We start from the raw sequence: 71151 nt of genomic DNA, 5'->3' as shown, positions 1-71151 counted from the left end.
TAGACCTAGTGGCTCCTTCATTAACCTCTGCCTCCTTGCTCAGACCCCTTATAAGCCTGGTCCCCCTCGCACTGTTGTGCCAAATACCCCAAAGACCACCTAGATTGATGCAAAAGCAAAGGTACCATTTATTAGCAAATGTGCACTCGGGCCAACGTGCTCACCGGATGCAGGTGAGAGATGAGGGCCTTGAGAAAGGGGATTGCACACTTTTTATACAGGTGAACAAACAACTTTAGGGGCTTCCCATGTTGGCAGCTATCCTATTGGTCGACCTTCAGCAATGCCTGATATGTTGGTTAGGGGCCATCTGCACGTTTCAAAACAGCAATGATTTATTCTTGGCTAGGTCAGCCTGCCCCCTATCTGTTGTTTGGTCGGCTACTGGATGGGCACATAGTTTTGGTTTCTCCCAGTGACTGCACTCTCAGCTTCTCAGAATCAGTTCTAACTCTAACATGGCTGCCTCTTTTTCAAAATGGAATCACTTTGGTCTTTCAGCACAACCTCCAAACCCAGAAGAAGGTCTGTGCCCCTTGCTGTTCCTGGTCTGTTGGCGATCAAGTCTAGCCTATTCCTTTTCCATTCTCCTCCATTTTCCTAACATGAAGGAAGGACAAGAAAGTGAGCTCTGCCCTCAGCATGGTGAGTACACCAAATACAACCTAATGAACAACGGCAACAGTCAAGGGGGAAAAATCCTACAAGGAAACTACACTTCAGGGCATAAATGCCATTGGCCCAAGCTGCTTTGCCCCATGTGATGACTTAGGCCAGAGCCAATTGAGGGACATTCCAACTGCTATTAACAGACATCCAGCCATAGCTCCAGGACTCAGCCAATCAATACTTTGTCCAGTACGCTCCTGCTTCACACACCATATGCAAAATCTACCCTAGGACATGTGAGAGCAGACCAAAGGATTTTGAAGAATGGAGAGAACTTGAGGTACACCCTTAGAATGGCTAGGGGAGGGGCACATCAAACACAAACAATCTCAGAAAGAGACTTAGAGTGTTGAACATTATAGTTTAATTGTTTTGTTATTGTTTACAGGAGCGCAATTTTATTTTTCTAAGTTTAAATTCTGGAGGGGTACAGCAACACATAGATTCAGTGTCCAATGTCCTTAGCAAGAAGGTTGCTTAGGAATTTGGCATGAACCATGCCACTATTTCCATGAGTTATCTGAGGTGCCAGACTTTGAAGTCAGGCCCCACCACGTGAACCCCATTTTAGAATTGAACCCTGAGCCAATCAGATTTGTACCTGTGTTCTAATCTTGCTTGCACAGCTGATTGTTGTAACCTTGTTCTTTGCCTTTATAAGCCCTGTGTAATCACAGCTCGGGGCTTCCTCCTAACCTCCACTGTGTCTGTGGGTAGGACGAGGCCCGAGTTGGCAGCTCGTTAAATAAAACCTTGCCTTGCTTTTACATTTCGGAGTGTCTGAATCTCGGTGGTCTTCTTGGGGGTGGTCTTGCGACTTGGCACAACATTTGGGGTTTCCTCCGGGATAGCCCCAGAGACCCCGAGATCCCAGACTGCGTAGCTTTTAAAACAGCGCTGTTCATTTGTCTTGTCCTAGCTTTTAAAACAGTGCTGTTCATTTGTCTTGTCCTGTAATGTGCCTGTTTGTTTGTCTTGCTTTTGCTTATTTCTTGAAGGGTTGTCGAAGCAGATGCACTTACTTGACAATCCTGGGGAGACTGGGGGATGTCCCAGACACCTCACCCTTAAAGGGGGATCTCTGGAGCCCCGCTTTCAACTTGAATTCACTCTTTCTGCATCCTTGCAGGGGGATGTGTGGGCCAACTTGGGAAATCTCCAGTTTTTCTTGTTCTTGATCTTGCCTATGTTTTTTTCCTTCTGTATTAATTGTTTTGGTTTCTTTTCTTTTGTAGCCTTTTGGACTAAACATCTGATCAGAGCTATGGGTAACGTTCTATCTTGGGGACCTCCATCTAGCCTCCTAGATTTGACTCTAGCTCACTGGAAGGAGATCAAGGAGATAGCTCAGAACCGAGGTGTGGCCCTTAAGGAGGAAAAGTGGATTACCCTGTGCAAGTCAGAATGGCCCACCCTTGAGAGAGCTAATTGGCCACCTGAGGGAAGCTTTGACATCATTAAGATCAGTACCCTACAAAGCCTAATCGAAGCCCCTCGTTCAGGCTATATAGACCAGATTCCTTATATAGACACCTGGAGAGAACTAGTTGACAGGGACACTCCAGCTTGGGTTCGGCCTTTCTTACCAACTCCCTCCTCCACTCCTTCCCCTACCCCAATATTCACTCAAAAAACACGGGGTGACAAGAGAGAACCTAAGAGGGGAGAGAAGAAATTATATCCACCTGTCCTCCAGGGAGGAAGCACAGAGGAGGAAATGCATCCCCCTCCATACGCCCCACCCCAGTTAACTCTCCAAGAGGAGGACTCTGAGGAAGATGTTTCAGCTGTGCCCTCCGCCCCGGAGGGCCCCGCTCAATCAACTCGCTGGCGCCAAAGAATTACATCTCTTCATAAATCTGCTGCCCTTCCCCTACGCCCTATAAGTCCTGTGGATGCGGACGGTCGACAACAATTCCAATACTGGCCATTTGCTACTAATGATCTTTACAATTGGCGTGCCCAAAATGCCCCCTTTTCTGAGAAACCTCGGGACTTAATTCGCTTGTTTGAAACTATACTTTTCACTCACCAGCCCACTTGGGATGATTGTAGCCAGCTTTTACAGGTACTTTTCACCAATGAGGAGAGAGGTCGTATTCAAGAAGCGGCCCGGAGACTTATCCCTGGCCCCAACGGAGCACCCATCATGGATCCTGCCTTGATTGATACCTATTTTCCCCAGACCCGACCAGCATGGGACTACAATATGGCTGAAGGCAGGGAGCGACTCCTTGTCTATCGCCAGGCTCTGCTGGCAGGTCTCAAGGCGGCGGCTCGCCGACCTACCAATATGGCCAAAGTTTATGATAACAGACAGGGAGAAAGTGAAAGTCCGGCAGCATACCTTGAGCATCTTATGGAAGCCTTTAGTCAATACACCCCATATGATCTTGAGACCCAGGAATCTGCTCAGATGATTATGTTTGCCTACGTAAATCAAGCCGCACCGGACATAAAGTGGAAATTGCAGGCTCTAGACAGGTTTGGGGAAAAATCTATTAGGGATCTAGTAGCAGTGGCGGAAAAGGTTTATAATAAGAGAGAAACAGGAGAACGAAGACAGGAAAGGAGTATGGCTAGGATTTTGGAACAACAACAGAAGGAACTCAGGGAAATCCTGACCTCTATGCAGGCAGGAAACTTTAGACAGTCCTCCTCTCCAAGTAAGGAGCAAAAGCCCAAACCCCAACCAAGGATGGGGAAGAATCAATGTGCTTATTGCAAGAAGGAGGGGCATTGGATCAGAAACTGCCCAGAGCTAGCCCAGAAAAAGGAGGAAAAACATAAAGTAGGATCAAGAGTGTTGTCAACCTTAGAGATGGCTGAGGACAGTGACTGAGGGAGTCAGGGTTCAGATCCCCTCCCTGAGCCCAGGATAACATTAAAAGTGGAGGGGAATCCAGTCATGTTCATGGTAGATACGGGAGCAGAAAATTCAGTATTACTAGCCCCAAGAGGACCGATGTCCACTAAAACAACATGGGTCCAAGGTGCAACGGGCACTAAACCCTATAAATGGACTACTCAAAGAACAGTGGACTTGGGAGCGGGCCAGGTAACCCACTCGTTTTTAGTCATCCCTGACTGCCCCTATCCATTGCTTGGACGTGATCTCTTAACGAAAATGAAAGCTCAGATACAGTTCACAGACAGTGGGATTTCTGTGACGAACTCAAGAGAAAAGCCTGTTAGTATACTAATAACTAGCAAGTTAGAAGAGTATAGGCTATACCAGTATCTCAAGCCCGAGTCCCTGGAAAATGAGTGGCTACGGGCGTTTCCCCAAGCATGGGCAGAAACTGGGGGAATGGGACTGGCAAAACATCATCCTCCAATTTTTGTGGAACTTAAAGCCGGAGCTGACCCAGTAAGAGTTTGCCAGTATCCTATGTCACTAGAAGTAAAGAAGGGGATCACTCCTCACATCAGAAAATTGTTAGATTTAGGAGTTCTGAAGCCCACCCAGTCAGCCTGGAATACTCCATTGTTTCCTATAAAAAAGTCTAATTCCAATGATTATAGACCAGTGCAAGACTTGAGAGAAGTTAACAAGAGAGTAATGGACATTCATCCAACAGTCCCAAACCCATATACCCTGCTGAGCTTCCTGTCACCGAGCCATGTGTGGTATACTGTGTTGGATCTAAAGGATGCTTTCTTTAGCCTGCCCTTAGCCTCACAGAGCCAAAGCTACTTTGCATTTACTTGGCACGATCCTGGAATCGGGGTAAGCGGTCAATTGACCTGGACCAGGCTGCCTCAAGGATTCAAGAATTCGCCTACAATCTTTGATGAGGCGTTACATGAAGACCTGAGTGAGTACCGCTCCCAAAATACTGAAATAAGTCTATTGCAATATGTAGATGATTTGTTAATAGCTGCTCCAGACAAGGATAGTTGTCTAAAGGGAACAGTTAGGCTCTTAAAGACTCTTGGCAATTTGGGCTATAGGGCCTCCATTAAAAAGGCACAAATTTGTAAACCTGAAGTCACCTATTTGGGCTTCATATTAAAAGAGGGCAAGCGTTGGCTGTCAGATGCACGAAAAGAGACTGTGCTAAAAATTCCTGTGCTTAAGTCAGCGACACAAGTCAGAGAGTTCCTGGGAACAGCGGATTTTTGCCGGCTGTGGATACCTGGGTTCGCTGAGATGGCCAAGCCTTTAACAAAAGCTTTACAGATGGGAAAAGGAATGAGACTAAATATCTATACGGACAGCCGGTACGCTTTTGCCACTGTACACATCCATGGAGCCATTTACCAAGAAAGGGGGCTACTGACAGCTGAAGGAAAGGCCATTAGAAACAGACAGGAGATTTTAAGCCTCATCCGGGCCCTATGGGAACCAGCAAAGATTGCCATTATGCATTGCCCGAGTCATCAAAAGGGAGTTGATTCGGTGACTAGAGGGAATAATCTGGCCGACCAGGCAGCTAAGGAAGCAGCCCTCCAGCCCAGAGCAGAAGTATTGACTCTAGTAGACCCAGGGCCACGAGCTTTGCCTCCTGTACCCCAGTATTCCCAAGAAGACTTGGAGTGGATAAAAAAAATTCCCATGACCCACAAAACCCCGGACAGAGAAGGAAACGATGACTGGTGGAAAACTGGTGAAGGGAAACTTATCTTGCCACAAAGGCTGGGTAAGGGGATCCTTAAAAGAATCCACCGAGCTTCTCACATGGGAACCCGAAGAATGCAGGACTTGCTCTGACATTCCAAAGTAAAAATTAGACAAGGAGATCAACTTATTGAAGATATTGTTAAAAATTGCAAGGCCTGTCAGCTTACCAATGCCCCCAATCAACAAGTTACTAAAGGAGCTCGCCTCCGTGGGGATAGGCCAGGCGTGTATTGGGAAGTAGATTTCACAAAAATCAAACCTGGAAAATTTGGATACAAATATTTGCTAGTTTTTGTAGACACCTTTTCAGGATGGGTGGAAGCCTATCCAACAAAGCATGAGACTGTGAATATAGTGGCTAAGAAGATCCTGGAAGAAATCCTACCCAGGTATGGCTTCCCATCCACCATTGGGTCGGACAATGGACCGGCTTTCGTTTCAAAAGTAAGTCAGGGAATAGCCACTGCACTGGGGACGGATTGGAAATTGCATTGTGCTTATAGACCCCAGAGTTCAGGACAGGTAGAGAGAATGAATCAGACTCTAAAAGAGACCTTAACTAAATTGGCCTTAGAGACTGGCGCAGACTGGGTATCACTCCTTCCTTTTGCTCTACTTAGGGTAAGAAATTCTCCCTATCAACTTGGCTTTACTCCTTTTGAAATAATGTACGGGTACCCTCCGCCCATTATCCCTAGCCTTCAGACTGAATTGCTTGCTGATTTGGATGATACTGAATTTTTGTGTAAACTTGATTATTTGCAGCTCGTGCACAAGAAAATGTGGCCCCAACTTAAGGCATTATATGATTCTGCTTCTGTCCCTACCCCCCATTTATTCAGGCCAGGAGATTGGGTGTTCGTCCGGAGGCATAACCCCAAATCCTTAGAACCACGATGGAAGGGACCCTACGTGGTGCTACTGACTACTCACACCACCCTTAAGGTAGATGGCGTCACCACTTGGGTCCATTGCTCCCACGCCAGGCCAGCTGAACCTTTTGCTCTGGACGACGACTACTGTAGTGGATGGGAGGTCTCCAAGCACCCAACTCAGCCGCTTCACCTTTGCCTCAAGAAAAGAAAGTTAGACTGAATATTGTTATAATTTTCTTTTTGCCTTCTTTCCTTACTACCCTGGCTAGTGTTAATGTTATTTTGGCAGCTCACTCCAAAGTGAGGTGAATCCTGCAGTCCCTTGGAAAAGTAGACTAAGGTTATAGGTTCCTGGCTAGGTAAGGTCAACGCCCCTGAGTCAGCCTGAAGAAATTGCAGAAGATAGATGATCTTCACCCATCAGCCCCCTTTAAAACCGAGGGACCAGAGTTATTTTCGGATACTACTTTTGGCCCTACCGGCCCATGCCTTACCTCTATATCATCCCCTAGACATGCAAGCTATTGAAATGGACAGAATGGAGCCATGATTGGCTCCCAAGGTACCAAAAAGAAAAAGGGGGAAATGAGGTGCCAGACTTTGAAGTCAGGCCCCACCACGTGAACCCCATTTTAGAATCGAACCCTGAGCCAATCAGATTTGTACCTGTGTTCTAATCTTGCTTGCACAGCTGATTGTTGTAACCTTGTTCTTTGCCTTTATAAGCCCTGTGTAATCACAGCTCGGGGCTTCCTCCTAACCTCCGCTGTGTCTGTGGGTAGGACGAGGCCCGAGTTGGCAGCTCGTTAAATAAAACCTTGCCTTGCTTTTACATTTCGGAGTGTCTGAATCTCGGTGGTCTTCTTGGGGGTGGTCTTGTGACTTGGCACAACATTATCTTTCCCCAGATTATTATGGTTTTGTTCAGTTTGCCACCAGGAGTCACTGTATTGGTATACATAAGCACATTTCTTGCCCAAGTAGAAACTGGTATCACCTGGGGTATAAACACCTTCCATTTTAAGGAGAGCTGCATGCTCTCATTGGTTCCAGGGACTCCATGTATAGCCTTGTACCGCAGCCTTCCAGAAATTTTGCCTTTTCCAAGTCCTGTTCTTAGCAGGCCTCCACAGGCTCCAAGATAGCAAAGAGGGGAATTATTTTAAGCTGTAGAAGGAAATGTGAAAAAATTTTAACTATGTTTATATCTTGGGGAGTGGAAAATGTTTTCCTTAACAAGACATGAAGCTCCCAAATAAGTAAACAAAGACTTAAACTGGGTGCCCATGTCCCATACCTGTAATCTTAGCTACTCAAGAGGATGAGATCTTAAGATCAAGATTTCTGAGAGACAATTATCAGAAAAAAGCTAGAACTGAAGGTGTGGCTAACGCACCAGCATTGAGTAAAAAAAGCCAAGCTAGAAGCCAGGTGCTTATGACCCACACCTGTAATCCTAGATGCTTAGGAGGCTGAGGTCTGAGGATTGTGGTTCCAAGCCAGCCTGTGCAGGAAAGTCCATGAGATTTATCTCTAATTAGCCACTACAGAGCTGGAAGTGGAGTTGTGGCTCATATGGTAGAGTGCTATCCTTGAGCAAAAGAGGAAGGAAGGAAGGAAGGGAGGAAGGAAGGAAGGAAGGAAGGAAGGAAGGAAGGAAGGAAGGAAGGAAGGAAGGAAGGAAGGAAAGAAGGGAGGAAGGGAGGGAGGGAGGGAAGAAGGGAGGGAGGGGGGAGGAAGGGAGGGAAGAGAGAGAGAAAGGAGGGACAGAGGGAGGAAGGAAGAAAGGAAACTGGTAAAGCCATTTGAGAAGGCATTGTAGTTCTATCTGCCAACATGTCAAATGTCTACAACATTTGAAGTAGCAATTCAGCATCTAGGAACCATTGAGAAAATCATTTGAACATGTTTGTTCACATGTGGACATTGTTATTAAAAAATACCCTCCAAGAAACATTGGAGTCATAACTGAAGACATAAAAACAGTCTCAGCAAGTCAAAACTTAATTTGGTGCACAAGAGTGTGCCATTAGCCAAAATCCTGGCAAGCAAGTACACAGAGCAGGTGGGCTTCTATTTATCTATTTATCCTGTTTATCCCTAACATCCCACTCCTCTGCACACATTGGCTGAGTTCACATTCACAATCTGCTGGAGACTGACTAGTTTTAAAGCGGGTAAACATTTTTCTTTCTCAGAATATGGCTTAATTAGCAGAAGTAGGGTGTAACTAAAACTTAATGGGCTTGTAACAGGATGTCTTGGCAGGAACAGGAAGTAGCTAAAATTTAATGCCCTTATAACAGAATGTCTCACAAAATTGACACAAAGGAAGCCCTTTGACTCACTTTGATAGAAAAGATGGCTTTTTCCCACATTTCTGTTGCAGCCTTCTTAGTAATAGTGAAAAACCCAAACTGTCTCCATGATTATTCATATAAGTTTGATGTTCAGACACAGAACATCCATCTGGAGAGATTTCGCTGTCACCCCTCCTTGTTCCCTTTGCTGGGCCTCAGAAAGGTAGTGAGCTAGGTAGGGCTTGGTCCCGAGCCTCCCTGCTCTGTACCCACACCACTCAATACTGTAATCATGCGGGAGATTGAGTGCTTGAGAAACAGCCAGTTCTAGTTGAGAAATGCTCTAGGTGTGAAATACACACCAGAACTCCAAATCCTAGGCCAGAAGCCTTGCATTGTGTTCCAGATTGTTGAATGAACCCCATGCCGGTACCGGAGGTTGCTCCCACACTCTGGCCTTGGCTCCTTCCACAGGTCTTCCCACTGCATGGGCTGACAAGGGGAAGGGTGGGCATACATCCTGGTCTGAGGATTCGGAGCACACACAGTTCCTGTGGGCCTCTATTCTAGCACTGGTGAGCTCAGCAGGGCCAGGCCCATTATTCTGGTTCAGGTTTCAGGACAGAGAACAGGGAAGGCAGCAAGAAGCTCTGTAGTAGCCCCAGCACACATGTCAGTACTGGTAACCAAGGTGGCTGCTGCTTCTCTGACTCCCAGACACAGAGCGAGGCCTTTGCACCTGGGGAAATCCTGAGACACTGGCCTGGGAACTGAGCAGGTGGCAACCTCTTACTAGGCTGGCGGTCACTGTGGTGACAAGGTGACGAAATGGTCACCAGGGTGATGGGGATGGAGGCCCTTGGCCATCAGTTCCAGTTTTCTGCATGGTAGCTCTAATGACAGGATGGTCACTATGGCAACCACAGGTCCTCTCCAGAGCACAGAGGCCCTGGCAGGAGAGTCCCTGTTCCACACTTGGCCAGAACAGGAAGCATCGACTGTGACTGACCCAGGGAAGCAGGTTGGGGCATGAGGGACACAGTCACTCGTAGCCTCATTACTCAGAAGTCATCCTCAAGTCACTGAAGAGTGAGACCTTTTCTTCTGAGTGTGTCTAGAGGACAACGAGCCCGAACAGCTCAACACAGCTGGAGAGAAAGTCAGCCAGCACTGAGAATGCTATTCTGGGACCATGGCCCTCACTAGAGAACACCCTGTCTGATAAAGCCTAGGTGGGGAAAGGTCTGGAAAAGAACAATGAAAAGGAGGAAACTGTGATTAAATCGCAAACCCCAAGCCAGCTTGAGGTGGACTGCAGTCTCCCAGTGGCCTAGCACTGGCTGTGACCCCTGCCGGGGAGAAGCCTGGAAACCTGGTGGGGAACGCTGAGACCCAGCTCACCGGCTGGCGGCTGTGCAGATGCTGGATGACAGAGCCAGGATGGAGGCCACCAAGAAGGAGAAGGTAGCTCTGCCTCATGAGGCATTCTGCTAACGTCTGTTTGTATGTCCCTAACACTCAGTGGTTTGACATTTACAAGGGCTTGCACCACAGAATCTGATTTTATGCATAGGTGCTTTAAGAACAATGTAGTGGGGCTGGGAATATGGCCTAGTGGCAAGAGTGCTTGCCTCCTATACATGAAGCCCTGGGTTCGATTCCCCAGCACCACATATACAGAAAATGGCCAGAAGTGGCGCTGTGGCTCAAGTGGCAGAGTGCTAGCCTTGAGCAAAAAAGAAGCCAGGGACAGTGCTCAGGCCCTGAGTCCAAGCCCCAGGACTGGCAAAAAAAAAAAAAAAAAAAAAAGAACAAGGTAGCGAGGGTCCCGGCTTCCCACACAGGCTTTATAAGCTGGGTATTAGACTACCATGAGGTCTGGGAAACAACTTCCATGGGAGAGAGGCTCGGGGGGCATTCAGAGCTCCAACTGGGGGTGCTCAGGACCCTGGGATCATAGTAGAAAAAACCCACTGCCTGATTCTGAGGCAGCACTTGACACACTTCACAAAAGGCCAAATGTTTGCAAGCAGGAAGCACTTCCAAGGAAGCATTGGTAAGGGATATAAGACAGTCCATATTCTCAACAGAAAGTTCTAGGCATCCTTCAAGCCAGCCCTAGCAGTGAACAAGGACAGAGATGGGGACTGGAGCATTTGTTGTGAAGCAGTAAGGGAGAACACACACACCTCTCCCATGATGGGAACCAAACAATGGTGGAAAGACTGAGTCAGTGGGCAGGATTTGATCACTTTGGGCATGTTTTCTTCTGGCTTCTCTCTTTCTCTGTGTGAAATTACTAGGTCAGCATAAACATCCCACTGGTGTGCTTCTGGCAGAGCTAATGATGTTAGGAGAAAAACAACCAGCCCATGTCAAAGGCCCACACAGTGTAAGCAGTAATTGTGCCAGAACCCCAACCAAGTCTCACAACTGTCTGCCACACTGGTGCTGTAGTTTGGATAAGCAATCTTACTTACAGGAGATTGTTCAGGCTCCCTGGGGGAAGGGTGATGGTGTCTTGGATTGGCACAAGCAAAGAGGTAGCTAGAGACAATGGGACGTGGGTGTAGAGGCTGGAGATCTGGTGCTTTCCCCCAAGCCAAGAGAGAAACCATGGTGTGCGCATGCCTGTGCACATGTGTATACACTGAATCACTTCAATACAAGCTGCAGTAGAGCTGTCTCTGAGTCCTGCCTTCACAGCCACTTAGGAAGGGAGCCTTCTCCATAGGCTGGATATCTGTTCCTAGAGCTTGGGTCTAACTTGACTCCTCTGATTCTGTTCCCACTGGGAGAGCTTGCTTGTCTTGCCCAGACCCCTAAAGGGTTTGGGTGCAAACCTTAAGACTGACCAAAAATGTCAGTCATCAAGATAACATGACAATAATAAGATGATAATGTCTATAAGAAAACACTATTCTAACATGATATCTTTAAAGTATCAAAATTTATAATGAGCCAATATCAAATGTAAATGAATGCAGAATAAATATCACTTATTCCAGAGCCAGGCCACAGGGTCCAGGGGCAGAGGAAGGTTTGTGGATGTGCAGTGCTCCCCTCCCTAGCCTTATCTTTAAGGAAATTGGCTTGGCTTTGTTTGGGATTGTTCAAAATGCCTGACTTTTCCCCTTAAGCTTCCCAGGCCCACAAGGTCCAGCTTTGTGTGCCCCTGGGAAGTGCCCCTTCTCTACTAAGCCTTCTTCATACTTTCAAACTTGTTCCCGGGGCTGGGAATGTGGCTTAACAGTAGAGTGCTTGCCTAGCATGCATGAAGCCCTGGGTTCCATTCCTCAGCACCACATGTATAGAAAAAAAAAGCCAGAAGTGGTGTTGTGGCTCAAGTGGTAGAGTGCTAGCCTTGAGCAAAAGGAATCCCAAGGACAGTTCTCAGGCCCTGAACTCAAGCCCCAGAACTGGCCAAAAAAAAAGAAAAGAAAAGTTGTTTCCAAGACTTCAGCAATGGCTGTGTCTGTGTGGGCTCACAGGAGGAAGTGTCCTGTTTCTCCCCTCCCCCCTTTTCATTGTGTTGGAGAGTGCTGGTGTTGCTCTTTCTACTTCTTTCACTGTGAGCAGCCATCTTGCTTGGACTGACCTGATCTCATCTAAAGTAATTCCTTTATTATCTGTAGTAGCACATGGCCCCAGCACCATGTCCGGTGGCTTCTCCTTGTAGCCTTCAGCTCCTTGCGGACAGGCCTTGTCCTACTGACATACCTCTGTTCCTCACAACCCCTCCCTACTGGGTATAGCATTGCACTCCACCCCTGACCAGCCACAACTTCTGGGTGGCCTGAACCTGGACTGAAGACAACTAGTGGGTGGGAGATGAGGGGTCTGTATCATCATGCTGGCAATGTGTTAGGTGAGCACTTTTCAGGAAGGAAATTGAGGAGGCAGGCATTCCAGGTGTCTAGCCTCCCCCCCCCCCCCGCCCCCACTCTGTTTCTATTTTTTTCTCTGGTTTCTGGTGCAAGATTACATAAGACCCAAGCCTAGCAAACTTGAAAAAGCATCCCAAATGTGATTAGTTCGTTGGGAACAAGTTGATATTTCTCAGCTGTTTGTAGGCTACCAGCTCCTCCTACACCTGGGCAAGGACTGGGCCTTTCCCACTGGAAGTAAATTTTTTGTTTTAATGTTCATTCTTATGCTTTTCTGTCTTAAACTCTGTGTGTGTGTGTGTGTGTGTGTGTGTGTGTGTGTGTGTGTGTGTGCCAGTAATGGGGTTTAAACTAAGGGCATTGAGTTCTCACATAGCTATTTTGCTCTCACTTAGCTCTTTTGCTCAGGCTGTGTCCTTCCACTTGAGCCACACCTCCATTTCCAGCTTTTGGCTGGTTAACTGGAGGTAAGAGTTTCTTAGATTGGGCTGGGAATATGGCCTGGTGGCAAGAGAGCCTACCTTGTATACATGAAGCCCTGGGTTCAATTCCCCAGTACCACAAATATGGAAAACAGCCAGAAGTGGCACTGTGGCTCAAGTGGCAGAGTGCTAGCCTTGAGTAAAAGGAAGCCAGGGACAGTGCTCAGGCCCTGAGTCCAAGCCCCAGGACTGGCAAAAAAAAGGAAAAAAAAAAAAAGAGTTTCTTAGATTTGTCTGCTCAGGTTGGTTTTGAACCTCGATCTTCAGATCTTCAGATTGCTTTCTGAGTAGTTAGGATTACATTCGTATGCCACCAGTGCCCAGCCTCTGACCTCTGGGTTTTAAAATCTGGTTCCGGGGGGGCTGGAAATATGCAGCTGTAGGTTTGATTCCTCAGTACCACATATATAGAAAAGGCCAGAAGTGGTGCTGTGTCTCAAGTTGGCAGAGTGCTAGCCTTGAGCCAAAAGAAGCCAGGGACAGTGCTCAGGCCCCGAGTTCAAGCCTCAGGACTGGCAAAAAAAAAAAAAAAATCTGGTTCCACAGCTCCCACAGTGCACAGATTCATTGCTGCTGCCTTGCACAATCCTTGCACAGGCCCGTACCAGGTGGCAAATCTGGCAGCTCCAAGGCCCTCATGAGATGCTGGGACCAGGAAGTAAAAGGTCTTCCTAGCCTTGCCCTACCCCACAACACCACAAATTACCTGTTGCATATCTGGGAAGCACAATAATCCAAAACCATGTTTACTGATAAAGCTACTTTTATGTATATGGTAAGTACACAATGAAAACATGTATGTCCATCCCTGTGTATTTGTTATTGCTACAATTACAAATTGTCCCAAATTAAGATGCATAAAACAACACTTTTATTATATTTCAGTTCTAGAGTGTCAAAAAGGCTAGTTCTTCCTAGGGGAAGGTGCGGGGCGGGGGGGGGGGGGGGAGGAGGAGAAGTTCCTTCCCCAATTATAGGCATTTATAACCATGCTTTGATGGTTGTTAATCTCTTCCTATGCCTAATTTATGAATTAAATGTTATAATTGAAATGTATGTAAAGGAAAAACAGTATACATAGGTTCTGGAATGTAGCCCTTAGAATGCGGGGGACCTACTACTGTACATATGGACAAACACATTTTCTATCAAGTTCCTACACTGAAATATTATTATAAACAACCACACAGAATTGTGACCCCTTCTGGGCAGTACAGAAGAGAGTAAGGGAGGAAGCCTGGTTATACTCAGGCCTTCTGTCTGTGTCTGTCATGCTAGACTTGCCAGCACAGCCTAAGGGAGGACAATGAGCCAGGGGCCCAGAAGGAGGCTGGAGATAGGAGGGCTCTGTGGACAGCAGGAGGGGGACAAAGGGTATGGGGAGGAGGGTGGGGGAGGTTCCTGGCTGGGGCGGCCCTTAGAAGGATTGCAGTTATAGTAGAACACAGGCCCTTAGCCTCCCTGTCCAATCTCATTTCTGGGCAGCTTGCCCAGCGAAAGCTCAGCAGGAGGGAGTTTTGCTTAGTGGCCTGTGTGCCCAGTGAGGGCTCTGAGACAGGAGGAGCCTTCAGGAGGCATGGAGTCTCCAAGGCCCTGAGCACAGGAACAAGCCTTGTCACTTAATGGGAGGGACGAAGAACGGCTCTACTGGTTTGTAGTGATACAGGGGCAGCATCCTGTCTCATTCCTGTGTGCACATGGTGATGGCCATACAGTAAGGAGCTGTTGGCACCTTACTGGAAGATGTCAACTTCAGATGGAGATATGCACTCAATAAAATATGAGCCACAACACAATTTTAAGATTTCTATTTGTCATATTACTAAGGCTAAAATAATCAGTGAAATTAGTTTTATGATAACTTTATTTAACTCAATATATCCCAATTATTACTGAGGTATTTGGCATACTTTCATTGATAATTGTCTTCAAAAACAGTTTCTTAGCCTCCTCCAGCTACCATCACAGAAGACTGCAGAGTGAATAACTTAAAAAATAGAAATTTATTTTCTCACAGTTCTAGAGCCTGATTCAAGGTTAAGGTGCTTCTAGAGTGGCAAGGACTCCTTCCTATCCTCCCAAGGCTTTACATTGGTGTGTTGCATGCAGGGAGAGAGAGAGAGAAAGAGACAGAGACAGAGAGACAGAGAGAGACAGAGACAGAGAGAACAAACATATTTATGCTCTTCTAAGAGTGCTAATCTTACAAGACCAGGGCCCATACCTCATTTTACCTAAATTGCCTTTGTAGAGGCCCTGTTTCCACAAACAGGCACACTGGTGCTGAAGACTTCAACATACAAATAGGGGAGGGGCATACTCAGGCCATAACATAACAGCATATCTTTTTAAGATAATTTTATTTATCTTTTGTATTTATATGGTACCAAGGAATCACTACCACTAAGCCACATTCCGAGTCCCTACATAGCATATCTTAACATGAACTTGCTCAAGGGCCATATGTAGCCAGTAGCCACTGTGCTAGACCACTGTGCTCACAACTCTGATGTGGGGGTTAGTCATAATTTTCTGGCCCCAAACAGCACAGACTCAGAGAAACTACTGGATGCACAAGTGATGGACCATCATTTGGTATTCATTGGAGATCAGCCCCAGCATCCTCATACTTCAGAGAACCCAAATCTGAGAACACTCTTGTCCTTCATGTATTCTAACTCATCTCTATGCTTCTTACAATGTCTAATACAATGTACATCTTGGGGCTGGGAATATGGCCTAGTGGTAAAGTGCTCACCTCGTATACATGAAGCCCTAGGTTCGATTCCCCAGCACCACATATATAGAAAAAGCCAGAAGTGGTGCTGTGGCTCAAGTGGTAGAGTGCTAGCCTTGAGCAAAAAGAAGCCAGGGACAGTACTCAGGCCCTGAGTCCAAGCCCCAGGACTGGCAAATAAAATAAAATAAAATAAAACAATGTACATCTTATATAAATAGCTGCTATAACAAGGAAAAAATCTGTACATGTTCCATACAGATGTAATTTTTTCAGACATAATTTTTTTTCTGAAATTTCCATCTGCAGTTGGCTGAATACACAGATGCAGAATCCACAGAGGCCAATGTCTGCCAGGCAACCTAGCTCTTCATAGGTAGGGTCTTGGTGACTGACTGATGTCATATGCTGGAGATTACACCTATTCCTTCCACTACCATTGAGGTCTCTTCATGTTGTCAGTAGGAAAAAGTTTCATCCTCAGACCTGTCTTTGAGGACTACCAACTGGCTTAGTCCTAGAAGACCTTAAGTATCCTGATGTCTGTGGGACAGCCTTTGTATTCCTACATCCATCACACTAGCAGGGGAGGCTCTAGAGATGTTAGATTTAGCAAATAAAAATTTTAAATGAAGCCTGGGACTAGTGACTATAATACTAGCTACTCAGGAGGCTGAGGTCTGAGGATCTTGGCTCAAAACTAGCCCAGGCAGACAAAACCAAGAGACTCTTACCTTCAATCAATCAGCAAAAAGCCCAAAGTGGAGGTGTAGCTCAAGTGGTAGAGTAGCAGCTTTGAGTGGAAAAGCCAAGCAAGAGTGTGAGTACCTGAGTTCAAGCCCCAGCACTGACACACACACACACACACACACACACACACACACACACACACACCACAGAGTCACTTTTGTAACCTAAGAATGAGCATAAAACTCAACAATGAGCTGGGCACCAGTGGCTCAGGTCTATAATCCTAGCTACTGAGGAGGCTGAGATCTGAGGATCTCCAAGCCAGCCTGGGCAGGAAAGTCTGTGAGACTCTTATCTCCAAGTAACCACCAGAAAACCAGAAGTGGCACTGTGGCTCAAGTGATAGAGCACTAGCTTTGAGCTGAAGAGACAGCTGTTCAGGGACAGCGCCCAGGCCCAGAGTTCAAGCCCCATGGCTGACAAAAACAAAACAAAACTCAACAGTGTATTCTCTACTACCCCTTACAACATATTTCTGGTCACTGGTACTATTATTCTTGAGTATTCACTAGGGCAGGCTTCAAAGCTGTACCCAATATATGGAAAGCTATATGTATGTAGATATTTATGTAGATAAAATGTTTGCTCAGCTGTGTAATCATCAGGTGCAGATCTTGATGGCTGGGTGCTCTCCACACCATCATTTAAGAATCCAGGCTTTTTCCATTTCATGACTCATCCCCTAATCAATATCTGCATTTAGCCAAGGGAGGATGAGATCATGAAAGAGCACTTCCTTCTTAAATGTCTGAACCAGACACTGGTGGCTCACATCTGTAATCCTAGCTACTTAGGAAGCTGAGATCTAAGGCTTGTGGTTCAAAGACAGCCTGGGCAAAAAAGTCTCAGAGACTCTTATCTCCAAATAACCAGCAGAAAACAAACAAACAAAAAGCCTGGAATTAGAACTGTGCCTCAAGTGGCAGAGCACCAGCCTTGAGCAGAAAAAGCCAAATAAAAGGGCAAAGCCCTGAGTTCAGACCCCGGTACTGGCATGAATGAAAGAGTAAATGAATAAATTATAAAATGACTCACTGTGGAAATGGTAGGCCTCACTCCTATACAAATTCCATGCAGTGGACTCACTGCAAGGGAGGCTGTCCCACAAGCCACCCAGCATTGTCATCACAGTGGACAAAGAGCTCATGCACTTGTGTCCACAACAAGCAACCTCTTCACAAACTACTATCTAAATAGAACACACATGCTTCTCACACATCATTACATGAAAAATCTGCATCTAAATCCATAAAGTCCTTGCAGCCAAGGCAAAGTCCAGGATCTTGGGATCAGGAGGCAAGACTCCCTATGAGATTCAGATAATTCTGCTTGGGTCCAGGCGCTTATAAACTAAAAATAATTTACTCATCCATCATGGAAGAGGGAAGCATGGACAGGACAATGGTGTTAGCTGTCATTGTTGCAAAAGATAAGGCTAATCAACTTATAAAGAGAAAAGTTTAGATGTAGCTCAGTGGTAGAGTGTTTAGTATGTGCAAAGCCCTGGGTTAGATCCTTAGCACAAGGAAATACACACACACACACACACACACACACGTGCTTACACACCACTTATTTAGGCTCACAGTTTTGGAGGTTTCAATCCATGATTGGTTGGTCCATTGCTTTGGTTGGGCCTACGGTGATACATTTTGATAGAGTATAGTGGAAGAGAACTGATCATCTTGTCACCCAGGAATGAAACACAGAGGAAGAAGGGGCTGATGCCCCTTGAGGGCACAACGCAGTAATCTAAAGACCTCGCTTTAGACCCACAAGCCACTAGCACTATCCCAGTAGCACTATCCTGGGGTTAAAGTCTTTACCATGGACCTTTGAGGGATACGACTCAAATGATAGTAGAATCCTTCATAAACATTCCCGTTTGGAAAGAGAAAGAATAGGAAACAAAGATAGGTTCATAGCAATGACGAAATCTCACTAAGCAGAGTTCTAAAAGACCCTGGGCCCTGGTGGGCATAATCCTTGAGAAGACTGTGGACCTATGTCTGGGGGAAACCCAAATGTCCATCATTCTTTGCAGTCTCAGCCCTACCCTTTGGGTGATCCCTTAGCACTCTGAGGTGGGCACAGCCCTCTTCCTGCAGATAAAGATTGGGGTCCCAAAAATTATTTTTGAATTGAATATTCAAAGTATTTCTCAAGCCCAAAGTTGTGGGCTCTCCCCTTTATGAATTCCATCTCTTTGTTCACAAGAACAAGGTATGCCAGTCACTGTCCCCAAGGTGTTGTCCTACACTAGTGTTTATGTCTTTCTTTTTTTTTTTTTTCCCCCCTGGCTTCTTTTGCTCAAGGCTAGCACTCTGCCATTTGAGCCACAATGCCACTTCTGGCTGTTTTCTGTATACGTGGTGCTGGGGAATTGAACCCAGGACTTCGTGTATAGGAGGCAAGCACTCTTGCCACTAGGCCATATCCTCAGCCCCTATGTCTTTCTTTTTTATTTGTTTCTTTTCTTTCTTTTTTCTTCTATGTCTACTCCTAACTTCTTTTTATAGAAAAACAAGCCTATCTTAAGCCTTTGCCTGATAAATGGTTTATGGTTTTGTTGCTCAGTTGAAAAAAAATTGTATTGGCATAGATCAGTTGTACAGAGGGATTTCATTGTTTTTTCTTTTTCTCTTTCTTTTTTTTTTTGTCCCTGAGCTTATTTTGCTCAAGGCTAGCACTCTACCACTTGAGCCATAGCACCACTTTTGGCTTTTTCTGTGTATGTGGTACTGAGGAATAAAACCCAGGGCTTCATGTATGCTAGGCAAGCACTCTACCACTAAGCCACATTCCCAGCCCTCATTGTATTTTCATACACTCATATAATGTACTTTGGCCATATTTGCCCTCCATTTATTGAATCCTTTCCCCTAGTTGATACCCTCCCCAAAATTCCCCTTTCACACTCATGTCATTTTTTTTAATATCTAAATTCCATACATGGGAGAAACATGTGATACCTGTCTTTCTCAGTCAGGCTTACTTCACTTAACATGGTAATCTCCAGCTGAATCCATTTTCATGCATGCAACATCATTTCATCCTTCTTTATGGCTGAGTAACAGTCCACTTTGTATGTATAACCACATGTCTTTATTTGTTCATTCATTGATGAGCATCTAGGCTAATTCCATAGCTTGGCTATGGTGAACATGCTCTAGTAAACATGGGTGATCAAGTGTCACTCTTGTAGGCTCATTTACATTTCCTTCATGTTTATGCCCAAGAGTAGTATAGCAGGATCTAGTTTTAGGGATTTGGGGTTTTTCTTTTGTTTTGTTTTTTGTATTTTTCAGTCAGGGGGCTTGCACTCAGGGCCTGGGCACTGTCCCTAAGCTTTTTCACTCAAGGCTAGCACTCTACCATTTGAGCCACAGTGCCACTTCTGGTTTCCTGGTGACTAATTGGAGATAAGAATCTCACAGACATTCCTGCCTGGGCTGGCTTCAAAAGACGCTTCTCAGATCTCAGCCTTCTAAGTAGCTAGGATTACAGGCATGAGCCACTGATGCCCAGCTTATTTTTAGTATTTTGAGGGACTTCCATACTAATTTCCATAGTGGCTGAACTAACTTACATATATATAGAGAGGGGTTACTTCTGTCAGTGTACCACATTCTTGGCAGTATTTATTGTTTGTTTTCTTGATTATTGCCATGTTGACTGGGTGACTTTGGGTCTCAGTGTAACACTGATTTGCCTTTCCATTTTGACTAAGGTTGCTGAACATGTTTTCATGTATCTATTTGGCACTAGTATTTACTTAGAAGAATGTTCATTTGTGTACTGATGAATTATGTCATTTACTCTTTTGGTGTTCAAGTTTTCTTTTAGCTCTATATACATTCTAGATATGAATCCTTTGTCTGATGAATAGCTATAAAAGATTATCTCCTTTTCTGTAGGCTTTCCCTTCATTCTGGTAACTTTTCTTTGCTGTGCAGAAGATTCGTAATTCAATGGAATTCTATTTGTGAATCTGTGCTTTTATTTCCTGATTCAGGAAGTTGTTGATTATGTCTATATCTTCAAGTGTTTGTTCCCTATTTCCCCTGTTTTCCTGTAGTAATTTCAGAGTTCGAGGTTTTACATTAAGATCTTACAGGGGAGAGAGATAGGAATATCATTTTCATCTGTTAAATTTTCCCAGCACCATTTGTTGAAGATCTTTGCCACCTTTGTTGAAGATCAGCTGGCTGTAGTTGTATAGGTTTGTTTCTGGGTTCTATTCCACTGAGTTCTATTCCGCTGGTCTATGTTTCTGTTTTTGTGTCATTAGCATAAAAAATTTCGTTACTATGGCTTTGTAGTATAATTTGAAGTCAGACATTGTTATTGCTCTTTTATTCAGGATTGCTTTAGCCATTCAGGTCTTTTATATTTATTCCACTTGGGTTTGGGTATTGATACTTGTATTTATGTGAAGAATGACGTAATTTTCATTGGGATTGTATTATACCTGTAGTATAGCCACTTTTACAATATGATCCATGAACAAGGGAAGCCTTTCCACTTTATAATCTCTTCAGTTTCTTTCTTCAGTACTTTAGTTTTCATTATAGTTTATCCTAGGGTTCAATTTTTTTTGAGTGAATTGTTAAGGGGATAGTTTCCAAATTTCTTCCTAGACATGTTTTGTTAGGTTTTTAAAGTAGGTCGCTGGTAAAGGAGAATGCCACGCAGTATTCAGGCAGGAGAGAAAGTTTATTACCGAACTGCTGGCCTGTGGCTGAGATGATGCATGGCCGGAGAGAAGGGAGAGAAGGGGAGACCCCCCACCCAGCCCTGCCTTATCTAGGGAAGGGGCGGGGTTGTAGATCTGCTCCCAAGTTCAAGGTGCACGAGGTCAGCAAAAGAACTAGTCACCCCCTTATGTAGGGCAGGGGAAGTGTGGCAAGGATGTGACCTCAGGGAAGGGGGAGGTAACTGCCTCCAGGTCTGCTGGTTACCCAGGTAACTGGGTGGAGACGTAATGAAGTGGGGTGCCTCTACGTGGAACCCTCCAGGGACGGACCTTATATGTTTGTTGTTGGTATATAGAAAAGCTATTGACTTTTGAGCCACACCTCCATTTTCATCTTTTTGCTGGTTAAAGATAAGTGTCTCTCAGATTTACCTACGAAGGCTGGCTTTGAACTGCAATCCTCAGATCTCACTCAGCCTTCTGTTTTGTTTTGTTTTGTTTTTGGCCAGTCTTAGGCTGTGAACTCAGGGCCTGAGCACTGTCCCTGGCTTCTTTTTTGCTCAAGGCTAGCACTCTGCCACTTGAGCCACAGCACCACTTCTGGCCATTTTCTGTATATGTGGTGCTGAGGAATCGAACCCAGGGCCTCATGTATATGAGGCAAGCACTCTTGCCACTAGACCATATTCCCAGCCCTCACTCAGCCTTCTGAATGGCAAGAATTAGAGGCATAAGCCACTGGTGCCCAGCTTTTTATTTTTTCTATTAGCCTATCTTACTTGTACAAAAGGGGATTCATATGACATGTCCATATGTGCACACAAAGTATCCCAATCAAATCCATACTATCACTGCCCATTGTTCCTCTGTCTCATAAACTCATTCTGGCAGTGATGGCTTAGGTATATACTCCTAACTATTCAGGAAGCTAAAGTCCAAAGGATTATGGTTTGAGGCTAGCCCAGCTAGAAAATGTTATCTTCAAAATAGCCAGTAAAAATCTGAGCCAGAGGTATGTTCCAGGTGTGTGTTAGAGCACCAGTTGAGCAAGCAAGTTGAGCAAGTGCAAGGCTCTGAACTCAAACTCTGGTACTGGAAACAAATCTTAAGAAGTTTCCTTACCTGGGACTGGGGATATGGCCTAGTGGCAAGAGCGCTTGCCTCGTATACTTGAAGCCCTGGGTTCGATTCCCCAGCACCACATATACAGAAAATGGCCAGAAGTGGCGCTGTGACTCAAGTGGCAGAGTGCTAGCCTTGAGCAAAAAGAAGCCAGGGACAGTGCTCAGGCCCTGAGTCCAAGGCCCAGGACTGGCAAAAAAAAAAAAAAAAAAAAAAGAAGTTTCCTTACCTAATTACCTCTAAAGGCCTCAACTCCTTGTATCATCACTCTGGGGATTAGGATTTTACACATGAATTTTAAGAGGACACAAACGTTCACACATACCAAAGCAATTTCTAGTTTCAGTTTTGTTTTCCTTCCTCAATTTCTCTGGTTAGAAATTCTAATACTGTATAAAATATAAGTGGTTAAAGGGAATTCTTGTTTCATTCCTTATCTTGTGGGGGGAAAAACGGAACTGTAAATCTCTTACCACTAAGTGTGAAACTAGCTATATGATTTTCACTTCTGACCTTTATTGTATTAAGGAAATTCCTTTCCAGAGTATCTTGATCATGACAGGATGTTAGATTTTGCCAGATACTTTTTCTACATCAGTTGATTTAATTTATTTTATTGATTTATTGTATTTTTACGTTGTCTTACACTGATTGTCACATTCCTGGGATAAAACCACTTTGCTATGATATGTATATTGAAACAATATACCAAAAATTTTGATTGCTAGCATTTCTTGCATCTACATTCATAAGAAATGTTATCCTATAGTTTTCTTGTATTGTTATCTGGCTTCAGTATCAAGGCAATGCTGGCTTCATAAAAAGTCAGAAAGTTGGGCTGGGAATGTGGCTTAGTACAGTGCTTATCTGGCATGCGTGAAGCCCTGGGTTTGATTCCTCAGTACCACATAAACAGAAAAAGCTGGAAGTGGTGCTGTATCTCAAGAGGTAGACATGCTAGCCTTGAGCAAAAAGAAGCCAGGGACAGTGCTCAGGCCCTGAGTTCAAGCCCCAGAACTGGCAAAAAAAAAAAGTCAGAAAATGTTTTTTCCTCTTCAGTTTCTTTGGGAAAATTTGAGGATTAGTGTTAATCCTTCTTTAAATGTTTAGTAGAATTTACCACTGAATTGATCTGGTTCTGGGATATCCTTTGTTGGATAAGTTTTGAATTGCGAATTCAATTTCTTTATGACTAGTTATTAGTCTAATCACATTTTCCTATTTTTTTCTGAATTTGTTTGGGCAATTAATTTATTTCTAGGACTTTTACATGTTATCTATTGTCTGATTTATTGACTTAGTTATTTTCAGTATTCCCTTATCATTCTTTATATTTCTTTTGTTAACAATGTCCCCTTTTTGTTCATTATTTCAATAATTTAGTGATTTTCTTCTCCTCCACTCCATATATTTGCCAATTTTGTTGATCATTTCAAAGCTTTTGTCTCATTAACTTCTCTGTTGCTTTTCTATTCTTGATTTCGTTACATTCACTCTAATCTTTATTGTTTTCTTCCTTTGGCTAGTTTTGAATTTTGTTTGCTCTTCCTTTTCTAGTTCCTCTTTATAGAGTTTGTTAATTTGAGGCTGTTTTTCCTCTTTAATATAGGATTTTACAGCTATAAGTGTACATTGCATCCTACATATTTGGCATCTGGTACTTAATTTTCATCCATATTTTCTAATTTTCCTCATGAATTCTTTTTTTGACACACTAGTTGTTTAAGGCTGTCTTGTGTAACTTTCACATATCTGTGAGTTTTCTCTCATTCTTAGTTTTATTCTATGGGCTCAAAATAAAAAGATATCTTGCATGGTTTCAGACTTTAGAAAATGTATTAAGACTTATTTTATGTACTAAAATATGGACTCTCCTTGAGAATTTCAATGTAAAATTGAGGATAATGCATATTTTATTATTGAGTAGAGGGTTCTGTATATGTCTGTTAGGTCTAATTAGTTTATAGTTTTATTCAAGTCTTCTATATTCTTACTGATTTTCTGTTTATTCAACCCATTATTGAAAATAGTTTTGTTGAAGTCTCCAGTTATTGTTGTTAGGGCTATCTACATTTCTCTTCAATTCTTAAAATTTTTGCTTCCTATATTTTGGAGCTTTGCTGTTTATAATTTTTATATCTTCTTGATAGGTTCAAACTGTGTGTGTGCGTGCGCACATGCTCCAGTCCTAGGGCTTAAATTCAGTGCCTAGATGCTGTCCCTGAGAAAGCCAGGCATCAGTGGCTCACACCTGTAATCCTACCTTCTCAGGAGGCTGAGCCTCATTTGAGGACTGCGGTTATAAGCCAGCCGGGGCAGAAAAGTCTTATCTCTAATTAACCACTCAAAAACTGGAAGTGGAGCTGTGCCTTGAAGTGATAGAGCACTAGCCTTGAGCAAAAATGCTCAGGGACAGTGCTCAGGCCCTGAGTTCAAGCCTCACAACTGACACACACACACACACACACACACACACACACACACACACACACACACACACCCCACACCAACCCAAAATACAGACACTGTCCCTGAGATTTTATGCTCAAGTCTAGCACCTGAGCTCCACTTCCCCTTCTGGTCTTTTTGTTGGTTAATTGAAGATAATAGAGTTTCACAGATTCAGGCTTGCTTTAAACCATTATCTTCAGATCTCAATTTCCTAAGTAGCTAGGATTACAGGCACAAGCCACCAATTTACATCCTTGGTAGATTGAAATTTCTATCAACAAATAATGTACTTCTCTATCTCTTCAGATCTTTCTTATTTGCAATCTATTTTTTTTTCTGATGATACCATAATCACTACAACCTTTTTTTTTTAGTGGAACATCTTTTTCATCACTAGTTGTGTCCTTTTATCTAAAATGGGTTTTTTAAGGGCAGCATACAGATGACCTTGTTCTTTTATTTGTCAGTCTCTGCTTTTCAACTAGAAATTTTATTCCTTTACATTTAAAGTAGTTCCAGCAAGGACAGGCTTCTACCATTCGGCTGTTTGTTTTGTTTCCCTTATGTCATATGTTTTGTTGTTGCTATTACTCAATTCCTCCCTTACTGGATTTTAAATTCTAGTTTATTTTTGTGTAGTTGCATTTTTCTTTCCTTCTTTTGCAACTTATATTTTTAAGTTATTTTCTTAACGGAGGATAGTAACAGCCTAAGTTTATAAGAATCTAATTTGGACAATACTTAATTCTAGTAGCACACACACACACTCAGCTCCTATATACCTCCATCCTCCTTTCAGGGTTGGGATTTATATTTATGTGTTTACAACATCATTCACAGGCCATACCAGATTACCAACACAAGCACATGGCCACAGGCAGCCAACCAAAGACACTCAAGAAGCTTATGTGTCAGTCCCATCATGTACTAAATGACAAGGCCCATAGACCAGACGTTTCCTCGTCCTTGTTTGTATTACTATTCTCACAGATTATATCTTTACAAACTGTATGCATACTAATAGATCTATAATTATTGTTTGTTACATGTGGTTTTTCGAATCATAAAGGAAAACACAAAGAGCTACAAACCAAAATATTTCAAATATTGACTGTTGTATTTACTGATTTAAAAAATTTTTTTTTGCCAGTGCTGGGGCTTGGTACTCAGGGCCTGAGCACTGTCCCCTGGCTTCCTTTTGATCAAGGCTAGCACTCTACCACTTGAGCCACAGCGCCCCTTCTGGTGTTTTCTATATATGTGATGCTAAGGAATACAACCCAGGGCTTCATGTATACAAGGCAAGCACTCTAGGACTAGGCCATATTCCCAGCCCCTGTATTTACTGATTAATAACAGCATAGGGCAATCCCAACTCGGATTTTGCTTATAGGAAGTGTCTTAATATCTCCTTTATTTTTTGGAGCCTGTATTATTTTTACTCACTAGAGAAAGCTTGGCTGACAGTTTAGTCTTTCAGTACTTTAGTACTTTTAGTAATTTACTAATCATTGCTTACATGGTTTCTAGTGAGAAATCAGCTCTTAATTTTAATGGTGTCACTTTTTTGTGCTGCTTTGAAGATTCATCTTTTCACAGCTTGATTATAATATGTCTTAATGTGGGTCTCTTAGAGTTTAATCTTACTTGGAGTTCATTGAGCCTCTCAACTATAACTATTCATGTTTCTCATTAGACCTAGCAAATTGTTTCAACAGTATTCCTTCAAATCATACTTCATTCAAATTCCTTTTTTCTGTCCTTTTTCTTCTTCTGTAACCCCGTTATACTTACATTGCTGCATCTTCTGATGGCCCATGGAACCCTCAGGTTTGCTTATTTTTCCTTCTTTTCTGTTTATGAAGACTGGATAATTTCAATTGCTTTATCTTCAAGTTCTTTGATTCTTCCTTCTGCCTGTTAAAGTCTACTATTCAACTCTTCCAGTGACATTTTCATTTAGTTAATGCATTTTAGGCTCCAGAGTTTCTTTTTGATTCTTTTAACATAATTTTAATGTAATTCTTTGTCCATGGTTTTATTTAAGGTGGTGATTTAGTATCTATGATGAATAATTTTAGTATCTGAACTTCTTTGGGGATAATTTCTTTTTCCTGTCACCGAACCATATTTTCCAATGTTGTGTAATTTGTAATATTTTCTTGAGAACTGAGCATTTTGAATAGTACAATCTGATACCTCTGAGAGTCAGTTTTCCTCTTTTGTGCTAGCTGGAGGACTACGGTCATCCACTATAAAGTGATTTTTCCAAATTAATTTTTTTCAAAATCTGTATTCTGTTTTATAGTCACTGAACTTTTGGATCCATTCTCTCTGTAGTCAGCTTGTTACCTTAAATATAAGTCTTTAAATGTATAAATAAAAAGAAAACAAAGGAAAAGATCCAGAATGCATTATTGCTTTAAATACGCTGAGAGATGCCATCAGGAGAGCCACTGTAGTCTGAGAGAGGAAAAACAAAGACAAACCCCATTCTGGGCCCTTATGAAACATCAGATCAATTAAAATGCACATCCCCAAATTTCCAGAAGATAAAATCTTATGCCCATCCTTGCTAAGCCAGCTGCTCAAGGAGCATGGACACATCACATTTATGGGAATGCTGAGGAATGGCAGATAGTAGGCTAAATTGCCACCCATTTACTAATTTTTAGTAGCCTCTCCTTTCATCACACAGACCTGAGGTTGGTATAAGAGTTCCTGAAGTAGTTAACTTTTAGAGGGTTTTCTTTCCCCCTAACTTCATGCTTGTTTAGGTGGAGGAACTGAACCCTAAAAGTTTCTCCTCCAGCATTTTCCATGGTATCTCCTATCATTCTCTTTTCAGACAAAAACTTTGTTGATTTAGTATAAAACTGACATCAAAGTGGCTTCCCTTCCTTGTCTATACCCGTAGAGCCCTCTGAAATAATTAGTGGACACTGTGAGAGTTTGATGTTATAACTTGGGACAGACCTTGTCTTCAACTCTGACCTAAAAGCTAAAACATCCTTTGCCACCCGTATGCCAGTGGTTCACACTTGTAACCCTAGCTATTCAGGAGGCTGAGATCTGAGGAACTCAGTTCAATGCCAGCTTGCACAGACAAATTCAAGAGACTTAATTAACTAGCAAAAAGACAGATGTAAAACTATGGCTTAAGTGGTACCAGTCTTGATTAAAAAAAAATGCTCAGGGAGTGTGAGGCCTTGAGTTCAAGTCCTAGTACCAGGAACTAGATAGATATCTGGATACATAAGATATCAGATATATAGATAGAATTAAAAAAAATTAAACCCTTGGAATCCTCCCCAAGTGTCTTGTAGCTGGTGTATCTGTCTCCCCACAGCACACAAGACAGGAGTCATCCACTTCGAGGATGCCATGTGGAAGATATGGCATAGCATCTGGCAAGTAGAAACCAGGGGCTGACTACACATCCATTTGGTTCTGGCATGTTTTGCCTCCTCTAGGCCCACGTCCTCCTTCCTTACTGTTCCTGATATCCTGGCTACAAACCACCATTCAATATCCTCCCACTCACCAGGCCCTTAGCACAAAGGCCTTGGCAGTTTCAGTCTACCTTGCAGTAAGCAAATACTTGCAACATTGATGACCTCCTCCAGGTCTTGTTGCATCAGTGGATCTGTACTTGGAGCCCCTGCAGGTGCTGGGGACAATTAGAGAACAGACCTGTAGGAGAGGAGCTGATACTGTGGGCTTCTCAGTTTCCCTGACTCCTGCTTTCTTTCCCACAGGCATGGAAGGCCTAGCAATCTGGCCGTTTTTGTTGTTGTTGTTGTTTGGTTAGTTGGGTTTTTTTGTTTTGTTTTGCCAGTCCTAGGGCTTGAATTCACAGCCTAGGCACTGTTCCTGGCTTCTTTTTGCCCAAGGCTAGCACTCTATCACTTGAGCCACAGTGCCACTTCTGGCTTTTTCTATATATGTGGAACAGAGGAATCGAACCCAGGACTTCACATATGGGAGGTGAGCGCTTTACCACTTAGCCATATTCCCAGCTCCAATCTGGCCCATTTAACTATGAGTCTAGACCTTGGAGGTTCTGCACAACAATGATACATGAGGCTTCTTAACTTGGTTTTAAAGTATTACCTCATTGGGGGCTGGGGATATGGCCTAGTGGCAAGAGTGCTTGCCTCATATACATGAGGCCCTGGGCTCAATTCCCCAGCACCACATATACAGAAAATGGCCAGAAGTGGTGCTGTGGCTCAAGTGGCAGAGTGCTAGCCTTGAGCAAAAAGAAGCCAGGGACAGTGCTCAGACCCTGAGTCCAGTCCCCAGGACTGGCCAAAAAAAAAAAAAGTATTACCTCATTAATACAGATTCATTATAAAAAATGTAGGCAATATAAATAAGCACAAAGGGAAATTAATTAAAATTACCCCTATTTCTACCATCAAGGTAAGTATGATTATTATTTTGCTGTATTTCCTCCCATACATATATTATCTATATCATCTACATATTTATATGAGAAAAATGCATCATAACTTTTTTAAAATTTAAATTTAATTGTAAATGTGATTTACAGAGGAATTACAGTTACATAAGTCAGGTAATAAGTACATTTCTTTTTGAATAGTGTTACCCCCTCCCTCATAACAAGTTTTCTAACTCTTTCCCCTATATTAGTCATTTATTACTGTGTAAAAATTTACTTCAGAAGTTAGAGAAATTCAGTACTGATGACTCACATCTGTAATCCTAGCCACTCAAGAGCCTGTGATATGAGGATCTTGGTTTGAAGCCAGCCTAGGCAGATGAATCTGAGAGACTCTTATCTCCAGTTAATCAGCAAAAGTCCAGAGTGAAGGTGTGGCTCAAGTGGTATAACACCAGCTTTGAGCAGAATATAAAGATTTAGAGACTTAAAAGACTTAGACTCAGTCTCTCACATGGTTTCTGTGGGTCAAGAATTCAGAAGCCGCAGGGCCCAGTGTGGTGGGACATGTCTATAATCCTTGCTATTCGAGAGGCAAAGATTGGTATGATTACAGTTTGAGGCCAGCCTCATTTAGCAAAATGTTAGCAAGACCTCCCCTTGTAACCAATGATCTGAGCATCAACAACTGTAGTCACTGAGAAATAGTTATAAGGCCAGTCCTGAGCAGAAACACAAACACTACCCAAGAAATAACTAAAACAAAAAAGAGGGTCTGGGGGCACAGCTCAAGTGGTAGAGCACCTACCTAGCAAATCCTTAAGTTCATTTTTTTTTTTTTGCTCAAGGTTAGCACTTACCACTTGAGCCACAATGCCACTTCTGGCTTTTTCTGTGTATGTGGTTCTGAGGAATCAAACCCAGGGCTTCATGTTTGGGAGGCAAGCACTATACCACTAGGCCAATTTCAAACTCCAATGCCACCAAAACAAAAATAAAAACAAAACCAGAGTAGTATCTTAGTGGGCTGGCTTCGGGTCTCTCCTGAGGTTCTAATCAAGGGCTTGGCTCTGGCTGCAACATATGAAAGCTGACTGGGGCTTGATGATCCAATGCCAGGGTGACTGATCACATTCTAGGCAAGAGCTGCCTAGTGGCAGAGAGACTTACTTCTTGGTAGTCATCTCAAAGGATCTGAGTGTGGTCATGACAGAGAAGTTGAACTCCCCCTGAGGAGGTAACACAAGGGTGAGAAAAGCAGGAGCTACAGTGAATTTCATGGCCCATGCTCCAAAGTCATGCTCCATTATTTCTGCTGTATCATGTCAGTTACCCAGGCTAGACCTATTTAGCATGAGAGAAGACTATATCAGGTTGGTGGAGAGTGGATGGAGGGGTGGCTGTTATAGTATGTCAGAACAGTATGTCACAGATATATTCCCTTACTAACTACAAAAGGTCAACTTTACAATTTTTAATGAGTGCATATAAATATAGCATAATATATTTAACAAATCCCCTATAGTTGGATATATTGGTCATGACACATTTTTTTGATACTAGAATAAATAATCTTTAATGTCAATCACAGAACTGGTCATACTGTTTCCTTAAGATAAAAGAAAAAGAAAATCAAATCATGCCTGTAAATTAGCACCTTGGATAACGGATAGGCTATACCAACAAGGACATAGAAAAATCTGTTCTCCCTTTCTCTCCCTATTAAAAAGGGAGTTCATAGCCTGTTGTGGTGGTGCACATCTGTAATCCCAGTGCTTTGTTGAAGCAGGAGGTGCCAATGAATTAGGGGGAATTTCAGGAAAGGAGTCTGCTCAAGTTGGAGATATCCGGCCAAACCAGAAAGGGGGTGCTGGTTTACCTCTGGCCCTGCCTTATTCTTCACCCTCTAACCCTATGGGCTAGACCCCTAGGCAGCAGCTGCTTGGTCTGGCAGGACCAGAAGTCTGGCCAATCCAAATCCAGGCATGAGTCCTGCCCCCAGAGCAAACAGGGACCCAGAGCCAGAGGCGGAGCGGTCAATGACTTATCACATGAGATCTGGTGAGGACATCTTTGCTGTATTTTGGGAAAGGAATCAATCATGTCAAGGGATGGCCACACTGGCCATTGGTGGAGAGCATGGCACTCTGGCAAGGCACCCTCTGTACCCTGACCCACTTGCTAACTGCAGCTAATTTTAGCAGGATTTGACAGGTGCCAGCAAGTTCAGGGTATTTTAGGGTCACTACTGGGCAAACCCAGGGAGGAACTTAGGGGGATTGTCTATACCTCATAGATGAACCAAAATTGAGCCCTGAGGCTGAACTTCCCATTTAATTTCTTGTCTTAATTAAAGGCAACTTGAAAAAGATCTGTTGTTGATAGTTGAAAAGTCCTGACTAAATTGTAGGTTTTTTTTTTTTATTTAACTTGGGGGTTTTTATCAGAGCAGCTCTAAATACAGAGCTATACCTCCTCTTGCTTGTGAATTCAGTGTCCTCTCCTTCACCTCCATTGTGGTATGAGCCATATTCTTCCTGTAACAGCTTTGGACTTCCTACCCCTAGCATTTGCCCTTCCACCCAAGAACCATGCAGAACCCTAGCCTATATGAAGCACATCTGATCTCTCCACAGATGGAAGTCCAGACCCTCCCAGCCCAGCCCAGGCTCTCAGTACCCCTTGCTTCTCCTCCTGCTCCAGGCAACCCAGTGACACCCCTCCCTGACAATTCCAGGTTGAGGGTATACAGGCTGGCTCTAATCATGTCCTCACCCTCTCAGCTGTGATTCTAAGCTCAAAGAACATGGCAGCCTGCCCAGTAGCCCTGTCCTCATGGCCCTGTCAACTCTGATCCAATGTGGACCTCTTCTGCCCTTCCAGCCCCGTCCCTGACCCTGTAGCAATGGGCAGTGTATTTAAACAGCCACTGACTGGCTGGAGGCCTTTTAGTGCAGAAATTCTGGCCTGTCTGCATTGGGCAACTCATCTTCCAGTCAAGTCCTTACCTGCCACAGGTAGCCACCAACGCTGTGATTTGGGACCTAAGCAGTCAGGAGCCACAACCATCACCTTCTTTGTCCCTGGAAGAGATGGCAACGGATGCCACCAGGAGCCAAGCCCAGACAGTCTTGACTTTGGTAAGGCTTCTTTAAAGGTCAGGGGCCTTAGCTTAGAAATGCAGCTCCTATGCCCAGCACCCTTGGTTTTGCAGAATCTAGGTGGGGGAGGAGGCACTGGGCTGCTTTGAAGAAAGCATGCAGGCCTCCAGGGGTTTTGGATATGGCCCTCTCTCCCTAGCACCTTCTCTTCACTGGGGGCACCAGTGTTCACCTTTCAAGGAGGCCTAGGGAATGTGCTCCTGGCCTGTCCTGTCCTCTGACAGTGCCTGGCCTGGGCTCCTCCCCCTGCTGTCTGCCCTCAGGAGATCCTTGTGGCAGTTTGTGGGCAGAGGGTGGGATTCTCTTCCTCAGAGGTTTGTTGGTGGCAGCCCAGGGTCACTCACCATTACATACACAGCCAAGGACTCAAGCAGCCACCCAAGGATACTGGCTATGGCTGGATGTATAGAACTGACTTGGGAGGTCAGAGGTTTGAACATTTGCCAATGGGCTGACATGGCTATTGGCCAGATCCTCTGGGGTCCATGGTACCCTTGGGCTACCCTACCAGAGTTAAGATGGAGCCTCATTGGTCAAACATGGCACTTGATGACTTGGGTTTATTGTGATCTGGGGTGGGATCTCAGAGCCTTCCCAGCCTGCTCCATCCTTCCATGTCCAGCCTGGGCATGCCAGTGACCTCTTCCAGGCCTTCCTTTGGATTTTAGAACATCTCATACAGATGACTTCCAAGTGTGTATCTCCAGCTCACATTCCCCTGAACACTGGCCTCACATGGCTAGCTGTGCTTAGGATAAATGGTTCCTAGGCAGGAAGATGGTTAGCATGTTTATACCAAGCCCTGATTTTCTCACTTGCCCAACCCCCAGTAGAGCCTCTCCTTCTAGCTGCTCTGGCTGGCCCAAGGGGTCCTCCCTGGTTCTTTCCTTCTTCTCACCCACATGCATCAAGTCACCCATAGTAATTATCGCTGCTCCTTCCTGCATCTTGTTTATGTATCTGGATTGCTGGGACAGCTTCTGCTCTGCTCCAAGATATCTCTACCCTGTGCCCAAGAGTCTCCAGGCCTCTTCTCTCCAGAACCCTCTTCACAGGGTCTCCTTCTCTCCTCAATGCAGAATTCCTGCCCATCTAGAACACATCAGCAGCCTTCCTTCCCAGCCCCAAATCCTGCTGTGTTTGCTTCAAGGTCTCTTCACCCCACTTGCTCTTCAGATATATGCAGAAGAAATGGATCAGTTGCCATGTAGGCAGTTGGGGGCAAGACAGCCCTGTTTGCCTGTGGCTGTGAACCTTGGTTACATTCCTGGGACTCCTAGTCAAGGTTGGCGAGAGGCCTTTGTGAGCTGCCTGGGCTTGCTCCTTCCCCCTGGCTGCCATGGAGGTCAAGCTCTGTCTATCGTTTTCTTTTTGGCTATACCTGTGAGGCTAGGTGGCTTCTCGGGGCTCTTCAAGCAGTGCCCACATCACCTATTCTTCTCAAGAAAGTCCTATAAACTTACATAAACACCTAGTATGAGTCTAATGAAGAGACCCTGGTAGCTTTCTGGGCCTACACTCCAGGCAGCGCTGGAGGTGAGGCCTAGTAGGATTGTGGCAGGCTCAGAACCAGAGCCTGGGTTCACACTCCATCTCTGCACTCCCAGTTCAATACTGTGGGGTTGGAGAAGGGCTTGTATGTGTATTCTGTATACTGATGACTTCCAAATGTATATCTCCAGCTCACATTCTCCTGAAGTCTGTCCTCAAATGGCTAGCTGTACTTAGGATAAATGTTTCCTAAGCAGGAAGATGGTTGGCATTTTCTGTTTGTGAGAAATGGAGATGATAAAAGTAATTGGGTCTCAAGATGATTTTGGAATGGTAGGGATGATCTGTGGGTGCCCAAAGTGAGTGTGGCTCACAGTATCTGCTCCTGGGGGCATTCCAGGAGGAAAGCAAGGCAAACTTCTGCCCATTCTTCCTTTCCCATGCCCAGAGACTTGCGCATTGGGAGGTTGTACTAGGAGGCCTCTTCCTCTGGTTTGCACATTGACCCAGTGCCAGGAGTAGTGGCATCTCCTTGGGGGAGTGATAAAAACTCCTACCAGGGGTGAGGCTTAATTTTTTTTGTTTCATTTTGTGTTTTTGTTGTGGGGCTTGAACTCTGGGCCTGGGCACTATCCCTGAGCTCTTCAGCTTAAGGATAGAGCTCTACCACTTGAGCCATAGCACCACTTCTGTTTTTCTGGTGGTTAATTGGAGATAAGAATCCCGTGGACTTTCCTGCCTGGGCTGGCTTTGAACTGGGATCCTCAGATCTCCGCCCCCTAAGTAGCTAGGACTACAGGTGTGAGCCACTGGTTCCTGGTCAGGCTTATCTTTGAAAGGGGCTTTCCATCATGAGAGCTGAGTCCCCAGGTAGCTGTAGCTGTAGAACTTTCCAGACAGCACAGGAACAGAGGCCAGTATCTGCCTGTCTTCTAGTGGAAAGGCTTACAGAAGTCACCTTTGCTGAGGTCTCAGGAGAAAAAGATAGTTTGAGAGAAGTTGGCTGATTAGATTGTCAGATAGATGTGAACTCCAATGGCAGAGTATCCCTGCCTGTCAAGCAGAAAGGATGGAGTATCTAATGAGAGAATGATAAATGGAATGATGGCATCTGCTTCTATTGTCACACACATCGATCTGGGTTTACAGGTGTGGTGGAGGCTCTGTGACTAGACAGAGTATGTGCTGCTGTGATGAGATGTGTGGAGGGGTAAGCTTGGTGGAAGAGTGGGAGTCACCTGAGAACCCACCATGTGGCCTTAGTCTCTTCCTAAATGAGTATCAGGCTCCAAAGCCTGCAAAGAGAATTGGGGGAGGTACCCAAACCAGATTTTCAAGGGGAGTAGGCAGCACTTTTGGTACATTCCTGTAGACCACACCTTTTTGTTGTTGTTTGTTTCTAGAATGAAGGTACAGAAAGAAAGGCTTAAAGAGTGAATGTTTGGGTTATTAGATAGTGCTATTGGGGAAAAGGTAAAAGGGAGGGATTCCTCAAGGGGGCCTTTTGCAGCCTCCTAGAGGAGTTTCACCTTAAGGGGGAAATTAGGAATCTAGATTCCAAAGTGAGTAGACTGGGGAAAGAGAAAAGAAATGGATTTTGTCTGAGTCTCAAAGACAAACAAAGGACAGGTTTACTCTGGGTATGCTATCTGTCTAATTGCTCCCACTTTGAGGTATTGAGTGGGAAAAGAGGACCAGGCCATTCAAGTAAGAGAAAGAGTGACAGACAGACACAGAGACACACAGAGAGAGACTGAACTGCTCCTACTACATTTACAAGACAAAGAAAGTTACCTATCCAAAGGAGATGGCTAGGAGGCTTATACCTACCCCCTTCCTGTGTCCGCCACTCAGGCCTGGCAGACACTGCGGTGGACAGAGGGGAGGGCATTTGCAAGAGACAGACAGAAAGAAGGATGAATAAGGAGAGCAAAGAAAGCCTGAACATATGGAACCTCTGAACATTTACCATTGCATTGGCAGAAATTGTCCAGATCTCTGAGACTATTGTAATATAGCCATACTTTATTTCAATAAAAATAATGAGTCCTTTTGGCTTTATGGAATCTTTTAGTAGAAGAATGTAGGAATCTTTTAGTAGAGAATGTAGGAAACACACAAAGGGAGTGTCCCAACTCCAGAGACACTGATTGGATCTAATTGGTATGGGAGGCAAAAAGTAAAGTCAGGTGAGAGCATAGGTCTATGAGGACATAGAGGGGGTCCACGAGGACGTAGAGGGGTCCATGAGGATGTAGAGAGGGTCTGTGAGGACATAGAGGGGGGTCTGTGAGGACATAGAGGGAGAAAAGTCTGTAAGGACATAGAGAGGGTCTGTGAGGATGGGGGGGTACATGGGTACGTGGAAGGTACATGAGGATATAGAGGGTATCCATGAGGACATACAGGGGATCCATGAGGACATAGAGGGTGTCTGTGAGGACATATAGGGGGAGAAGTTTGTGAGGATATAGAAGGGGTCCGTGGGGATATAGGGGGGTCTGTGAGGACATAGAGGGGGTCTGTGAAGATGTAGAGGGAGGAAGTCTGTGAGGAGAAAGAAGGGGTTCACAAGGACATAGGAAGAAGGAGGCAATGGATAGAAGGTATCCGGGTCCATCCATGGTCTCTCCAGCTGAGAGTCAAAATCTCAATTCAAGCATACCTGAAACAAAAAGATACTGGCCCAAAGGTGTAAGAGATCCATCTGGCGTGGTGCCACATTGAAAGGGAGACAGACAAACAGAAGGCACATAGATGGGAGTTACTCACCAGACATAGAGAGGAGACAGTGTAGTGAATGCATGGCCAGCAATGGCAAAAGTGAAAGGTCTGACTTGGGGTTCCTTTGACAGTTTGAGTCCTAGGAAGGATGGCCAGGAGATGGATCAATCCTCAGAGAAGCAGAGGGATCCAGCGACTCCTGACACTATCCTCTCCCAGGTTTTGGCAGTAGATGTTGGGGTTGCTGAAAGGAGACCACGTGCCTCAGGCAGAAGCCAGTTTATTGGGAGAGCCAAACTGCCAGGCTACACTCTAGAGTAGACTGTAGCAGCCTGACTAATGGTGGAGAGAGATTGTATAGGGAATGGCAAGAAGAAGTTGTGACTACAGCGGATGAGGAAATGACCTCAGGGCCTAGGGGACCTCTCACTGGCCTGCAGGTGTACAGTGACCAGTTACTTGGTAGTTACAGGTGCTGGGCACTGATTTCTAGGGAGGGCCATGTACAGAGAGAGAACCAAGGGGAAGGGGTCGATGTCGGTTTCACCTGGAGAGAAAACAAAGGGAAGGGATCATTTTCCTTGGCAGACCTTACAGGAAACACTCAGATTGGCATGGCATGTTGCAGAGACTGGCTGCTGTCATTCAGAGCCTCTTCAATCCCTTGAGCTTCCATTTAAGACAACAGCATGAAAGATCTTCCAAAAACTGGATCCAAGGCTTTTATCAAATTATCTTTCCTCTTTGGTTCAAATTTAAAATAACTTTCTTATTATTCAGAGATAATTAGTATATCAACATGGCCTCTTCTCTTGTGTACAGCTGCCCATCTGCAGGGGCAGCTGATGGGGGATATGCCAGCAGAAAGGCCACTGTGCTCACAGCCTGTCCTCATGCCACCTTATGGGCACATCTTTGCCACCCACACTCGTGGTACTGGCAGTGTTAAATCTGGCTTCCAGCACACAAGGCCCTCACACAGTGGAGACCCTCTTCCTTCTGGCTCAGAACCTGCATGCTGTGGGTGACCATACTTTGCAAGCCTGGTTGCAGATAGGCACTACAGTTACTCCTAGTGGCTTGGCCTTGGGTGCATCTGTGCACACAGCTGTTCCATGTGTTTCAATAAAGTCCTAGCTGGATTTTTTTTTTTTACTAGTAGATGTGTGCTGGTTCTGGGGCTTGAACTCAGGGCCTGTCCCTGAGCTTTTTTGCTCAAGGCTAGTGCTCTACTTGAGCCACAGTTCTACTTCTAGCTTTTTTGGTATTTAATTGGAGATAGGCATCTCACAGACTTTCCTGCCCTGGCTGGCTTCGAACTGTGATCCTCAGATCTCAGCCTCCTGAGTAGCTAGGGTTATAGGGGTGAGCCCCTGGCACTGGGCTCCTAGATGGATTTTATGCAGCAATGCCAGCTGCCTATCCCCTGACAGGTTCCAGCCCTCTCAACAACCCCTCACTTAGAGCTCTCCTCCTCTGGCTCCCAATCTGAGAGGCAAAGGGAGGTGCTATAAGATATTGTAGCACAAGGATAGTGTCAAATACAAAAGCCATCATGCCCCTGCCTTCTCACCTCTCCAATACCCAGGCTATTTATTGAGGGGCTGATCTTGGAGCTCTTTGAATTTCACTATGGTAAGTAGTTTGAAAGGACAGGTCATCCTAGACTTGGGGGTGAGGAGACAGAAGGAGATGCTAGGTATCTAGCTGTGCTCTTCCCCTCCCTGTTCAGGCGGAGCAGATCCTGGCAGAGTTCCAGCTGCAGGAAGAGGACCTAAAGAAGGTGATGAGAAGGATGCAGAAGGAGATGGACCGGGGCCTGAGGCTGGAGACTCACGAGGAGGCCAGCGTGAAGATGCTGCCCACCTACGTGCGTTCTACCCCAGAAGGCTCAGGTACCTCAGGGATGGCCCCACATCAGAGCCAACTGTTGGCCAGGTCCTTCCAGAGGCTCAGCTATTCCCCAACAAGACCCCCTAGCAAGCAATGATGGTCCCTAACTCACTGGACTAATTCTCAACCCTTGCCTCTGCGGGTCTAGCCTAGAGCTCTCCAACCAGAAAAATTGACTTTTTCTGTCTCACAGTAAATCACTTGGGGGACCTCAGCTCTGTCCTGTATCTAGACCAGCACCTGAGATCCACATGACTCCCTGACCTCTGACTAGATCTGTCTAAGCCCTGCTTCCCCAGCTCACCTATGTCCCCTCCCACAGCTTGTTCTAGTGTATTGTCCCCCTCTCCTCAGGTCTGGACTGGCAGCCCCTCACCAAGCTCCCCTGGGGGTCCTGTACCTGCCCTTCTCATCTCCCCTGGTCCCATGGTCAGCTGCTCAGGTACCAACCAGCCTGGGCCTGCCAGGAGATGCCATGAAGCTGAGTATGTCTCCCTTTGCCTACAGAAGTTGGAGACTTCCTTTCCCTGGATCTGGGTGGCACCAACTTCAGGGTGATGCTGGTGAAGGTGGGAGAGGGGGAGGCAGGGCAGTGGAGTGTGAAGACCAAACACCAGATGTACTCCATCCCTGAAGATGCCATGACAGGCACTGCAGAGATGGTGAGCATCTTGGGAAGGGGTGGGATGGGGAGAGTGACTGGGGGTGGGGGTCAAGGTTACTCAGGATTCAAGAACATGTAAAGTCCTCACGGGAGGGCTACCCATCTATCAAGGACAAGGGCAGCTGTGGGTAGCAGGAGGGCCACCAGCCTCAGAGGCTTAGGAAAGCAGCTCAGAGAACTCAGTGGACATAGTCACCATCTTACAGCCAGGATCAGGGTGGGGTCAATGGTAAGAGAAGCCCAGCCTGTGGTACTCCCCTCCCTTGCCCAATATCCTAGAAGAAAAGTCAAAACATAAGGACTGGACAGCTGAAAAACTCTTGTCCAGCCTGCAGCAGCCTGTGAAACATCCTTTCCCAAGGCTGTCTAACAGGTACATGCCATGAGGAGTGACCCAAGGCACAATGTCTGCCCAAGCTGCAAGGCCTCCTGAGTATAGAAGCTGAATGAGCCCTTGGAGGTGGGGTGAGTGACAGTGGTTCTGAACATGGCTAGGTACTAGGGAAATCCAATCCCCAAAGGGGTAGAATCCCAAGATAAGAAATTGCCTACCAAAGTCCAGCCCTTAACACTGTCAGCTCGCTGTCTGTCCACTGGGGTTGGCATGATTTGAGGTGGACAGAGGCTATGGCTGACCTTCAGCAGGGGCCAGGTGGCCAGAACAACCAGAAATAGCAAAGAGACAAACATCATAGGTATGATTGGGAATGTGTCTCTACTCAGAGCCTCACAGGACACCTAGCCAGGCCTGAGCTGGACCTCACTGGGTCCAGAAGAAGGAAGAGGGACTGGGCTAGGAGTAGCAGCCCATCCTGTGTCACCTTGCTCCCAGGACTTCTTTAGTTGGCAGAGTTCTGGGTCTGCAGAGGTATACAAGTTCCGCAAAACAGCAAGGAGGAGGGGCAGTTGCAGACAGGCCTGGTACCCAGTGGCTGGCCCTGGGTTCTGATATCTCAGAACCCTCAAGGAACACATTGCCAGGGAAGGCTTCTGTCTGGCTCAGCCTTAGCTACTTTGGTGTATCTCTCAGCTCTTTGACTATATCTCCGAGTGCATCTCTGACTTCTTGGACAAGCATCAAATGAAGCACAAGAAACTGCCCCTTGGCTTCACCTTCTCCTTTCCCGTGCGGCACGAAGACATAGACAAGGTGGGTCAGGTGGTGGGCAGGGAAGATGAATTGGTGGACACATACCCCAGATGAACCCCGCCTCATTCTGCCTTCAAACATAGCTCCCACTCCCCTCCACACTCACACACCTTATGCTAGAAGGACATAAACTCAGAGGGGGTAGATGTAGATTTGAGTTGTGGCCTTGTCTATGATCTTTCCTGCCTATGAAGCTTTGGAAAACAAGTGCACTATCATCTAGTTCTTACTATGTGGCAAAGACTCCCCATAACCCTAGAAGCGTGTGCTGTAGTCAGTCAGCCAAATACAGATGAGGAAATAGGTTAAGCAATTTTCCCACAGTGAACAATGGCAGCTTGCCATTTAAATGATCTATAAGGTTACCACAGACCATCACTACAACTTACCACCTCTTGCTGAGTTGTAAATGTGAAGGGAGTGAGATTTTACCCCACCTGCCAGTTACATTTATACACATAGTATGTACACACTACATACATGTGCACTATATGTGATTGTATTATATGTACACAAGCATATCTATACACATACACACATAATATTCCTGTATCAATGTATATAATGTGTATATGTGTATGTATAAATATATTTATTACATATATTGTACACATATTATATTATGTCTGTATACATATATGTACTGTATATATTCATCATATATATTATACACACATACATAAAACATGAGACTTCTGGATCAGAAACAAAGCCAAAGCAGCAGGCCAAAGCAGCAGCCAGAGCAACATCTCACATGGTTTCCCTGGCCCCAGTCCTCACAGAGAAGGAGGGAGGGTTGAGTGGACTCTTATAGTGTAGCAGGATGTATTACAGGAGAGCAAGGATCTGAAGCATTGCTCTTCGCTGAGAACAGTCCTTGACTCTGGGAGGACATCTCTGAACATTACAGTTCAACTTTCTTGCTCTAGGGGTGTAGCTCAGTGGTAGAGTATTTGCCTCACATGCTTGAGGCTCTGGATTTGATCCCTATCACTGCAAAAGGAAAAGAAATAAAAGTACCCACCTGGACATTAGTGACTCACATCTGTAATCCTAGCTACCCAGGAGGCTGAGATCTGAGGATCCTGGTTCAAAGCCAGCCCAGATAAACAAATCTGAGAGCCAGTTCAGTCAGGAACATTTGTGAGACTCTTTTCTCTAATTAGCTACCAGAAGTGGAGTTGTGGCTCAAGTACTAGCCTTGAGGAAAAAAAAGAAATCTCAGGGAGCAGAGCCCAGACCTTGAGTTCAAGCTCCAGTACCAAAAAAAAAAAAAAAAGTATCATATTCTTAATTCTTAAGTTGGCTGGAAAGTAGCCCTACAGAATAAAGGGTGTTTGTGGAGAATCCTTCTGAAGACCCCTAGAAGAACTTGTTTTCTCAACCAGATGTGTGCCCTGTGGCCCAGGAAGCAGATGGTTTAAGGTCAGTGCTCTCTGCCCAGCCATGTGGCCTTCCTCTTCTCACAGGGCATCCTCCTCAACTGGACCAAGGGCTTCAAGGCCTCTGGAGCAGAAGGGAACAATATTGTGGGGCTTCTGAGAGATGCCATCAAAAGGAGAGGGGTGAGAACATCTTCGCCTGGATTGGCTGAGGGGGCTACCCTGGGCCCCCAGCCCTGCACTGCAGGACCCTCTCCCCAGCTCCATCACTGTAGTCCCTGTGCTTCTTGGCAGGATTTTGAGATGGACGTGGTGGCAATGGTGAATGACACAGTGGCCACAATGATCTCCTGCTACTATGAAGACCGCCAGTGTGAGGTTGGCATGATTGTGGGTAAGAGCTCCTTGTGCCTACCTCTGCGCTGGCTGCATTGGGCCCTGCAGAGTGAAGGCCAAAGCAGTAACAACTGGTGCCAGTTGGTGCAGTGCCTTGGGCCTGAGTCAGGTGGCCTCAGGGTAGTGGTGTGGGTACTGCAAGTTGGTGAGAAGCATTTCAACCCTTGCTGTCTATAAGATGGTTCGCCAGCTGTACACCTGCCCAGCCTATTGAATGTAATTAAAATACTTTATCAACCACACTAGGCAGATTTATCCAAGTGAAAGAGAATAAAAAGAACTGGCCTCACCCCTTCCTCCCAGCCAGGGGCAGGGACTCTACACCAATTCTGGGGCTCTCCCAGAATTCCTGATAAGGAATTTCTTACAAGGTCCTTATAAGGAGCTGGTGTTTCCAGAGCAACAATTAACTCAGATCACTCATCTGCTATGCACACAGGTGTAGGGGTGTTTTTCTGGACTCTCCGGGCCCTGATTACCCAGAAAGTCAATGTTAAAGTCATGTGTCCCTCAGAATCAGCTCTGAACAATGTCATGCTTTCATGATTCCCATCTATAATTATATTCACTCAAAATGTGGACATATACATTTTCTACATATTCCTTTTTATATCCATAGATATATACACATGCTACAAAGATGTATGCCTTTTAAGCTTTAAGCTCCAGCCTGACCTCACTTTGTCTTCTATTTCCTTCGTGTGTGTGTGTGTGTGTGTGTGTGTGTGTGTGTGTGTGTGTGTGTGTGTGAAAATTCTGGGTCTTGAACTCAGGGCTTGGGTGCTGTCCCTGAACTGTTTTGCTCAAGGCTAGTGCTCTACCACTTGAGCTACAGCTCCACTTCAGGCTTTTCTTGGTAGCTAATTGGAGGTCAGAGTGCCAAGAGATGCTCTTCCACCTCCATCAAAACTCTTAGTAACTTCTGAACATTGTACTCCACATTTTCAGTTTGCACATGACAAGGCATAAGAAAAACTCTGTATGCATTTTGCCTACAGTAGCCTGTAAGCTATTGCAAGGGCCCTCATGGTAACTTACTCACTTTGAAGTACCCCCAACAGGAAGAAAGAAGGGCTTACATATGTTCATAGGAAGTACCAGAAAACAAGAATGGGGCACAGAGAAGACAAAGCCATATTATCCCACACCCAGCTCTAGTTGGCAAAGCACATGGCCCTACCCTATTTCCCTCCATCTTCCCAATAACTCTGGATATCTAGGAGACTACCCCTTCCATCCAAAGTACTAAATCCAGCCCAGGCCTTCCAGTGTGTCCTCCCTCAACTCAGCTCTCATGCCTCCATCCCTTTAGGCACAGGCTGCAATGCCTGCTACATGGAGGAGATGCAGAATGTGGAGCTGGTGGAAGGAGATGAGGGTCGCATGTGTGTCAACACTGAGTGGGGCGCTTTTGGGGATGCCGGAGAGCTGGATGAGTTCCTGCTGGAGTATGACCGCATGGTGGATGAAAGCTCAGTGAATCCCGGTCAGCAACTGTAAGGAAGCCCCACCCCCCTTCCCTCCCCTCCATCCATTCCTAGGCTGTTCCCTCTACAGCAGCAGACAGAAGCTGGGCCACTGCAGATAATGACTTGTTTTTAAACAGCTCTGGGGGAAAGTTGTAACCTGTCTGCTATTCCTTCATCTCAGTTAGTCAGTACTGCCCTCTGTGAACCTGGGACAGTGAAAAGTGAAGGTGTAGTTGTGGTTAGATAGGCCTCCGTCTCTCTGCTTCTGATAGGGGACCTGGAGTTCAGAGAAGGTTTACAGAACTGCAGCACTTTGTTGTTGCTCTTGTGGGTAGTGGTGGTTGTCATCATGAGACGTAAACTCAGGGCCTGGGCTCTGTCTGTGATTTCTTTTATGCTCAAGGCTAGTGCTCTACCACTCTGAGCCACAGCCATGTCTGCTTTTCTGATGGTTAACTGGAGATAAGAGTCTCACAGGGACTTCTCTGCTTGGTCTGGCTTTGAACTGCGATCCTCAGTTCTCAGCCTCCTAAGTAGCTAGGATTACAGGTATGAACCACCAACGCCCAGCTAAGGACCTCAGCATTTTAGCCCAGACTTCCCCAAAGCAGTGTTTGTCATTATTCACAGAACAAATCTTAGTATTTGGGGACATGCTGTAGGTTGACCAACTCATCTTGGGAACCAATTGCACTTAGCTTGTCATTCATTAATCATGGCAATCAGAGTTGGCCATCTGCCTGGGACTAGGCCCAAGCTGATTGTATGAGCTTCATAACAGACCTTCTCTTAGGTTATTTTTTAAGGATTTTTTTTATTGTCAAAGTGATGTACAGAGAGGTTACAGTTTCATACATTAGACATTGATACATTTCTTGTACTGTTTGTTACCTCTTCTCTTAGGTTATTAGCATTAAAATATCCCAAGATGAAGCCAGGCTTCTGTAATCCTAGCTACTAAGGAAGCTGAGATCTGGTTTAAAGCCAATCAGGGCAGGAAAGTCAGTGAGACTCTTGTCTCCAATTAACTACAACAAACAAACAGTAAAACACAGGAGCTCTTGAGTTCAAGCCCTGGGACTGGCATAAAAGTTATTCCAGGATGAAAATATAGAGACTCATAGATTAAGCAAAAATGACCCTCTGAGCCTTCATTTCCCCAGCTGTAACTGGCTGATGAGAACAGCTGCTCTGGATGGCACTATGAGAGGACTAAAGTCACAGGTGGCATATGATGACTCCAGAGTAAAGTTTCAGTCCTCAATCCCTGTCGCTTTCCTACATCTAGCCCAGGTCAGGACCCTTGGACTGAACTGAAAAACCACGCCCGTGGTTTCTAAGGCTCCGGAGGCAGGAACCCCAGAACCTTGTGGTACAGGGGTTGGGAGTAGGGAGAGACTCGGGGCCCCACCTGTAACCTCTGTGGGAGGGAGCAGGGCACGGCCCCTGCTGGGATCTCCCGTGCTGGGCCGGGCCCAGCTGTTGTAACCAACTGCCCCGAATCCAGGTACGAAAAGCTCATTGGCGGGAAGTACATGGGCGAGCTGGTGCGGCTGGTACTGCTCAAGCTGGTGGACGAGAACCTGCTGTTCCACGGGGAAGCCTCGGAGCAGCTGCGCACGCGCGGCGCTTTCGAAACCCGATTCGTGTCCCAGGTGGAGAGGTGCGCGCCGGGGACGCGCCGGGGACGGTGCCCCGGGCTGGTGGAGGGGAGGAAGGGGCGGGTTCAGGGCGATTGGGGAGGGCCTGCAGGCCGGGGCAGGGGTGCAGGCTCTAGGGGACGCAGGATTGGGACAGGGGGGCTCTAGGGGACGCCGGGACTCCGGGGCGGGGTGGTGGGGGCCAGGGCGTCGAACCAGGAGGAGGGGAGGGGGAGAGAGGGGCAGAGAGAAAAGAGGAAGGAGAGAGAAGGAGAGGAGAGAGGGAGGGGGGGGGGGAGAGAGGAGAGACAGACACCGGGGTCGGCGTCCCGGCAGCTGACTCCGTGCACCCCGTGGAGGCCCAGACTTCAACCCAACAACCCCAGAGAGCAACCCCCTTAGAGCCGGTCCGGGGCAGGGCCCGCTCCGCTTCCCCCAGGCCTCCCGGAGACTGAATCTCCCGGGACCGTCCCTCCCCTGCAGCGACTTGGGGGACCGCAAGCAGATCCATAACATCCTGAGCACGCTGGGGCTGCGGCCTTCGGCCACCGACTGCGACATCGTGCGCCGCGCCTGCGAGAGCGTGTCCACGCGCGCCGCGCACATGTGCTCGGCTGGGCTGGCGGGCGTCATCAACCGCATGCGCGAGAGCCGCAGCCAGGAGGTGATGCGCATCACGGTGGGCGTGGATGGCTCCGTGTACAAGCTGCACCCGAGGTGAGCCAGGCCTCTCCGCTGTTCTGACGGCCTGAGCCCTCGTGCCGCGATTTGTGATTCTCACTCCCCTGGGCCTAGGGGTCCATTGCGTCTAGGGGGCTGGGGTGTGAGTGACCAGGAGGAAGGCGGCGGGGATGGAAAAGGCATAGGGAAGACGGCAGCCTGGTTTCCCCTCCTGTTCAGCTTCAAGGAGCGGTTCCACGCCAGTGTGCGCCGATTGACGCCAAGCTGCGAGATCACCTTCATCGAGTCAGAGGAAGGCAGTGGCCGAGGTGCAGCCCTGGTCTCTGCGGTGGCCTGTAAGAAGGCTTGCATGCTGGGCCAGTGAGAGCCAGGCTATAAGGGCAGGCCTCACCCACAGGTGCTCCCTCTGCTACCCCTACCCCTGGAAGACTGAGAAGGCCTGGGAATCCAACCGGGCCTCCTCTCCAGCCAATTTGGAGGGGGGAGAGCCGGGGGAGATTCCAGAGACTTGCCTTTCTCGTTGGAATTCATGTCCCGAAGGGGAGTTGCTCACACAGGACTTCCATGTATCTCCACACTGCCAGACTCTCACTGCTGCCACCCACCCACCCAAGGGAGCACACTCTGGACCTTGCCATGGCCGGGCCTCCCTAGGATCTCACTCTGCATGAGGAGGCAGTTCCAGCAGGTTGGCCAGACCAGCCCTAGGCCCACAGGAAAGCCAGTACTGCCCATCACCCAGGGACAAGAGGCCAGAGAGTCATGGGAAAAACCCAGCTGCACAGACAGGCTGTCTGTGCCCCCCAAGAGGGCTTTTTCTTCACATACTCTCACCCTGCAAGGGGCTTATAGTTCTGGAATGGACCTCACAGAAGGCAGCCTCCAAACCCCTACACCAAGAAGCCCCCAAGAAGCCCCAGGAGGATGCCAGCCTTGCAACATCAGCAACTCCCCCCTCCTCCCACTCTCCCCTGCAGGATGGCCTCCCCAGTCCTCCCTGCACTGGTACAGGAACTCCAAGAGACCACCGAGGACCAGGCTTTCTGAATGCCGTGCCACCCTCTTGATGGCCAACCTGGGACTGTGGAACGTTTTTAATTAAATATTTTCAAAAATTTAAACATGGCCTGTCCTCCCTTCTTTGACTTCTGTGCCAGAGAACCATGGAGACAGTGTACGAAGACAAGCACATCATGAGCACATAGATGCTATGTAAACTGCAATGTGCTATGCCCACGAGAGTGTGGAGAGTGACAGAATGGGCTGTAGAAATGGGAATGGAATAACATGGGAGGCTAGAGGCACTGGACAGCAGTATGCTGGTGGGCCCAAGCCCTTGGCTGTGCCAGAAGAAGGAAAGGACTGTCAGACCAAGTGCTGGAATAGAGTGGGGAAACAGGCTGCTTCTGCTGCAGATTGCTCTCAGAGCCATGTTCATAGTGATGGTGGGGGATACAAGATGCCACATTATTTCTCATGTCCTTCCAGAGGCTTCTCTACACAAAGTATAAATGTGACGCTGGTGGCTCATGCCTGTAAATACTAGCTGCTCTACTTAGGAGGCTGAGATCCGAGGATTAAAGTTAAAAGCCAGCCTGGGGGGTGGGGGGGGGCCTGGGGATATGGCCTAGTGGCAAGAGCGCTTGCCTTGTATACATGAAGCCCTGGGTTCAATTCCCCAACACCACATATATAGAAAACGGCCAGAAGTGGCGCTGTGGGCAGAGTGCTAGCCTTGAGCAAAAGGAAGCCAGGGACAGTGCTCAGGCCTTGAGTCCAAGCCCCAGGAATGGCCAAAAAACAACAACAACAACAACAACAACAACAACAAAAGCCAGCCTGGGCAGAAAACCCCATGAGACCTTTCTTTCCAATTAACCACAAAAAAGCTGGCTCAAATGGTAGAGTACCAGTCTTACATGAAAAAGCCAAGCAAGAGTGTGAGGCCCTAAGTTTAAGCCCCAGTGGTGTGTGCATGCATGCGTGCATGCACACCCACACCCACACCAAATTTAGGGCCAGATGCCATCTTTTTATAGCATAAACACAGCAACATGTAACTACATATTTTTATGATTTTAATGCACATTTATCAGTGAAAGTACCTAGCAAACCAGGAACAATCATGCCTTGTTTCATTTAGAACATAACCCACATCCTCTTTGAAATCCTCATATTTCCTGGTGCTTTTTAAATGGAATTGCTTCTGATTGTCTTCATTCTCTTAAACTCTTCACTGTTAACCTGATGCAAGCATTTGTTTACCTCATTATCAGGACTGATGTGCTCATGTTGGAACATTTATATATTGGAACAAGTTTTCATATAAATCACTCTCAACTTCTCTTTTCTTGCTTTTGAAAGTCTGTGTAGGTAGGTTACATGTCTATTTTGAAAAAAAAAATGAAAAGAATTTCATCTGCAGATAGTAAAGAAAGTATTAGAAAAATACTTATCCAAGCCAGGTGCTGGTGGCTCACACCTGTAATCCTAGATACTCAGGAGGCTGAGATCTGAGGATAGCCAGCCTGGGTAGAAAAGTCCATGAGGCTCTTAATAACCTATTAACCACCAAAAAAAAGAAGAAGTGGAGGTGTGGCTCAAATGGCAGAGCACCAGCCTTGAGCCAAAAAGCTAAGGGAGAGTGCTCTGCCCTAGCACTGGGTTTCAGGCCCAGTACCAGCTTGAAAAAACAAAAACAACCAAGAGGAGGTCTTGGGCCAGTGCATGAGAACACCTGCACTCTTCAGCTCACTGCTGACAGATGTGGGCAGGCCTGGTATAGCTGAGCTAGGGTGAAGGATAGCCAGCCAGCAAGTCCAGGTCCTCAAAAAGCAGGCAAGGTTCCTGCTGTGGGACAGCAGCTGGCACTGCATGCCTCAGTCCACCAGTCCACAGGGGCCCTATGACTCACTTCTTTGGGGATATAGGGAGCTCCAGGCTCCAAAAGCTTCATGCAAAACAGCAGCACATAGGCCCTTTGGGTACAGATGTTGACCAGCTGGTTGCTCAGGAGCAGGCTACAAATACCTGGCAAACACCAGGCTCACGGCCTCTGGTTGGAGACAGAAGTTTCCCAAGGAGGCAGAACTGATATGGGCCTTGTGGGGCAGTGAAAGACAAACACAGGAGACAGGAATGTCCCACCAGAGCAAGCTGCAGCTGAGAAGGCATAGAGGAGGACAAAGCAGACTATGATCTTTTGCCGGACCCCAGAATTCTCCCAAAGCCAAGAAAAGGATTCTGTGAAGCTCACAGACAGCTCAGAGTGGCCTCCCATCCTTGGTCAGCAGGGCAAAACCTCTGAATCCCAGGGGTTTCAGACTATAGAGATCATCCTCAGAAAGTCTGCTAAGCCCATAGCAAGGGTGTGGCCTGGAGCGGTAGGAGGGACTGTTAGATGATGTAGAATAGAGACCCTTCACCAGCACCGAGAATAGTAACAGCTTTGAGTTGCTCTGCTCTGAGGGGACCTGGTGCCCAGTCACACAAGATGGATGGATCCTGGGATGTTACACTTTGAGGACATGAAGATTACCAGGAATGTGACTGGAATCTGTTTGTTCTCTCCCAGCCCAAACAGGGGCTGCCAAGTTTGGCCCTGTCTTCTGTTTCTTTCCTTATTTGGACCTCCAGGTGATAAGACGGAGACATAAAGGGGGCCTGGCTGCTAGAGGATGCAGATAGGCTACCATAGAGAAGATGGTAAGTGCCCCCTGAGAGAGGAGGCGCCAACAGCCCTCTCCTCTCCTCTGCTCCCAGGGGACTGCCTTTGGGCTGGAACAGAGGCAAGGATTTCTGTGTTGGGCTCAGGGAGAGGGTCTCCGGGGATAGAGAGGGGACCCTCACCCTGGCTCTCCTGGGAGTGTCTGAGGCCGTGCAGGGTAGGAAGAGGACTTTGAGGAGCTGGAGGAGAAATCCTTCTCATTTGTGATATTGCAGGCCAGCAGGAAGGCGGGGACTCGGAGCAAGGCTGCAGCCACCAAGCAGGCCCAAAGGGGCTCTTCAAATGTCTTTTCGATGTTCGAACAAGCCCAGATCCAGGAGTTCAAGGAAGTGAGTGCCCTCCCTTCAAGTCTCTTCTCCTTTGGAACCCATTTGCTTCTGTGGGTCAGTGGTCCTGGTCTCAACCTTGCTTCTCCCACCACCCATAACTCTCTTGACTTCTGGGTGGTGTGGAGGGGGGCAGCTAACTCTGAAAAGCCCTCTCCCACAGGCCTTCAGCTGTATTGACCAGAACCGGGATGGCATCATCTGCAAGTCAGACCTGAGGGAGACCTATGCCCAGCTTGGTATGTGCACCCACCTCCCACCCAGCCCCATCCAGTCCACCCAGTGAGAGAGAGAGAGAGAGAGAGAGAGAGAGAGAGAGAGAGAATATCCTGCCCTTTCTCTCACTCCTCCTACTGCCCTCCCTCCCCAAAGTCTAACTTTGCCTTCACCAGAGCAGACCCTGCTCTTCCTCTCCCCCTCCTGGAAAGCAAGGGAAGGCAGCCTGACCTTCTAGGACACCCAGAGACTCTATGTTCACTTGATGCCCACCATCTCAGGGAAGGTGAGCGTCCCAGATGAGGAGCTGGATGCCATGCTGCAGGAGGGGAAGGGCCCCATCAACTTCACCGTCTTCCTCACACTCTTTGGGGAGAAGCTCAATGGTAAGCCTGGGGTAGGTCCAGGCCAACAGTGAGTCTGAACCCCACTTGAGCCTCACCTGAATCTAGCCTGAACCTGGCTGAACTTTGCGTGGCCCCTGTCTGGTCATGGCCCCCACACAACATGTGGGACATACCTCTTGGTCTCCTGGGCTTTGGTTACTCCACCAATGCTGAGTTGGGGTCTGAAAATGTTTAGTACCAAAGCCTGGTCTCCCAGGCAGGCCTGCCCCCACCTCAGGAAATGGCTATTCCCCACCCAAATGTTCCTCAGGGGTGCAGTGGTGGGGAATGCGCCCCTTGCCTTCTCTAGGGACACAGCCCAGGTGTCTTCTGGGTGGGGTCAGGAGGCTGGAGTTGTGCATGTTTCCCTGATGGCCTTGGTGTGCAGGCACAGACCCTGAAGAAGCCATCCTGAGTGCCTTCCGCATGTTCGATCCCAGCGGCCAAGGGGTGGTGAACAAGGATGAGTAAGTGTGCTGCCCCTCTTGCCACCCTGGACAGGTAGGCAGAGGGCAAGCAGGGTGGTGAGGCCATTTGTTCAGGGCTGCCTGAACCTTGGGCCTTTGTTGTACTTTGGTGGGCAGCTGGCCCTTCCCTAGGCTGTGGCCACCCTCCCTACAGGCTAACACCCCCCATCCCCACTCCACTTCTGCAGGTTCAAGCAGCTCCTCCTGACTCAGGCAGACAAGTTCTCTCCAGGCGAGGTGAGGCTCCCTGGCATGTTGCCTTCTGGATCCTCAGAGGAGTCATGGGCCACTTCCCCCAGCACTCAGAGCTCAGAGCCCAGCCCTCATAATGTCATCTTAGTATGTAGCAGGGACCTTTCTGAAGGAGGTGCCTTCTCTAGTGAAACCTGGAGGGGTGGGTACAGAGTCAAGGGGGGTGGTCCAGTCAGTACCCAGGGTGGGCTTTTTGACCTTTGACCCCTATTTGGGCCACCACCCAGTTTATCCTGCATTAGCCAAGGGACAGTTTGAGGCATGGAGTTGAAAAGCCCAAAGCACAGCTCCAGGGTCACCTTAGGCCATGTCTCTGTCGGCTGCTGCCACCCACAGGTGGAGCAGATGTTCGCCCTGACCCCCATGGACCCAGCTGGCAACATCGACTACAAATCCCTGTGCTACATCATCACTCACGGGGATGAGAAAGAGGAGTAGTGGGCAGGAGGGGGAACCTCAATAAACTCTGCTGCCAAACTAGAGCTGTGGTGCTGGCTTGTCTGTGACAGAAGGGATCAGGACTTGCTCCACAGAGGTGGGTGCGGTCCGCGCCGTGATAAAGACGACCAACTCACCTCAATTCATGCCACATTACCAAGTAAAGTAGAAGGTCTGATCGCACCCACTTTATAAGCTAAGACACTGAGTTCCGGAAAGTCATTTGCTGGGCACTCAGCAAACTCATTGCCCAGTAGCCTAACTGGTGGCTGGGACACTGCTCCCAGCCAACAGTCCCTCTCCCAGCCCACTGCCCACTGCCCTATTGGTATGCCGGCTCAAATGGGCTTTGTGTGACAGGCACAGAAGAATGTGTGGTAGAATGCTTGCCTAGGATACACAAGGCCCTGGGTTTAATCCCTGGAAAGAAAAGGAAGGAAGGAAGGAAGGAAGGAAGGAAGGAAGGAAGGAAGGAAGGAAGGAAGGAAGGAAGGAAGGAAGGAAGGAAGGAAGGGAAAGAAGGAAGGAAGGAAGGAGAGAGAGAAAGAGAGAGAGAAAGAGAGAAAGAAAGAAAGAAAGAAAGAAAGAAAGAAAGAAAGAAAGAAAGAAAGAAAGAAAGAAAGAAAGAAAGAGAAAGAGAAAAAGAAAGAAATGGTAGGCCAGGTGCTAATGGCTCATGCCTATAATCCTAGATACTCGGGAGACTAAGATCATGATTCAAAGCCAGCCTGGGCAGAAAAATCCCCATGAGATTCTTATCACCACAGTCAACGTGCTAGAGCACTAGCCTTGAGCAAAAAAGAGTTTAGGAACAGCATCCAAGCCAAGAGTTCAAGCTCCAGGACCGAAATAAAAAGGCTTTTTTTTGTGGTGGTGGTGGTGGTGATGTTTATTTTTGCTTTGAGGTGCTTTTACTTTTTGGGGGGTAAAATGGGGCACAGAAAGGGGGGGAGGGAGGGTGAACAAATGCTATTCAGTAGACACTATGTGGAAAATGACCTATGTAACTTGCAGGCAGGAATGGGAGCAGGAAACTGGGGGAAAGAAAAGAAAGGAGTATGTTGTCCCAAAACAGAAGTGTCCTCATTACCTGGCTGGTTACCCCTCTGTACAACATCTTAGTAATAACAATAAAATTATATAAAAAGAATGTAAAGGAGAGAGAGGAAGGAAGGAAGGGAGGGAAGAAGGGGATGGGGAGGGAAGAAGACAGAAAGAAAGGAAAAAAAAGGAGGGGAAGGGATAAAGAGGGAGAGGAGGTTAGAGAGAGATTGAGAGGAAGGGAGAATGCAAAAAACTAAAGTGTTCTAGGATGTGTTGTTTTAAAAAAAAAATCAATGTCAGACCAAGGTATAGTTTTGTTCTAGCAGACATATAAGTTACTTAACAACATAAGGAATGTACTGTGGGACAAAAATCAAACATTCCTTTCATATGACATAGATTTTGTTCCTGTTTTGGGGGTGTTCTTTTTTTTATTTTTATTTTTTTGCCAGTCCTGGGCCTCGGACTCAGGGCCTGAGCACTGTCCCTGGCTTCTTTTTGCTCAAGGCTAGCACTCTGCCACTTGAGCCACAGCGCCACTCCTGGCCATTTTCTATATATGTGGTGCTGGGGAATTGAATCCAGGGCTTCATGTATATGAGGCAAGCACTCTTGCCACTAGGCCATATTCCCAGCCCTGCTCCTGTTTTTATTGGCTTTATTTTCAAAATTGTAATTTTAGTTCTCTATTATTGGTCTTCTTGCAATTATTATTTACTTAATAAATGAGTTATGACTATTGAAAAAAGATTAGCAGGGGCTGGGAATATGGTCTAGTGGCAAGAGTGCTTGCCTCGTATACATGAAGCCCTGGGTTCAATTCCTTAGCATCACATATACAAAAGGCCAGAAGTGGCACTGTGGCTCAAGAGGCAGAGTGCTAGCCTTATGCAAAAAGAAGCCAGGGACAGTGCTTAGGCCTTGAGTCCAAGCCCCAGGGCTGGGAAAAAAAAAAAAAAAAAGAAAGAAAAAAGATTAGCAAATAAAATCTTTGCCAAACATCCATCATATTTTGTATGTGAGTCATGATTTTTCCTTTCAAAAATGAATTCTGCTTTCTTACTTCTGTGTGTGTGTGTGTGTGTGTGTGTGTGTGTGTGTACATGACAAGAGACAGAGGACTAAGAAAAACACAAATGGGGACAGAGAACACAACTTCAGCTTATACTATGTCACATGGCTACTGGGCACTTGAAATGTGGCCCCTGTGACTTGTGCTGTGCTGCAAGTATAAAATGCACACCAGATTTTGAAGACTGAGCACAAAAGGGAATCTCCCATTTCTCAATACTTTATTTTGATTATGTGTTGAAATGATGATTTATTTTCTTTTTATAAATATAATTTTATTGACACCATTAAGGGCTCGTACAGAGGAGTTACAATTCCATCAGTCAGATTACAAGGTCACTTCTTCCTGGACAATATCACCCCTTCCTTTTCTTTCTTCCAGTTTCCCCTGAAATTACAATATTTTTGAAACATTGGGTTAAATTTAAACAGTTTTAAAATTAAATGAAGCTATTTATTTTTATGCCTTTGATGTGTTGCCAGAAAGAAGATTCTGGGATGGAGCAGTGCTGTGCTTGAATTCAGGGCCTTGTGCCTGTCAGTTAGGAGCTCTTCCTAACCCTTTTTGCACTTGTTATTTTGGGATAGAGTCTCATTTTTTGCTAAGATATAGCCTTGGACCACAATCCTCCTATTTTATACTTTCTGCCATTGCTGGGGTGATAGGAGCATGACACTGCTACCAGCGTCTTCAAATGAAATGGAGTTTCACAAACGTTGCTAGGGCTGGCCTGGAATCTCAGTCATCCCAATACTAGCCTCCTACATAGACAAGTTCAGTCCACCAAATCCAGCTAACTACCAGGACAAAATTAGCTTTCAAATTATATTTTTATTATCTGTAAGTAAGTGTGCAAAGTGATTACCATTGAACAAATCAGTTATAAGCACAATGAATGCATCATAATTGATGTCCTTTCTTTCATCATTCTCCCTCACTTATCCTAGTTTCATTGGATATGCATTGGAAATTTTGAATTACCTATGTGGCTCACATTTCTGTCATTTCTGTCATGTAATAGTAAGACTACCTAACATGGTTGTTTAGCTTGTAGTTTTTTGAGGGGCTTTGAGGCAGAAATGGGATTCAAACACACCACCTCTCTAGGAGGGGCAACAAAGGAAGCCAGTCTCCTTTGGGCGGAGTTGCTTCTGATTCCAAAGGCAGAAAGGACAGTCAGGATCCTTGGAATTCTTTTTAGGGCCAGATTTTTGCATCAGAAAAAGCTCAAAGCAAGCTGGGTACTGCTGGCAAATGCCTGTAATCTTAGCTATTCGGGAGGCTGGGATCTAAGGATTAAGGTTCAAGGCCAGCCTGGGTCGGAAAGTCCATGAGACTTATCTCCAATAAAACACCAGAAAATTGGAATTGGCACTGTGGCTCAAGTAATACAGCGCTATTCTTGAGCCAAAGAAGCTCAGGGACAGCATCCAGACCATAAGTTCAAGAGGACTGGCACCAAAAAAAGAAAAGACAAGAAAAGAAAAAGCTCAAACCCTCTGTGTGGGGAGTGATCACATGGTATCTAACTTAGTAGGTTAAAGGGAAAGTGTGTGAAATGTCTACAGCTGGGGAGAACCCTACAATGTTCCTGGGGTCCACCTGCTAAAGTCGACTCCAGGGTGATGCCCTTATCAGGCTTACTGGTCTCTGCTGTGAGTCCTGCAGGGCCCAGGCCTGGGTCCCACCTGCCATTGCCAACTAGCCACTCCACATTGGAAACAGACCCAAGAAAAGCAACAGGACCCCAGAGACTCATGCTGTACCCAAGTTTCATGTGGCTTATGGACAGGCCTTTTGCACACTCCTGCCATCTATCACCCTGTAACCATGCATGCCAGCCCACCTCCCATTCTCCTGTCTTCTAGAAGCCGCAGAAGCCTTGGGAGGACAACACTCTATCCCACCCCATTCCAATACAAGGTGCTCAGTCCAGATGCCTGTCGCATAGCTCTTGATGTTGGGGCCTTCCCCACACCTCTCCCTGGAGCTTTGCATGGGGAGGCCTCAAGTCTCTAGTCCTCCCTGGAAAGAGCCTCCCCATCTCTTTGGAGGACTTCTAGTCAGCTTCTGCCCTTCCTCCTCTTGAAGAGAAGCATGGCTCCCTCCTCCTCTTCCTTCTCCTTTTTCCCTGCACATTACCCCAGCAGTCCCATGGGAACTTCTTTTCCCTAGCAGCCTCCCTGGGGCTCTCACTTGCTCCAGTCCTACAGGTCAGGGCCAAGCTGTACTGAATAAGTCCCTTGGCCCTATCTTTGAGGGGCCTCAGGCAAAGACAGCCAGAAGGATGAAAACAAGAAAGGATTACACAGTGATCCCATAGAAGGTGAGAGTAGGTTGGAAAGAGGGATGAAAAGAAAGTTGGTCAGAGGGGTGGGTACTAAGTCACAGTTAACAGAAGTTCCAGTGTGTCATAGCCCAGTAAGGTGAAAGAATGAGAATGAAAATGACCTTTCTATCTCAAAAAGAAAAAACAAAAGCCAAAAGCCAGGTGCCTGTGTCTCATGCCTCAGGGGGCTAAGATCAAAGGATTGAAGTTTGAAACTAGCCTGAACAGGAAAGTCTGTGAGATTCTTATCTCCAATTAACTACCAAAAATGCCACAAGTGGAGCTGTGGCTCAAGTGGTACAGCACTAGCTTTGAGAAAAAGAAGCTCTAGGACAGTGCTTAGGCCCTGAGTTCAAGCCCCAGAACCAACATGCGTGTACACACACACACACACACACACACACACACACACACACACACACACCAGGAGAAAGAATTCTAAATTCTTTCATCTAAAAGAAATAGTGAGGGGCTGGGAATATGGCCTAGTGGCAAGAGTGCTTGCCTCATTAACCTGAAGCCCTGGGTTTGATTTCTCAGTACCACATGTATAGGAAATGGCCAGAAGTGGTGCTGTGGCTCAAATGGCAGAGTGCTAGCCTTGAGCAAAAAGAAGCCAGGGACAGTGCTCAGGCCCTGAGTTTAAGGCCAAGACTGGCAAACAAACACACAAACAAACAAAAGAAATAGTGAATGGGAGCTGGTAATATGGCCTAGTGGTTGAGTGCTTGCCTTGTACACATGAAGCCCTGGGTTCGGCTCCTCAGCACACATTTATAGAAAAAGCTAGAAGTGGCACTGTGGCTCAAGTGGTAGAGTGCTAGCCTTGAGCAAAAAAAAAGAAGAAGAAGCCAGGGACAGTGCTCAGGCCCTGAGTTCAAGCCCCAGGACTAGCCAAAAAGAAAGAAAGAAATAGTGAACTTTAGAGGAGACACATAGGCTCACCCTGATTTGTTCATTAAATAACATATATATGACTAGAAACCTCACCTGGCATATGATTATGATATGCCAACTAAAAGTAAACAAATAAGAAAAATTTTGAAAGTTCATTCTTCCAGGTTCATCCTACAGGCTTACTCTTGTAATATGGAGGTCAGATTTGGCTAGTGCATCATTGGCTGTTGAGGGGTGTCACATTGACTCATCTCAGATTAAAGAGAGCAGAAGCCGACTCATCTTCACCAAGATCTCCCTGGCCCTATCCAGGGAAGTTCCCCTTCACTATGATAAGATTGTGTAAACTGCTTGACTGTTATGCCCAAGTCGCGAGAAGACCACCAAGAAGACCACCGAGAGCCAGATATTCCGAAATGCAAAAGCAAGGCTTTATTCAGGTGAGCTGCAACTCGGGCCTTGCATCCTACACACTGACACAGCGGAGGTTAGGAGGACCGCCCCGGAGATTTCACAGAGCTTATAAAGGCAAAAAACCAAGTTACAGCAATCAGGTGTTCAAGCAAGATTAGGATATGGGTACAAATCTGATTGGCTCAGGGCTCCAGGCATTTTGGGGCGGCTAGAGTTAAGCATTCCCAGGTGGTTAGAGTTAATCAGGGAGTTTCCTGACTGGCTGGGCCCTAATATGCTTGTCCTGCTAGCTGGGATAATTGGTGGCCTGGGTTACTCAAAGTTTAAACAGACAACAAAATGGGGGCTGCCTGAAAATGGGGTTTACTTTAACTCTTCATGACCACCTGAATAGTAGAACGCTCAAGGTTAAACCTGTGCCTTCCTATGAATAGGCATATCCGCCTGCATCATGTGAGCCCCGCCAAATCCATGTGCCAAGTCTAACTAAAATGATAGGTTGGTTCAAACAGTTGCTATGAGGCAGATTATAATCTCATTGGCCACCTGTGTGTGACCTGGCATGCTCTGTAAGTGTTGTAACCTCATTGGCCACCTGTGTGTGGCACGCTTGACCATGTGGTGTTTGCCTTTATAACCCAACCCTGAGCGTGGCCCAGGGCGCACGGTCCCAGCTCCCAAGTCTGGACCATGACCCTGGCTGGTCAGTATACTTTTTACTTCCCCAATAAATCCATCTTTTTACTTGAGACTGTCTCTGAGTGGTGGACTCTTGGAGGGATGAGGGATTCCCCCACCTCGGACCCCATTACATTGTGGTCCCCTGCTTTGGGGGGACCCCATTACAACTCCTATAATCCTAGCTACTCAGGAAGTCACGATCTGAGGATCATAATTTAAAGCCAATGGGGCAGACAAACCCTGTGGGATACTTGCCTCTAAATAACAGCTTAAATCCACAAGTAGAGGTATGGCTCATGTAGAAAAGCATCAGCCTTGAGGGAAAACCAAGGGAAAGCATGAGGCCCCCCAAGTAGTTCAAACCCCGGTACACCCACACACCCACATATACACATGTTAATTCTACACACAAAGAAAATAAGACTTCCCAAACCTTTTCCTTTCTCAGATCCTTTGCTTTAGAAACTATCATTGTAGGTGTAATGGAGTCCCGTCCCCCCCCAGGGGAGGGGATTCCTGGTTCCTCCAAGAGTCCACACTCAGTCTCCAGCAAAATGACGATAAAAAGATGGATTTATTGGAGAAGTAAAAAGCGAACCGACCGGCCAGGGTTGCAACCCAGACTCGGGAGCTGAAACTGGGACCACGAGTGGCCTTCCAGGCCTGGTAATAAAGGCAAACATCACATAGTCAAACCTGCCAATACAGATGGCCAATGAGGTTACAACACTTACAGAGCATGCCAGGTCACACGCAGGAGGCCAATGAGATTATGATCTGCCTCATAGCAACTGTTTGAACCAACCTATCATTTTAGTTAGAATTGGCACATGGATTTGGTGGGGCTCACATGATGCAGGTGGATACACCTACTCAGGTGGTGAAGCAGTTTACACAATCTTATCATAGTGAAGGGGAACTTCCCTGGATTCTGAGCAAACAAGGCACACTCCTAACCCTGAGGCTCAGGGGCAGGGGAGAGCTTAGTGAAGATGGAGTCAGCTTCTGCTCTCTTTAACTGAGATGGAGTCAATCTGATACCCCTCATCAGCCAATGATGGCGCTGCCCAGATCTGACCTCCATATTACAGTATGTTCTTTTCTGGTCTCTATTTATGCAAATCTATTTGAAAGCTACTTAAGCCTCTATCCTGTTTTACAACCCAGGAATGATTCCCTAAGGGCCTGGGAGCCCCATTTGACATGCCAGCCTGGGAGACAGCATCCTTATCTTATAGTGTCCCTGGAACAGTGGAGCCAACTCAGCAAGCATCTGGCTGCAGTTGCAAATGCTCCCCAAACTTTAGAGATAAGAGTTTATTTTATTTTCCTTTGAACAAAGACAATTAGGAAACCCAGATGGCCTAGTGACTAGCAGCACTGTTGTGACTGTTGTGCCAAGTTGCAAGACCACCACCAAAAAGACCACCGAGACTCAGACATTTCCGAAATGCAAAAGCAAGGCAAGGCTTTATTTAAGCGAGCTGCAACTCGGGCCTCATCCTACCCACCGACACAGCGGAGGTTAGGAGGGAGCCCTGAGCTGTGATTACACAGGGCTTATAAAGGCAAAGAACAAGGTTACAACAATCAGGTGTGCAAGCAAGATTAGGACACAGGTACAAATCTGATTGGCTCAGGGTTTAATTCTAAAATGGGGTTCACATGGTGGGGCCTGACTTCAAAGTCTGGCACCTCATTTCCCCCTTTTTCTTTTTGGTACCTTGGGAGCCAATCATGGCTCCATTCTGTCCATTTCAATGGCTTGCATGTCTAGGGGATGATATAGAGGTAAGGCATGGGCCAGTAGGGCCAAAAGTAGTATCCGAAAATAACTCTGGTCCCTCGGTTTTAAAGGGGGGCTGATGGGTGAAGATCATCCATCTTCTGTAATTTCTTCAGGCTGACTCAGGGGCGTTGACCTTACCTAGCCAGGAACCTATAACCTTAGTCTACTTTACCAAGGGACTGCAGGATTACTGCAAACTGAAAATTAACTTTCAGCTATACAGACTTACCATTAGCTGTATAGTGTTTAGTATCCAAATGTAAGCAACAAAATAATTCATAAACTTCTCAACTGTGCTCTAAGGGTCGGGTGGCTATACCCGTATTCCTGAGCAAGCCCAAAACTACCTAAAATAAGGGGGTCACCTCACTTTGGAGTGAGCTGCCAAAATAACATCAACACTAGCCAGGGTAGTAAGGAAAGAAGGCAAAAAGAAAATTATAATATTCAGTCTAACTTTCTTTTCTTGAGGCGAAGGCGAAGCGGCTGAGTTGGGCGCTTGGAGACCTCCCATGTTCCATCACGGTAGTTGTCGTCCAGGGCAAAGGGGTCAGCTGGCCTGGCGTGGAAGCAATGAACCCAAGTGGCGATGCCGTCTAGGGTCCCTTCCACCGTGGTTAATCTGTTGATTGGGGGCATTGGCAAGCTGACAGGCCTTTAACAGATCTCAATAAGGACACAACACAATCTCAGGTCTACAAGCTTTCTTTCCTAAACAGATGTATTAGCTTAAAATTCTTACTGCCAGTCAGGGCTTTGAGTAAATGCAGGGGGTGAGATTTTAATCTATCCTCTCATTTGACAAACTTCCCCTTACTAACCACTTTCATAGATGACTGGCAAGTTCCTGCCCAGTAGACAGACATGGGCATTGGAAAGGCATGCTTATGAACTATTCTTCTAGGACTTCCCGGCTTTAACTTTTGAAAGGCCAACAGTAGTGACTCTAGGATCTGACACCATCTCTGCCATCCAAGCAGTGGCTTACTGCCTCTGGATGCTCCATCACTTTTGTCCCAGGAGGAGTGACTTTTGACTTGGACTCAGGGCCTGAGTGCTGTCCCTCAGCTCTCCAGCTCAAGACTAGCACCGTACCACTTTTGAGCTCCACACCACTCCGTTCCCAGCACTCTGCTGGCTGATTAGAGACAAGTCTCTCACAGGGACCTTTCTTTGCCCGGGCTGGCTTTGAACTGCAGATTCAGATCAATGAGTCTTACAAGGGGCCACTTTACTCCAATTATAAGCAACAAGGTGATCCACACAGAAGTAGTTTGTAAGCATGCTCTCTTACCTGGAACTTATAAAGGGTCAGTATTAGATCTTGACAAACTTGTAGGAATCACCTGTGCTTCTTTGTGGGCCTGCTGGAAACTGTTACAAAAAACCTACAAAGAAGCTGGAATGGCAATTAAACATTTTGGTAGCCATAATTCTCCTTTTCTCACTTTGCAATAATTATTTAGGACAATTTTACTTCCAAATTTCTTATCTAGAAATGTATTCTTGATTTCCAAAGCCTTTCTAACACTAACACAACACTTTAGCTTTTATCTGCATCGGAAAAACTGAAGCTCACAGGCAATCTGAAACCAGGTGCCGCCCTTTGCTTACGGGCTGCTTGTTTCAAAAGAGCCTCTTTTTTTTTTTTTTTTTTTCTTCAGTCCCAGTTACTGCATGGCATGAAGACCTTTGAATTTAAACTTAGTTTTGCATCATACTGCAGTCTTGAACATGTTCACACTCACACATGAACACACACATACATTTTCAAAAGATCTTAAAGCGCGCAGAATAAGCATCGGCCGTACATTTTAAGACAAAAGCCTTTAACAAATGATTTTAGCATTCTCCAGCCTCATTTTCCAGGGCTTGATAGTTTTAGTAAAACATTTTTAGTCTTAGTAAAACATTTTAGTGCACCAAACAATTTTCTGCTTAAGAAGGCTGGGTGGGGGTCCCCCTAGAGTTCTTTTTTTGCGGACATTCTCACTGATTGACTGATTGTGGGCTGTCACCTGTACATCTTTCCAGTGAGCTAAAGTCAAGTCCAGAGGAGTGGAAGGAACGTTCCCCATCATCCGTTTGTCAGTCTGGCATAGTGCAAGAAAGAAACTCACAAAAATGAGCTATCTCCTTAACCTCCCTCCAGTGAGCTAGGATCAAGTCTAGGGGGCTAGATAGAGGTCCTCAAGATAGAACGTTATCCATAGCTCTGAACATGGTCAGATGTTCAGTCCAAAAGGCTACAAGAAACAAAACAATTAATACAAAAGGAGGAAAACACACAGGCCTAAGAAAAGCTACGAGTTGGAGATCTCCCAAGCTGGCCCACAACCTCCTACAAGGGTGCAGAAGGAATGGACCCGAGTTGGCCCACAACCTCCTGCAAGAAGGAGTGGACCCGAGTTGGCCCACAACCTCCTGCAAGGGTGCAGAAGGAGTGGACCCGAGTTGGCCCACAACCTCCTGCAAGGGTGCAGAAGGAGTGGACCCGAGTTATGAGTTGGAGATCTCCCAAGTTGGCCCACAACCTCCTGCCAGGGTACAGGAGGAGTGGACCCAAGTTGGCCCACAACCTCCTGCAAGAAGGAGTGGACCCGAGTTGGCCCACAACCTCCTGCAAGGGTGCAGAAGGAGTGGACCCGAGTTACGAGTTGGAGATCTCCCAAGTTGGCCCACAACCTCCTGCCAGGGTACAGGAGGAGTGGACCCAAGTTGGCCCACAACCTCCTGCCAGATAAGCAGAAGGAGCAGACCCAAGTACAAGGTGGGTGGGTTGAGTCTCGTTTAGGAGGCCCTCCTGGTCAGTTCCGGCCAAAAACCAAACTGACTCGTGCCCTACAAGTATAAGCAAAAGCAAAACAGACAAACAGACAAATTACAGGACAAGACAAATGAACAGTGCTGTTTTCTTACCTTCGGAGTCTGGGATCTCGGGGTCTCTGGGGCTATCCCGGACGAGCCCCCAAATGTTGTGCCAAGTTGCAAGACCACCACCAAAAAGACCACCAAGACTCAGACATTTCCGAAATGCAAAAGCAAGGCAAGGCTTTATTTAAGCGAGCTGCAACTCGGGCCTCGTCCTACCCACCGACACAGCGGAGGTTAGGAGGAAGCCCCAAGCTGTGATTACACAGGGCTTATAAAGGCAAAGAACAAGGTTACAACAATCAGGTGTGCAAGCAAGATTAGGACACAGGTACAAATCTGATTGGCTCAGGGTTTAATTCTAAAATGGGGTTCACATGGTGGGGCCTGACTTCAAAATCTGGCACCTCAGTGACCAGTGGTTTTTGAGACCAGTTCCTGGTCTCAGTTCTTGAGAACACGGATGGGAGGGGGTTGCTCCTTGCTATGCACAGGGGCAAGATGTCCATCTGTGAGGTCTCTTATAATCTATTGAATGCTTATTCAAGAACTAAACTGTTTTCTTCCCCTTCTACTTTTTTTCTTCTTTATTGTCAAAGTGAAGTACAGAGGGGTTACAGTTTCACATGTAAGGCAAGTACATTACTTATCCAACTTGTTACCTCCTCCCTTATTTTTCCCCCATCTCCCTTTCCCCAGTCCCCCCCCCCCCATGAGTTGTACAGTTAGTTAACTGACACCAGTTGCTTTTGTAATTACTCCTGCCGTTGCTGTAACTGATCTTGGTACCGTGTATTGGAACGAGGGCAAAGTAGGGAATACCAAAAATGAGAGACAAAGGATAAAAAGGCAAACCATTGAAAAAGTGATACTCCCCTTCTATTTTTGTGGGAAGATTTTCTGGATTGGCAGGAAAATTTGTTTGTTCATTATCTTGCCAACGTGGCCTGATGTTTCATCCCTGCAGAGCCTCTGCAGGATACAGGAAGTCATAGCTAGTGCTAGCCGGGCTGGCTAGAGCTCACAGTACAAACTGTTCCCTAAAGACTGGGGTGGGGTGGGCCTTTGTGGTGTTATGTCCTCTGATCTTCAGATCTTCTCCCTTTAGCTCCCTCCCAGCCCAGGGCCCCAGTCCTGTTTCACTCACACCCACCTCCCTCTGCACATTCTTTCTTTAGCCAAATTAAAAACCACTGATAAGGCTAAAGATAGGCTCTTCCACAACTGCCCTTCCTGCAGGCATGGGCAGCTCACAGCCTCGAATCATCATAGCCTGGTAGCCACCAGACCCACAGTGCCAGTGCACAAACACACAGACACACAGACACACAGACAGACAGACAGACACACACACACACACACACACACACACACACTGCCCAGGGCATCCGACTTTCCCCAGAGGCAGAGGCCCCACTTGACACTCACTCCTCCAGCTCTAATTTCACTGCACAGGAGTGCAGAGTCCAGGGGTGTTGGTCCATATAGTGCCTATTTCTTTGCAGCAAACCTTCTGGAGTCTTCTGTCTGAAATATGGGGTGTGTGAAGAGGGAATGGGGTGGAGTTTACAGCAGGTATGGTCTTCCCCAATCCCACCCCACTGGGTGCTTGGTTTCATTTGTCTGGGAGGCTGAATTGCCAGGCAACAGTGGCTCACTACTGTCATCCTAGCTACTCAGGAGGCTAAGATTTGAAGATCGTGGCTTGACGGCAGCCCAGTTAACTACCAAAAAAGCCAGAAGTGGAGCTATGGCTCAAGAGATAGAACACCAATCCTGAGCAAATAATAATAATAATAATAATGAACAGCCCTGAATGTGTTCACGCTCTAGTACTAGCAACAAACAAACAAGGAGGCTGAATGGATGGCTAGTATCTCCTGGGTCTGTGTGTTTGCCAGTGCTGGCAGTTTGAGGACATGCACTTGGAGCACCCCTACTTCCGCCCTCCACAATACTTGAGTTCAAGACTGGGCTGCTAGGCCCAGAGTAAAGAACCCATCTCAGCCTGCCCTGGGAACCAGTCTGATGGGTGGTGGCAGTTTTTCACCTCAGTGGCAGCTGTGTGTGTCTTCTTCTACCGCCCTGGCACATACGTGGCTTGTGCACACAGGTGTCTTCGGCTGTGAAGGTACCGGCAAGGCCACAGGATGGAGACAGTGAGCTGGGCAACAGGCAGCTGACATGGGACCATCACACACTACCATGACCTCGAATTTACACAAAGTGAACAAGCTCCATCTGATAGAAGTTGCTGCTGTTTGCAGTTCATCTATGCATGGCAGAACCTAATCTTGATTCCTCTGTTGTCACTGGGGAAACTGAGGCACCAGGTGGCTAAGCAACCTGTGCAATATCAAGTACAGCCTAGATGTGGCAGAGCCAGATTTGCATTGGCAGTTGTTGTAGTGGGGAGGGAATCCAGCACAAGGCAGCTAGGCAGTAGGTTTGAGGCTCCATCTCCAGGCAAATAAGCCAGCATACACACAGCCCATAGCAGGCCAACTTCTGTGCCACACATACATCCAGGAGTTTCAAATTAACATATCTGAAATTATAAGATCTCTTGACTGGTCATGCACACCTGTAATCCTGGGCTACTCAAGAGACTAATATTTGAGGATTGCATTTCAAAGCCAGCCTAGGCAGAAAAGTCCAACTCTTATCTCCAATAACCAGCAAAAAGCTGGAAGAGGAAGTGTGGCTCAAGTGATAAGGGCACCAGCCTTGAGTGGAGAAAAGCCAAGTAAAAGTACAAGATCAAACTCCAAACAAACAACAACCTCTTGACAAAACAGATCCAACTCCACCTCCTCTGCTGAATTCAGCCCCATGCAAGCTAATTTTAGATCAGAATCACTGGACACAGTCTCACAGTGGGAGCAAGCAGCAGTTGATTAAACAAGAAGGTGGACAGGGTAGCCAGTCCCACAGGGGAGGGCACTCTCCTCCTTTGCAGGTGGAAGATCCCCAGTGACAGCCATTTGGGTGCAGTCACATGCGAGCTCAGCACCTCACCTATAGTAGAGCTGCTGCTTTATTTTAGTTTTGGTTTTGCTGTTTCTGGGGATTGAACTTGGGGCCTGGGCACTGTTCCTCAGCTGTTTTTCACCCAACACTGGCACTCTACCATTTGAGTCATAGCTCTACTTCTAGCTTTTTTGCTGGTTAACTGGAGCCAAGGGTCTCAAGGACTTCCTGCTGTGGGTGGCTTTGAACTGTGTTGCAGACCCTGAGGTGCCAGGAGCTGGCAAGGTGTGAGCAAAGGCTCTACCTCCATTGACTCCAACCCTCAGGGCAAGTACTTGCCCTTTTGTGCAGACCCTGGGGTGCCAGGAGCTGGCTAGGTGTGAGCAAAGGCTCCATGCTTGACAGTAACCCTCAGGGCTGCAAGTATTTGCTTTTTTGTTTTGGGGAAGTGCTTCTTTCAGTTTCTGGGCCTGGGGGCTTATCTGGGGAGGCATGGTAGACAAGGATTGATTGAAACAGAATGAGGAAGGATGCCTGCTGTCTGCACTCCTTCCCCTCACCCCCAGTGGATCCTAGGATAACATTATGCTAACTTGGGACAAATACAGAAGGTGTATACAGCTAAGGCTTTTGCTGAAATAAACAGTTGTGCCATCAGCCTTCTCGCAGTCTCCATCATCAATCCCCTTGCCCCTCGGAATTCTTGTTCGGGCACGGCAGAACTGTGATCCCCAGATCTCAGACTTCTGAATAACTAGGATTATACCTATGGCCTGGCTAGTATTGCTTAGCCAAGGCTGCTTCTTTACCCCCTGGATCTAGGTGTCTAGTGGCATGGTCACCTTACACATGAAGTTCTGCCCTTACTTTCTTTGGAACCCAAAGGGCCACAACATTAAGTCAAAACGTCAGATACAAGACAGATGGAGACAGAGGGCTGGTCCTCAGCCATTCACCCAGGACTGGACACAAGGGAATAAGACTGTGACAAATGCCAAAACTCTAGTCCAAGGGGCATGTCCTGGTGCAGGGAGTAGGGGAGCTGCTGCCTGCTCAGCCTACTGCACCCCAAAAGATAAGAAATCACTGCTGTTTTGAGCCAGTAAGATTTGATGGTTTGTCCTGAAGTGTAGATAAGTGGTGTGCAACTTAGCCCACAGCCTCATAAAGACAAACCAGTAGCACCAGTGATGCATGAAGAAAGACTAAAACTTCCAGGCTCTGGTGGTACACACCTGTAATTCTAGCTAGTCAGGAGGCTAAGATCTGAGAATCACAACTCAAAACCAATCCAGATAGGAAAGTTTGTGCAACTCTCCTCTCCAATTAACTACAAAAAATAAACAACAACATAACAGCAGAAGTAGAGATGTGGCTCAAGTGGTAGAGTGCTAGCTATGAGAAAAAACAACAACTCAGGGTCAGCACCCAGGATCTGAGTTCAAGCCCCAGGACTAGTACAGAAAAAAAACACCTAAAATTTGAGATTCTTTCATTTAACTATTAGTTATAGTAATAGTCATCACCCCTAACACACACACATGCATGGACACATGCACACACATATGTACAACACACACACAGTGATAACTGCTCACTAGTGGTGCAGGCATTCAGGGCTCTCTGGGCTAGTTTCCTGAGGCCAGTCAGGAGTGGAAAGCATGGAGCGATAAGGCCAGTTAGCTTAGCACAGGGCTAAGCAAGCACAGTGAGGTTCTACTACAGCTCTGGGCAGGTCACCACCACTGGCCTTTAGGAGAGCCTACCTATTCAGCTCCTGGTGGACAGCTGAGGGCCAGTCTTTCTGCTGCCATGGATACATGACAAAAACTCCTCCCTAGGCTTTCTGACCCCTTGCTCCTCCTTAAGAAAATGTGTGTGTGTGTGTGTGTGTGTGTATGTGTGTGAGAGAGAGAGCACGTGTGTGTGCATGTGCATGTGCACGCATGCATTGGTATCAGGACTTGAACTCGGAGTTTCATGCTTACTTAGCTTTTTTACTCATGGCTGGTGCTGTACCACCTAAGTTACACTCTCAGTTCACCTTTTTTTCTGGCTGACTGGTGAGAAAAATCTCACAGGGTTTGTAGGCAGTACAGCACTAGCCAGTGAGTGAGAGCCTCAGATAACAAGTTTGATTCTCTGTCTTGGACAGAGAGAGAGACAGAGAGAGAGAGACAGACAGAGAGAGAGAGAGACAGAGACAGAGACAGAGAGACAGACAGAGAGACAGAGACAGAAAGAGACAGAGACAGACAGACAGAGACAGACAGACAGACAGAGAGGAGTCTCATAGATGTTTTTAATCAGTCGAAGGGACTGAACCCAGGACCTGGGTACTCTCCCTGAGCTTTCTGTGCTCAAGGCTAGTACTCTACCACTTTGAGCCAGAGTTCCATTTCTAGCTTTTAGGTAGTCAAATGGAGATAAGAGTCTCATAGACTTTCCTGCCCAGGCTGGCTTCAAACAGTGATCCTCACTCAGATTTCAGCCTAGGGAGTAGCTAGAATTCCAGGTGTGAGCCACCAACACCCATGAGTCTCACAGATTGTTCTGCCTGGGATGGCTTCCAAGCATGATCCTCCAGATCTCAGCCTCCTGTATGGTTAGGATTAATAGGTAAGAGCTGCCAGAGCCCTTCCAAGAAAAAAAGTCTTAAAGCATGGTAAGGCAGACTTCATTCAGAACCATCAAAATATATAGTAAACAGAGTGCAGAAGTGGGATTCTACAGAAGGGAGGGGTGGGACTTGCCTGAAAAGTATCATTGGAAGGGATTTATAGTTGGGATAGGGTGGGTCACCATGAAAAATGACCGAGAAGGTGTGATGGTAGGGGAATTGTGGCTAAATTGACCTCCCAACATTCCTAATAAGGAAAGGTTGGGGAAGGGCCAGGCTGAGGAACATGATCAAATATTGGGGGTGGAGGTTCTTACCAGGCTCTTTGCTAAAACAAGAGGTGTGGATGTGTGCACCCATGAGCTAGGAAAGGGCTTAGCAACCTGTAGAGATTCCTTGTCAGTGGGCAGTTTCTCTCCTGCCTGCTTCCATGATCTTGAGGCCTTAGCCCAGAGTCACCTCCTCTAGGAAGTCTGGCTGATGTTCCCCAAGGGCTCCCCTGGCTCCCCCAGGATTCCTGGGGGCATATGAAGGGAATAAAGGTGCATGTTGTCTCTGCCCTGGCACAAAGAAAGCACTCGACAAATCTCTCAAGAATGAACAAAGTGACATGAATCTCAGATCCCTGCATAGCTTCTCTAGACACTGAGGGTGCACCCTCTTTGCCACCTGTGGCAGTGTGTGCTCAGATTCCTCTCTGGGTAGCAAAATGCAACCTTTCCAAAGGCTGTTGACATGAGATCTGTCCTGCCACCCAGAAGTGTTACAGAGAGAAGGTCTTGCAGCAGGAGGAGCCTCTCTGCTGCCTGCTATCTATGCTGTGTGTGTGTGTGTGTGTGTGTGTGTGTGTGTGTGTGTGTGTGTGTGCATACGTGTGTGCACATATGTGTAAAGTCAGATCTCCCATTTTGGCCTCTCTTCCACTGCCCATATACCCTGTGCCAACACTCTCTCCTTGCCCCTTTCTCTGGGACACTGTTTCTACCACTCCTGGCATTTGAAGCAGCTTCTGACCTTGCAACTTTATTCACGGGTCTCCTATCCACAGATCATCCCCTGGGACACACTGCTGACGTGTGAAGCCACATAGCTCTGAAATAGAATCTTATCTCTCCTCCTCATGCCTTTGGCTGCCAGTAGCCCCTCTACCCCCTTTTCTCCCAAGATCCTCAGAACTCCCAGCTTCTTCTGCATGTCCATCCCTCCCACATTCTGGAGACATGAGGTGAGTGCCACACGGCCAGAAGGAAGATTCAGAGTTCTATGGACTTTTTAATAAAAAAATGTCCTTGCCAGAGCCTGCTATCATATATGAGCTTATGGCAGGAGATCAGGAATCTGTCTCTGCCACCTCTAGAAGAAAGAGTTTCCCAGACGGACACCTGTGGCTCATGCCTGTAATCCTACCTACTCAGGAGGCAGAGATCCGAGAATCACGGTTCAAAGCAGCCTGGACAGAGAAGTCTGTGAGACTCTTATCTCCAATTAACCACAAAAAAAAAAGCTGGAAGTGGAGTTGTGGCTTAAGTGGTAGAGTGCCATTCTTGAGCATGAGAAGCTCAGGGACAGTGCCCAGACTCTAAATTCAAGCTCTAGTACCAGTGGCAAAAAAGGGGGGTGGGGGAAGGAAGGAAGGAAGGAAGGAAGGAAGGAAGGAAGGAAGGAAGGAAGGAAGGAAGGAAGGAAGGAAAAGAACAGAAGGCTGGAGAGATTGAATCAAAGAAATAATCACATGTGCACATAGCTTTGCCACTGAGTGCTGCCAAACTTTTCCAGAAGGCTTGGTGTGGGTGTGGGGAAGGGATTATTTCATAGCTTTGTGTTCTGGAATGTTACAGGGCTATGCCTGTGGGCTGTGGCCTTCACTGGCACTTGTCAATCTGATTTCTTCCCTCTTCCCTCAGATGAGAGCAGAAGGTTTAAAGTGGCAAGAGCTGGATACAAACCCTCCCTCTTGCCAGCCAGTTCCACTCTGCTAGGACTTTCCATTGCGTGCAGGTCTTGTGTGGAACAGAACACTTTGGTGTATTTCCAAATGGCTATTTTGAAGCACAGTTCTTTGCTGGTAACATGGAAGGTTGTTTTTATTCTGTCTTTTCTTCACTGTCAAACCCGGTGACACTTCATGAGAGGTCTTCGTAAGAAGACCTTCTAGGCTTCTACGGAGTTTTGTTGCTATTGTTGTTTGTTTATATTAGCTTGGTACATAATTGTCAGAGCTTGCTAAGAGTGGTGGCTCATGCCTGCAATTCCAGCACTATGGAGACTGAAGCAGGAGGCAGGAGAATTACAAATGTGAGGCCAGCCTGTGCTATACAGTGACAAAACCCTGTCACACAAATCAAAGCAAACTAACAAATAAAGAAAACAAATTAAAAAATGTCACCAAGGGCTGGGAATATGGCCTAGTAGTAGAGTCCTTGCCTCATATACATGAAGCCCTTGGTTCAATTCCTCAGCACCACATTCATAGAAAAAGCCAGAAGTGGTACTATGGCTCAAGTGGTAGAGTGCTAGCCTTGAGCAAAAAGAAGCCAAGGACAGTGCCCGGGCCCTGAATTCAAGCCCCCCCAAAGTCACCAAAACTTGGAAGCATTCAAGGGTTCCTGAGTACCTGAATAAATATATATAAACTGTGGCACATCCAGGCAAAGGACTGCTACTGAGCACTAAAAAGAAACCAGACCAGGACAGTAAATGCAAGCTGTTGGGTAAAAGTGAATCTAAAAAGTTACATACAATATAATTCCAAATGTATTGCTCTCTAGAAAAGACAAAGCTAGTTGGGCATTGGAGGCTGAAATATGAGCATTGTGGTTTAAAGCATGGGGCAGGAAAGCTCAAGACTCCCATTTCCAGTTAACCACTAAAAATGAAAATGGAGCTGTGGCTCAAGTGGTATAGCACAAAAGCTCAGGAACAATGACTGGGCCATGAGTTCAAGCTCCAGGAAAGGAAGGGGGGGGGGGGGGGGAGGAATGGAGGAAGGGAGGGGGAGGGAGG

At 46.5% G+C, this 71151-nt stretch overlaps 2 protein-coding genes across 2 annotated transcripts; both read left to right on the top strand.

Annotated features, from left to right (window-relative positions):
- The first annotated feature begins 32090 nt into the window (after positions 1 to 32090).
- Positions 32091 to 46120, top strand: Gck (glucokinase). The gene is made up of 10 exons (XM_048337659.1): positions 32091 to 32138; positions 38107 to 38269; positions 38775 to 38929; positions 39962 to 40081; positions 41551 to 41646; positions 41758 to 41857; positions 43172 to 43355; positions 44836 to 44991; positions 45452 to 45685; positions 45869 to 46120. Exons 1-10 carry the CDS (start codon positions 32091 to 32093, stop codon positions 46011 to 46013), a joined length of 1401 nt encoding a protein of 466 aa, XP_048193616.1. The 3' UTR covers positions 46014 to 46120.
- Positions 46121 to 49223: 3103 nt separating this feature from the next.
- On the top strand, positions 49224 to 51505 carry Myl7 (myosin light chain 7). The gene is made up of 7 exons (XM_048337640.1): positions 49224 to 49354; positions 49592 to 49705; positions 49866 to 49941; positions 50200 to 50304; positions 50693 to 50771; positions 50960 to 51008; positions 51360 to 51505. The coding sequence occupies exons 1-7, from the start codon at positions 49352 to 49354 to the stop codon at positions 51459 to 51461; spliced, it is 528 nt and encodes a 175-aa protein (XP_048193597.1). The 5' UTR covers positions 49224 to 49351; the 3' UTR covers positions 51462 to 51505.
- The last annotated feature ends 19646 nt before the right edge of the window (positions 51506 to 71151 follow it).

Source organism: Perognathus longimembris, chromosome 2, assembly GCF_023159225.1.
Source record: "Perognathus longimembris pacificus isolate PPM17 chromosome 2, ASM2315922v1, whole genome shotgun sequence".
Lineage (NCBI taxonomy): Eukaryota > Metazoa > Chordata > Mammalia > Rodentia > Heteromyidae > Perognathus > Perognathus longimembris.
The sequence above is the reverse complement of the archived record's forward strand: the minus strand, read 5'-3'. Positions and strand labels throughout refer to the sequence as shown.

What these genes read in the sequence shown, in the direction of transcription:
- Myl7 (XM_048337640.1), top strand. An exon ending in AGATCCAGGAGTTCAAGGAA is followed by an intron (nt 49,706 to 49,865) that starts GTGAGTGCCCTC and finishes CCTCTCCCACAG; the next exon opens with GCCTTCAGCTGTATTGACCA. An exon ending in ACAAGTTCTCTCCAGGCGAG is followed by an intron (nt 51,009 to 51,359) that starts GTGAGGCTCCCT and finishes TGCCACCCACAG; the next exon opens with GTGGAGCAGATGTTCGCCCT.
- Gck (XM_048337659.1), top strand. Translation starts at nt 32,091, where the DNA reads ATGGCAACGGATGCCACCAGGAGCCAAGCCCAGACAGTCTTGACTTTG. An exon ending in TGACAGGCACTGCAGAGATG is followed by an intron (nt 38,930 to 39,961) that starts GTGAGCATCTTG and finishes TGTATCTCTCAG; the next exon opens with CTCTTTGACTATATCTCCGA. An exon ending in GGCACGAAGACATAGACAAG is followed by an intron (nt 40,082 to 41,550) that starts GTGGGTCAGGTG and finishes CTCTTCTCACAG; the next exon opens with GGCATCCTCCTCAACTGGAC.